Raw genomic sequence first — 58667 nt, 5'->3', positions numbered from 1 at the left:
TGGGTCACCTGGTGACACCGGCTGCTCGGTTGTCGCTCTACTACTTAGCTCTCCTTGGGGTCTCTCGGTGAACTGCAAGAAAACAGAATCACAACAGCATGCAAAAAGGTGAAGATAGGAAAGAGCACCGTGAAAACAAAACACCAAATAAATTGGTCTGCAATGAAATGGAATGAATAAGAACGCTAGAAGTGTTAGGTAGAGAATAAAAAAAAAATTAAGCCTGCTGTTTTTCACAAGAGTTTCTGCTAGGGGCCTACAGCACGTGCGGCTAGGGAGTAAGAGACCTAGGAAAAGGGTGTGGCTTACAGAGGAAAATGGACCAAACACTTAACATAAATATCAGGGGAATATCTAATATTCTGCGCCTTATAATAAGTGGATAGGTTTTATCACTTTTGGTTCACCTGGTGGAATCCAGCGGCACGGTCAGCCTCCCTGGTGCTCCCAAACACTCAACCGCAGTGTCCCTGGCCCTCCGTTACTCTGACGTTGCGCCCTCTCAAACAGCTTGTGACTTTTAACACAACGGCAACACCAAGATGTCAACCGCCAGACAGCACTACAAAATTGGGCTGTTCCCCAGAACCCTCTCTTTAGAAAAGAAAGTGGGCCCCGATTTAGCCCCCGGTTTAGGTACTGGTCCCAGAGATTGCGTCGTGTGTCAGCTGGACTGATTGATCACCGTTGGAGTGCCAAATTGCTGATGTCTTCCACTGCGTGGCGCAAACGAAACAGAGATAAGAGGGACCGAGTTTCACTCACGGCCAGTGTTGGCAACGCCGGTTGGCCCCCTTGCTCACTGGAAACCTGAGATGACTGTCCTATCACCAAAGGAGTTCTACAATCAAATACACAAAGGATGAACAAAGGAAGCTTAAAGTGAATTAAGGTTTGGTTTGTTTAATCATCAACTGAGTAAATATATATGTAGAAATGAGAGGTAAACAGCTTTACCTAATGATGATAAAACAAAAACAAAAGCTTATGATAATGATGGTAATTATCAAAATAATCTAAGCAAAAAGAGAGAGGAAAGATAAACAACAAAAAGGGCTATATAGAATAAAATAAAATAAAAAGTTGAATAAAACTATAAAAAAAAAAATAATAATAATAATAATAATAATAAAAATTAATAATAAAAAAAAAATTAAAGAGGAAAAAAAAAATAATAAAAAAAAAATAATAATAATAATAATAAAAAAAAAAAAATAATAATAATAATAATAAAATAAATAACAAAAGACAGGAATGAGCACGGGAGAAGAAGAAGCTGGTTTTCACCACAAAGGGGCGTATTCACTCTCTGTGGCTTAACCTGGTGGGCAGAAAAACTTAATTCAAATTAAAAATTCAAAACTGGTTTAAATCTAAATTTAAAATAAGCAGGTGAGAAGAATTAATTGGAAAAATCGGAATAAATGCCCTATAATACCCAACGATAACAGTAATGTATCATTAATAATTATGAAATTAATCAGAAAGGGTAAAAGTAGATGAAGCAATTCAAAACAGAACCGAAAAGAAAGAGATCAGAGAGATGCAAGCTGTGAACTGACTTAACAGGTTACTGCCACTAGGATGGCTCGCTCCCTTCTAAATGGGTTAATCAGTGGTTGGGGCTGAGACACTTAATTTGCACTATTAAACAATTAAATTCTAATTCAAATCATGTTTGAACCAAATTCAAAGTAAATGTGAACAAAAACAGGCAAAAATTGTCTAATGCTGAAATAATATTCGCACGAGCAAAGCTGTTAATGCAAATAATTATTGATAATTTAGACAGCTAATTCAATAAATCACAGAGAGAAATAGAGGTTAGTAATTCGAGAGCCTTATCTGAAACGGCCAGAGATGGCACTCATGCAAGCTGGAATCAGAAGACAGGGCAACTTGAAACGTCTAAAATTCCCTCTGGTGTTTAAATAGCGGAATGACAGTCAGTTACACTATGATCTAATCTCTGTGCGCTCATCAGCGCTGATTCTCTGCATCAAAATCGCAACTCACAAACAGACAAAGGTTTTATGACCCTTGAGGTGCTAAATTAAACAGCGCGTGAGGCCGGAGCTTTTCTCTAACCAACACAAGACTGTTAATAACAGATTTTGTCCATCTGTTTTACCTCCCATAAACATTCAACAAAACAGCACTTATGATTTAAATGTTTTAGGTTTAAAATCGGGTAGCTAAGCCAATTTAGACCAGGAGTTTTTATCGTTTAAATTTTGAATATCACTGTGGCTCACCACGAAATTCAATAACGATACTTAATATGCAAGGCCTTTTTAACTGAATCAGAGGAACATCGCTCAGGTTCAGATTTACATATTACAATTAATAAAAGATTTCTTCATCTTTTAATTATTCATATGAAAATGTTGGTCTTCTCTTGACAGGAGACTTTTAACATTTACTGCAGTTTACTTTTATTAAAAATAACAGTGACTATAGGTATTTTTAAGAAACTGTTAGGCTGCTGTGCTGAACAGTTGCCTTTGTGCCAAATGAGTTCGCTCGAAGCGCGACTTAACTCACAATTCAAAAAATGCGCATACATAATATTAACATCCAAAAATTGCTCATGAAAATGAAAATGAATATTGCTCACAAAAACAAAGTTTGAACGCTGCCAAATTTAACTCCACCATTTAATGTAGCAACAATCACTTTCTGGGGAATAATTAACTCAAATGAAGTGAATATTCATGAGTCTATGAATATAACGTGCTTATTGCTTACAAATATTAAATTACCCAAAGAGGGAATATTTAATCATTTAAAGGTAACCTTTACTAGAATTAATTTAAGTTACTCTAGACAATCTGTTCGTCCAGCGAACTGGAAGCTAGACTTCCTTATCAAAATTCAATAAAAATACCCTTCTTACAAACTCCAAGAAATATTAATCTTCTGATCAGGAAAAAACAATATTTTCTGTGTCTGTACTACTAAGATTACTGAAAATTAATTCATATAAAACAAAGCTCGTAGCGTAGATCACACGATTCAGGGACTTCGATCTCAATGAGCAATAAAACAATTCAATTCAAGCAAATTATAGGATTTAATAAAAACAGACTAAAGAGTACATAACTACAATTCACACGGAGTAAATATGAGTATATAGCAAAACGAAAATACAATTTAAACAAGGTAAATGAACAAGAATAATAATGAGATAAATGAGAGAGAGAGATAAAGAGAGAGAGAGAGAGAGGGAGAGAAAGTGAAAGTGAAAAGCAATCTCAGCGTGGCAATTTCAAACAGTTAACTTTGCAAGAGACCCCAAGTCATTGAATGATTTCACAAACATGGAATAGCCTAGACAACCTTAAACAGCAATTTTAGTTGCGATATAAGAAAGTACTTGCTTTGATCTGGCTCTTGTGCGTAGCTGCGCTCAAATTGTCCGGTCTGTGCGGCCTCAGCGTGGTTCTTTCCAGAGCAGATGATACGCGAGCTCGATGGTTAACGCGAAGGTAAACTTTGCCAAAAGATGACTAGACTTAAGTTCGTTTGGCTCGTGAAGGCAATTGAACGAAGTCAAATATCAGCAGACAATAAAGAAAAACTAGAATGAAACGAAAAGTAAAGAAGAATAACGGAGAACTTCTTGAAGTCCGGTTGCAAAGCTGGGAATCCTCTTTTCTCTCTGGCGGAATGCCCAGAACATCGGTTTCCCCGAGCTTTTACGTGAACCTAGGTTCACGCCTAATTTTGAGTATGATCCAATGAAGTGTAAACAAACTGAGGCGGGAAAAATCTTCTTTGTTTGCTGATCTCCGCCCACTGGTCTAATTTATGGCGATGACAAAATTAAACATTTTTCTTAAGCAAGATCGTTCCTCTGAAACAATGCATCTTTTTGTAGTTTGCTATCAAGATTCGTTACAGTCGTGTTTTTACGATTATACAGACACCAAGAACTATAGTTTTATCCATCAAGTATACATTGATATTTAGTTATTCTTAACTAAATGCATATAAAGTTTGCATTAAACACACAGTAACATTCATATAATCCACTATGCCTCATACATACATTTGAGCATGAAAAGGGAGATATTAAAATACATTTAGAGGTAGTTTTAGTAAAAAGGTCCATGGGCTAGCAAAATTGCTTGTGCCTGTTTGTGAAGGTGTGTGCGTCTTTTTGCGCTGGAATGTGCGATCGAAAGGCGGGGGTGTTTGTCTTCCCTTTTGAAGTTCGATATCGCATCTCTGGATAGTCTCCGAGGTGTTATAACTCTCATCCACGCCAGGACGTTGCCGTCGTGCTGGCGCCCAGGGTGGTGAGTTATGTTGTAAGAGGGTTGTAAAAGAAGGTCCTTGTTTTTTCTTTAACTCACGTTCTGGTCTTTGAGTGTAGAATGTGTCAAAGGGGTCAGGATTCATTTATCTGGAACAGATGGTTGAATACCATCCGCTCATTGGTGTTACAACTTGCAGTATTTAAAACTGAAGCTCATTGAAGAAGGTAAAGTTGGTGACGTTGGGTCAATTGTTGGTCAGAGTGAGAAGTTTCCACTGAATCAAAGCTTAAAACTTGTTCCTAAATTTAATGAGGTTGATCCGGATGTTTTCTTTACTATGTTTGAACGTGTTGCGGTGTTACAAGGTTGGTCTAAAACCGATTGTGTTCTGTTACTACAGAGTGTATTGGTCGGTAAGGCTCAGTTAGCTTTTGCTGCTTTGAGTACAGATGACTGTAGAGATTATGAAACCGTTAAATTCGCAGTTTTGAAAGCATATGAGTGTGTACCAGAAACATATCGACAACGTTTTAGGTCTTGTAAAAAGGAGCAAGGACAGACTCATTTGGAGTTTGTGCAAGATTTAAGACGACATGTTACTCGTTGGTGTGCATCGCTAAAGGCCAAAACATTTGAGGAACTGCTGGAATTGATTATAGTTGAACAGTTTAAACTTTCCGTTTCTGATCCAATTGCGATGTATATCAGTGAGCACAAAATTGAGTCTCCTGAGGCGGCAGCATTGTTGGCTGATGACTTTGTGCTCACTCATAAAAACACTGCTGCTGATTGGAGAACACGTGAAGTTGCCGCGAATCGTGTTGCATATGCTGGTTCTCAGGGTGGATACTTTTTTTTCTTCAGGGAAGTTTGATTCGTCTAAAATATGTAATTACTGTCGGGGAAAAGGCCATTGGAAAGGGGACTGCCCTATACTTAAAGAGAAAAATAAACAGATTGACGTAAATAAGTTTAAGCCTGCTGCAGTGGCAAATTCTGTTCATTCTAGTGGGGCTGAGTCTGAGGATAAACTGTTTAATGATTATTTGTCCACTTATGCTCCTTTTATTACAGAAGGTCGAGTGTCATTGTCAGATGGAGTTGAAGTTCCTGTCAGAATTCTACGTGACACAGGTGCTATGGATTCTTTCATTTTAGAGTCCATTTTGCCGTTTTCAGTGCAATCTGAAACTGGTAATAGTGTTTTAGTTCGAGGTATGGGCTTAAATACATTAACAGTTCCTCTTCATAAGGTTAAGCTTCACTCTGACTTAGTGACTGGGGAAGTAGTAGTGGGTTTGCGTCCTGCTTTACCAATTGAGGGTGTACACCTTATCTTGGGAAACAAATTAGCAGGAGATAAGGTGTGGCCAAATGCGTCTCCGTCTCCTATGGTTTCATCTAGTGGAGAGTTGAGTGAGTACGAAATGGTGGTAGACCCTGTGGGTGTTGTAACTCGCGCTATGGCTAAAAGTATGGAGCATTTGAAGCCTCAAGAAAGAAGTGAGCTAAAGGCACAGCACATTTTTTGCCTGTACCTGATTTGTCTTCTCTGCCTTTTCCTCTGTCTGCAGATGACCTGAGTAAAGAACAACGGTTAGATTCCACTTTGGATGAGCTGTTTACCTCTGCACTTCAGGATGGCGATGTATCAGATAAGACTAGAGGCTATTTTGTACAAGATGGGTTATTGTTGAGGAAATGGAGTCCTCATGGTGAGAATTTTGTGGGAGATCCTATTGTTCAGGTAGTGGTTCCCACAAAATTTCGGCGTGGCGTGTTGGAGGTTGCACACGAAAAGTCGGGGCATTCTGGGGTGCGTAAGACCTATGATCGTGTTTTGCAGTATTTTTTTTGGCCACATTTAAAGAGCAATATTTCAACCTATATACGGTCATGTCACGTTTGTCAGGTAACCAGTAAGCCAAATCAAAAACTGAAACCAGTTCCATTACATCCGATTTCTGCTGATTGTAATCCCTTTGAACATCTCATAGTTGATTGCGTGGGCCCTATGCCACCTTCAAAATCGGGAAGCAAATATTTGCTTACGGTCATGTGTTTGGCTACACGTTTTCCTTCAGCCTATCCATTGCGAACAATTACATCGCGATCAATTGTAAGAGCTTTGTCACAATTCATGTCATTTTTTGGCATTCCTAAAATCATTCAAAGTGATCAGGGTACTAACCTTACCTCTCATCTCTTCCAACAGGTTTTAAAACAGCTTAAAATCAAACATAATCTTGCTAGTGTGCATCATCCGCAAAGCCAGGGAGCGTTGGAGAGATTTCATCAAACGTTGAAGTCTCTTCTTCGTGCTTATTGTGTGCAGTTGGACAGAGATTGGGAGGAGGGTTTGCCCTGGTTACTACTGGCTGCACGTGGGGTTGTGCACGAAAGCACTGGGTTTAGTCCCAATGATTTAGTTTTCGGTCATAAAGTTCGTGGGCTTGTGGGAGTGTTACAAAGTTCCGTCAAAATTTCTGACTCACCGAAAAATCTGTTGTCGTACGTTTATGGGTTTAGACAGAGGTTAATTGAGGCTAGAGCATTGGCCAGAGTTCAACAAAAAAAACAACAGGCAGGCATGAAACGGTTGTATGATCGCCAGGTGGAATGTCGTGTTTTTGAGCCAGGAGACCAAGTTCTTGTGTCACGTCTTTTGCCATCTTCTCCTTTCGAGGCAAAATTTGAAGGCCCGTATGTGGTGAAGCGTAAATTGAGTGATGAAAATTATGAGATTTTCACTCCGTTTCGGAGAAAGTTAACTCAATTATATCATGTGAATTTACTGAAACCATATTATGAGAAGTCTAATGGGGAAGTAAACCCTGTTTGTTCTGCTCTCCTTGCTGTTTCAGGTGTTGGAGCTGGGTTTTGCTCCGGGCAAATGGAGAATGAGGGTAAAGAACCAGATGATGGTATTTTACGTGGACGTTTAAATAATTCTGAGTCTTTGGAAAGGTTAAACGATGATCTGGTCCACTTGTCTCCTTCGCAGGTGGCGGAGTTGAGTGCACTTTTGCGGAGTTTCCCTGGGTTGTTTGGAGATACGCCGTCTCGAACAGATTGGGTTGAGCATGATATTGATGTGGGTAATGCTTCCCCTGTCAGACAGCGTTATTATCGTGTGTCACCAGAAAAAAGAGATTTGATGGAAGCAGAGATTAGGTATATGCAAGAAAATGATATTGCAGTTTCTTCGTGTTCCAACTGGGCGTCTCCGTGTCTATTAGTAGGAAAACCTGATGGGTCTGTAAGGTTTTGTACAGACTTTCGAAAGGTAAACGCTGTGACAAAGCCTGATTGTTTTCCACTCCCTCGGGTGGACGATTGTGTTGACCAGGTAGGCTCAGCTAGGTATGTAACTAAACTTGACCTGCTAAGAGGTTACTGGCAGGTGCCCTTGACTCGGCGAGCTCAAGAAATCTCTTCCTTCATTACACCATCAGGTCTTTACTCCTACAAAGTAATGAGTTTTGGGCTTAGAAATGCTCCTGCCACCTTTCAACGCCTGATGAATCGTGTGGTATCAGGCCTTGAGGGGTGTGCTGTGTATTTAGATGATCTGGTTGTCTTCAGTGACAGTTGGGATTTGCACTTACAACGTCTGCATGCAGTTTTGATGCGCCTTTCGGAAGCTAGCTTGACTGTGAATTTAGCCAAGTGTGATTTTGCTCGGGCCACTGTGACATACTTGGGTAAAGTGGTCGGAAGTGGTGAAGTTCGACCATTAAATGCAAAAGTTCAAGCTATTCAAGAATACTCTGCGCCTACTACCAAAAGAGAGCTTATGCGGTTTTTGGGTTTAGTGGGTTATTATCGTTCCTTTTGCTGTAACTTTTCGTCAGTTGTTGCACCACTTACCGATCTTTTGAAAACCAAAACAAAGTTCATATGGTCGTCAAATTGTGCGCTAGCTTTTGAAAATGTTAAGTCTCTATTGTGTTCGTCTTCTGTCCTTGCGGCTCCTTGTTTTGAAAGGTCCTTCTCTTTGCAGGTTGACGCAAGTCAGGTTGGAGCTGGAGCTGTTCTCCAACAGTCTGATGAACAGGGGGTTGTTCGGCCTGTCAGCTTCTTTTCGCGCAAGTTTAACTCATACCAGCTAAATTATTCCGTGGTGGAAAAGGAGGCTTTAGCGTTGATTTGGGCGTTACAGCATTTTGACATCTATGTTGGCTCAAGTCAACCTGTTGTTATTTATACAGACCACAACCCCTTGACGTTTTTAAATTCTCTTCACTGTCCTAACCAAAGGCTGATACGTTGGTCTTTGTTTCTTCAGGCTTATTGCCTTGATATTAAGCACATTAGAGGGTCTGAAAACGTTGTGGCAGACGCCCTGTCACGTTCCCCTATGAATGAGGCTTAAGTTGGTGTAAAAAAAAAAAAAAAAAAAAAAAACACTCTTTTGGCTCTGGTTGCTGTCTTTGGTACTTATTTATTTTTATTTTTTTCTGTATGGTGTTTGTTTTTGTTTTAATTGTTTGTTTGTTTGCAGGGATTCTTAACAGATCCCTGTTCTAAGGGGAGGAGTGTGACGACCTGGGTATTCATTGGGCTTTTTTCCAGTAGACGTCGGATGACTCCACCCCCCGTAACCTGGTTGCATCCGTGACACCTGTGCCCAATTTCCCTTGCCTCTTTATAAGAAGCAAGCTTGATGGCAGAAGAGCGGGCGGCCAACTTGATTGTTTTTCGTTATAGTTTGATGTTTCTTTTTTGCACACATCACGAGACCACACCACAGGATATTACATTCTCGCACATATCTTTAGGATGCCATTACTGACTTTGAATACTATCTTAAGACGTTTTGGTATATTTGTTTGAGCTAAATAAAACGTTTTTTTTACGAATTGGCTTTCTTATGTCCCAGTTTTTGTTGCGTCCCCTTTTTGAGTCACGGGACGTTCTTTTGTTTCCTCTTTATCTTTTTCTCATTCCCTCCTACTCTGGGAACAAGGTAATGTTGAACATATGTTTTCATCTGGCAGAGGTACAAAGTTGTACAGTTTTGCCTCAACCACATCATTCTTTCCATTTTAAACCTCTGTCATCCTACACATTTATTATACAATAGACAGGATCTTGGTAAAGCACAGAAAAACTATATATAAAACATATTATTATTAAGCTAACACGACTTTTAGTAGACACTAGACAGCATGTATGATTAAACACCATAAATCAGTATTTATAGACTACAGAATGGTAGCTGAAAAACACAGAAAATTTATTTCCCTGCAAACAAGCCTGCAGTGGCCCTTTACAGGCCCACTTAGGGCTAGACTAAGGGCCCTCACCCAGCTGCTAGCGCAGGGCCTTTGAGACTTTGCTCACTGAAAAAACTATTAATCTACAGCAATAAATCTGTTTCACTATAAATTATTTTTAGCTTCTGTAACTCAAGTGTTTGAAAAAAAATAAATAATAACATTTATTATATGTCTGAAATGTATACAGTCTCTAAATAAACAATGTCTATATTGTCAAAAATGTACAGTTGTCAAAGGGATTTCATATCCATGTAAAATAGAAAATTACAAAATAGAAAACATTTAATTCAGTTTAATACAGCTAATTTAACACTAAATAAATAAAAAATACCAAATTATTACTTTGATCTCTTCTGAAAATATGTTTTGATGTGCTAAAGTATTCACTGGCAAAGCTCACTCTTCCCCTGAGGTCTCTTAACTAGTCAGCAGTTAATAGATGAAAAAAAAAATACACAGTGAAGGTCAATGACATATGATTGCACATACTGATCTGAACAGTGAGACCTGAAAAATAACACACCTTTGTGCCAAACATTCATAGTCTCTAATAAAATTCATATTGTTAACACTCGTACTACTTTTATATCTTGTGGTATTACATGTTATAAAACATTAAACAAACATCCTGGCGTTATGATACACTTAGACAATGGAATGACACAAAATTACATTAAATTTTGGGAAGTGGTTAGAGAGTTTGACTCCTAACATTAGTGTTGTGGGTTCAAGTCTCGGGCTGGCAATACCATGACTGAGGTTCCCTTGAGCAAGGTGCCGAACTCCCAACTGCTCCCTGGGTGCCAGAGCATAAATGGCTGACAACTGCTCCAGGTGTGTGTTCATGGTTTGTGTGTGTTCACTGCTGTGTGTGCACTTTGGGAGGGTTAAATGCAGAGCATGAATTCAAAAGTAGACATTTCAAACTTTCAATACATATATTTCTCATGTTAAGTATTTGCTGAGATTCAGATTTTATTTACGTGTCTGTGAAGACAGGAGGCAGAGAGCGCACCCTATTTATTTTCTCTATTTTACAGAAGCACATTGTTGTGTTGTTATAATGACTATACTCAGAAAAAAGTAGACCCTTTACCATTTCAAACAATATCCTATTCTTATCTATACTATCAAAAATGACAGAGTAGTTTTAGTTATTTTTGCAATCATCAATAAATTACGAGACAGACCGCATCAGGGCAGGCTTCAGTCCCAGAGGGTTACTTTCCTGCAGAGATTAGCTCCAACTTTTATCAATCTCACCCACCTCTGATTTTCTAAAGAACCTGAAGAATCTGATTAGCATGCTCAGGTGTGGTTGATTAGGGTTAGAGCTAAACACTGGCCTATATGAAACAACATGTTCTGAAAAGGTGTCTTTTGGTTTGAGCCATTCCAGTTCAACTGAGTAACTAAAGAATGGCCAGTCAATGTTAATATTCTCAAATTTGCATTACAGGGCTGTCTACACGAAACCTGCATGTGCCCAAAGGTACAAAAGTTGCTCTAAGTATGAACGGGCTGGCCTACACTGGGCCATCATTGGATAAATAGCCGCGTTTCCACTGTCGGGCTTAAAGCGGGCGTGCTAGTGCGTGCCGGGGCCAGTTCCGTTTGCACTGTCACTTCCGGAGCTTGATCGTGCCTCGTCGGGGCTTCCTCTGGGCCAACGGCCAGGGTTTTTGGCACGACGAAAACCTTGGGCCAAAGTGGGCTAGCTGGGGCTAGAGGAGTGGTTATGAACAAAGGCGGAGTTTCTCCACGTCTTGAGAGGCCAGCACCTCAGATCATTTCAAAAAGATAACAGCTATAACACCAGCATTAAAAACTTCTTAAAATAAGTTGAGCTCAAAACTCACTTTCAGTCAGCAGCGTGTGTTTGAAATAATTTGATCCGATGTGGATTATAATCACATTTAGGCAGAACAAACAAGTCAGAAATATTTATAAGCGATGTAAAAGACTATGCACGCTAGGCATTAACTTTACCATAGTAAACATGGTAAATATGACTGCTTGAAGAAATCAGACATCAGCTTCTTATTCTCCATCACAATCGTGTATTTATTTAGTAACTTATATTATCTGTCACAAGTCTCGTCTCGAGAGTTTAGCTCCACATAACCTATTATAAAAATATAATAATGTTTTTTTGTTCGGGAGCTTTTATAATAATGGAGATATTATCATTAATTCTAAATAGGCTACAAATAAACAGACTTGACTGAATAAGCACGCTATTTTTATAAGCGTTAAAAATAAATAAAATGGAAATAAATGTATTTCTGTGTGATTAATTTTGAGTCCTGATAAATTAATTCATTATGGTCAATGTATCACTTATTCTATAGTAAAACATCGATGCTTTTGAATTTGAATATTTAACAAATAATGCAAACAAACAGCCACTTTCATCGTGTTTGTGTGATCGCGCTAGTACCAGTGACTTATTTCTTAGTTTTCTGATAACTTCTTGGTGAAATGATGAGGTTGCGTGACATTCATGAGAAGCATGTAAGGGGCATGTTTTATTAAGGGGAATTTTCAGGCCTGACTGTGGAAATGCTGCTCTGTTTTGGCCTCGGTGCTACTGGCCTGAGGCTATTAGCCCCGCCCGGCCCATTTTAAGCCATGTCTTGCACTGGCGCCACAGTGGAAATGCGGCTAATGTGGGGCAGTCCCATAATGTGGGCTACAGGCCCGTTTAGGTTTGGTGTGGTTGGCCCTAGCCCACTGTGCCTGCAAAAACCCAGCATGGGCCCCACAGGAGCATGTTTGCATGGTTACATTCAGTTCTGTCACTCAAGTCCCTTGTGAGAGCTGCTCTCGGATGTAGCATTTTAGAGCTAATGGGACTCAGGTAGCTGCTAGAGCTATTTAAGAGCTTGAATGATTTCAGTCGATTTACCTTTGATACTAGCAGTTTCAAAGCATATCCACTGAGCATTTCAAAGTATCGGTGTCTTGTACACAGGTCCTTCTTGTCCTCCACAACAGACCTTTGTCAAACAAGTGTCAAACACACTAGGAGCTTTGGAAACAGATGAGGAAAGTGTGTTGAGGACCTGAGCACATACATATTTAAATGTATTCAAGTAATGTGTAAAGCTATTTAGGATAAATATGGCTTTTGTATTTATGTTGTCCAGGAGATTGTCTATTTTCCAAGGAAATGGATGCAAGACAGAAATGCTAGTACAGCATGTGAATGAACTTATTTAATCGCTTCAGCTATTCAGCATGTCATAGTTAATGAAACCATTCAGAATGTAACAATTTAGTTGGTAACATCAGTCCATCTCCAGAAGTATCTTTGGTGATGAAACGGTTGGCTTTGTCCTATATGTGGTCATCTGTGCATGTCCAAGACTGGAATTAATTGTGCCATTTAAAGGGAGCAGAATTGATCCGTGTATTTGGTTAGTCTTAATAGATGAAGCAAAAGCAGAATACTAATCAGAGCATGACAAACACACATTGACAGAGCTACATTGCTCATATAGTTGTATGGAAAGGTTTTAAATAATAGAATTGCTTTACAGAGTATTCTTTTCAAATCTGTTGCAACAAAGGAAAGAGAAACACAAAAGAAAGGTGCATTGTAAATATTGTCCATTGCTGTGTAATGTGTAATTATATTATATACATGTGAAATGCCATATGATAGTTTGTGTAAGAAGCATTTTTGCAAAATATCAGCTTCAAGGTAAATCTTGTGAACAAATATTAATCCAAACTTGGTATGTTCCGATCAGTAACAAAACACCTGAGCCAATCGCATATTACATCAAACTCAGAATGAGAGTTAATTTATAGGTGGATGGGAATTATTTCAAGGATGTTAAGGGAATAATTTGAATTTCCCACATTGTTCTGTTGTATCATTTTGAAAGTTTAATGGAATACTTTTATATTGCTACTTTGGTGCTTTTGTCATTTGTCATTTTAGAAATGCAATGCAATCAAACAAACAAAAAACAATATTTTTAAGATTATCATACAAGATTATAATACAAGCCAAATTTCATTTTAACCTTAAGAGTTTGGAATAGGGCACCAGACTTTACTGTTAGGTTAATCTTTTTTTTTATTTTATTTTCATAATTATTATTTTTTAATGCATTAGGAACAATGAACTAACAATCAACACTGAATAATGTGTTTATGGCAAAAGATTAACTTCTCAAGATTGATTCAGGTAAATTCATTCTATAAAGTTAATTCCAATTATTCTAATAATTCTACATTCTGCATATAGCACTACTACTGTATATTTCAACCTATATAAATTAATTTTGGTTAATTAATTTTGATCTAATATGAATTTTACAATGAAAACGTAATATAGTCAAATAAACTGATAATTGTAAAGCATCTAAAACTCCTTATAAAATGTTGAAATAAAATATATATAAATATATGGTAACACTATAGTATAGGGTCCATTTTCCACTAATAACTAGCTGCTTATTAGCATGTCTATTATTAGCATACTGGATGTTTATTAGTGCTTATAAAGTACATATTATGCATGACATCCATAATCCTACCCAATACCCTAAACTTAACAACTACCTTATAAACTATTAATAAGCAGCAAATAAGGAGTTAATTGAGGCAAAAGTCATAGTTAATGGTTAATTAATAGTGAGAATTGGACCCTAAAATAAAGTGTGACCGAGCAAAGTTAAGCTGTGTTCACCTGCCATTGAACCGGCCTGTGAACCTTTTAATCTTTCATGAGCATTTTTATGTCCACATTTCCATCTTACATTCTGATCCAGACCCTTTGGTGGTTTCCTTATAGTTTTTATAAGTTTGGACATACGTCATTAATCTGTGAGACATGTCATGGGGCTCGTGGCCATCTAACCCATAGTTCCTAAGCTGAGTTTGTTGATGGACGTTTTGTTGATGCTGCATCTGCTCCATGATCAAGGGCTTGGTTTAAATGAGTGTTGCCATAAATAAGACATATTCTTGTGTATTCCTGTGGCTGGGGTTGAGGTGTGTGAATGTTTGCATATTTGATTGTGTGCAATCTGAAGCTTAGGGCAAAGAAACTGCTGACTGCAAATTCTAATTTTGAGTTAGTTATTTGAATGCATGATCCAATGACTCATAAATACTGTCACTTGTTTCATTACTGAATAAATAGCATTTTTAAAGAAATTGGTTGAATTGAGTCAATAAAAGTCATTTGTTCCTGAATGAATCAGCATCTTTAATTGGTTAAATTAATTATTCAGCAACTCACTATGAATTGTCGCTTGAGTCGATTAAATTAAAGATTCAATGACTAATACAGTCACTTGTTCAATTCCTGAAAGGTTTTGGATGTTTTGAATGAATCTATGTTTGAGTCAATGACTTGAATGTGATTTCTGTGTTCTTTATGTTGCTACAAGTTGGTCAACATAGCTATCTAAGAAAGTTTTTAAGTATTTGATAAGCTTTATTATTTATGAAGTTGAATTAGCATGTGATTAAATGTGTTATTTATAGCAAACATTTCATTTTTGGATAATTCCGTCCTACTAGAAGGCAAAATTTTGACTCCAGCATCGTGTCTATTTTTCTTTGCTAGAAAGATTGTCAATGAAAAATGATGCAGTCAAAACTGTGGAAAGGTGGGTGTGGATAATGAATATTTTTGTCAAAATAACAAATCACTGTTCATCAGTCAGAGTTGCTTAGAATGGCCAATTTAGGTCCTTTCCTATCAGAGAACGATGAAGGGTTGCTGGGCTCTCTAGGTAATGAATCTTCCCTGACCTTGTTCTGACCAGCAGATATTGAAGAGATGAATGACTATGGCTGCCTGTGTTTGGAGAGCTGCTGCATTTGGTTTAATTGTATGGCCTTTGTCAAATAATTACCCCATTTTCTTGTGAAAAGCATGATCGGTCTCTACAGAGGTATCACACTGGATTCAAGAGAGATCTGGCTGCAGAATGCTTTTTAATGTATAATGGGTAGGGCTGTGAATCTTTGGCAAGGCAGCGATTCAATTCGATTACGATTCATAGGTTTTCGATTCGATTCGATTATAACGATTCGATTCTGCATTCTTTAAGTGCATTCACAGGATTATTTAAATGCTTCTACTAAATTCTTTAAATGCTTAGTCAGGGGGCAAATTACAGTAGCATTTATGGTTAGAGAACCATAGGTTAGAAAAAAAAAAAAATGTCCATTGTTAAATGCTAGTTTAATGATGCAACATGGCATACGTAAAAATGTATGTAAGCCAAGTTTTTAAAAAAAGAGCTTAAAGAGTATTATGTATAAGCTAACATTTTGTCACACCAGGGGCGTAGCCATAATTTCAGAAGTGACAGAAATGTCAAATACAATCATTTTATGTATGTAGCCTATATCATAATAATAATAATAATAATAATAATAATAATTATTATTATTATTATTATTATTATTATTATTATTATTATTTTACAATGAATTATCTTTTTAATTACTCTTAATTAGCTGTAATAAATCAAATACACTGCTGGACAATAATCAATCATTTGTAATCAATATTTTTTTTCCTAATGGCAATTTTATGATTGTTTTATATACTGTACTAGGCTACATTTAATTAGCAATTATTTAAATTTTCTGCACAGAATAAGGTAGAAAATATACTTTATAGTTTCTGTACTGTAATAAATGTCAATTAGCACTGCATTATTCATAAATTGTTTGTGTTTTTTTTTTTTTTTTCATCAGTTCATTCTGCTTTTATTCAGTTTAGCTTCAGATATAGCCTGGCATGTCTATGAGAGCGAGATCGCTTCTCTTTCAGTGTGAAAACGTCTTCAGCTCTATTTAACTTTTCCTCTCCATCAGCGAATGATTCTGAGAGAAAACACGCCAGATGTCTGTTTGCTAATTAAACAAACGCTACTTTCATGCATCTGATTATCAGATAAATCTCGCGCTCTTATTTCAAGGTCATTGTTAATGCAAAAGACGACCATTGACACATTGCACAAGGAGGGCAAGACACAAAAGGTCATTGCAAAAGAGGCTGGCTGTTCACAGAGCTCTGTGTCCAAGCACATTAATAGAGATGCGAAGGGAATGAAAAGATGTGGTAGAAAAAAGTGTGGTAATACTTTAGTATAGGGTCCAATTCACACTAATAAGTAGTTGCTTAAAAGCATGTCTATTATTAGCATATTGGCTGTTTATTAGTGCTTATAAAGTACATATAATGCATGACATCCATAATCCTACCTAATACCCTAAACTTAACAACTACCTTATAAACTATTAATAAGCAGCAAATAAGGAGTTAATTGAGGCAAAAGTCATAGTTAATGGTTAGTTAATAGTGAGAATTGGACCCTAAAATAAAGTGTGACCAAAAGGGTACAAGCAATAGGGATAACCACACACTGGAGAGGATTGTGAAACAAAACCCATTCAAAAATGTGGGGGAGAATCACAAAGAGTGGACTGCAGCTGGAGTCAGTGCTTCAAGAACCACACCGCACAGACAGCATCAGTAGCATCTCACTTCAAAAGGACTGGACTGCTTCTGAGTGGTCCAAAGTTATGTTCTCTGATGAATTTTGCATTTCCTTTGGATATCAGGCTCCCAGAGTATGGAAGAAGAGAGGACAGGCACAAAATCCACATTGTTTGAGATCCAGTGTACAGTGCCGCGTCATCTGCTGGTTTTGTTCCACTGTGTTTTCTGAGGTCCAAGGTCAACACAGCCATATACCAGGAAGTTTTAGAGCACTTCATGTTTTCTGTTGCTGATCAGCTTTATGGAGATGCAAATTTCATTTTCCAACAGGACTTGGCACCTGCACACAGTGCCAAAGCTTCCAGTACCTGGTTTAAGGACCAAGGTATCCCTGTTCTTAGTTGGCCAGCAATTAGGGGTTTTCCTTGGTTGTCAGTTGTAATCATGTTTATAAAGTTTCACTTTTTGAATGGAATTATTGAAATAAATACTTTTTTTATTATATTCTAATTATATGACCAGCACCTGTATTTAACAGCCGTCACAAGCAGTTAACCATAGGATATTGCTAATGAAATAGGTTTCCTATTGGATAAGAACAGTAGTCTCTCTCTCTGCATGAAGTTTATGGAGTTTATTGCTCTCCTGATAGGACTGAAGCTGAATTTAGAGAAGCCATAGGATGGATGTGGCTTAAAATAAATGGCCAACAAGACAATTGAATGCAAGGTGCAATCCCACATTATTAGCTGTAATGGCTCCTTATCGACAGACTAATTCTCCTCTGGAATTGAATGTGCCACCCCAGAAAAAGAGAAATGGGAAGTTGTTTTTCCTTTAGACTGTTGTCGTGTTTGATACCATTGCCCCTTTTCCACACCCTAGATTTAATTTGTTGAAAAACCCTATAGGTAATACTAAATGTGGAGTTAATTGTGTGAAATAAGGTCAAATTTGATTAATTTGCCATGTTACGCATGCAAAAGAAGAAAACTAATATTTCAAGACTGAGTACTGCATGTATATATTGATATATTGGACAGTTATATTTTCTCAATAATTATATTTGGAAATAATTAAACAACTATATTGTGACATATTTTAATAATCTAAAATAAATGTTAATTTTTTTATATTTTAAAATGTGATGTATTCCTGTGATGGCAATGCTGATTTTTCAGCATCATTACTCCAGTGTTCAGTGTCCTATGAACTATCAGACATTATTCTAATACGCTGATTTGATGCTCAGTTATTATTGGTGCTCAATTGTTAATATTAATGTTCTCATTATATCCAATGTTAAACATATTTTTGCTGGTTAATTGTTTTGTAAAAGCTGATTTAAAGGATTTTTAAAGAACAAAAAACTATATTAAACAGCATTTATTTGAAATAGAAGTCTTTATAAATGTATGTTTTCTTTTTCTTTCTTTCTTTCTTTCTTTCTTTCTTTCTTTCTTTCTTTCAAATTAGCATTAGAAGAATTAATTTGACAGCTTCGCCATCAGAGAAATAAATTACTTTTTTTTTAAAATATATTCTAAAAGAAAACAGTTGTTAATGATTAATCTTTCATTTAATTCATTTTAGTATCATTTTGGCCAACTAAAATGCAGAGTTGGTGAGCGTAAGGGACTTCAAATGTCAGGTGTACTGTCCTGATTCATTAAAACTTAATGACTCGTGTCAGTGAGTGTCCTCATCCAAAGCATGTCATTTTAATGGCTTGGCAAATTACATAACAGGTGGCCATGATTATATCTGAACAGAGGGATGGTGGCAATAAATTCTTGCTCTTTCTCTTTCTTGCATTCTTTGTGAGTTTCTGGATGAAATAGTGCACAGTGATGGTTGGCCTGAGATGTTCAGATCTGAAATGAAAATGGACTTTGGTTGTAATCATAGCCTGGCACTAAAACATCCAAATCCGCCTCATAAAAGAACTGTCCCTTCATGAGTCAGGCCTCTAAAGCTTAATAAAGAATGTCCCAGCAGGTACAAACTGCCTACTGGCAAAACAACCAGGAGATGAATGGATGCTCCTTTTCTATCAACAAACAGAGAAATGGAATCAGGAATCAGATTTGTTGCCCTGACCTAGAGTACATTTATTTATTTATTTATTTCCCCTATATCATTCATAATTTAGTGATATTGATCTTTATGGAGTGGAATTGCCTATTGGGGTGAAGTTTGAGCTCAGATGGATTTGGCACTTAGTCTTGTAGAAACAGCCTTTTATGGCTCTCATCGATTAATTTGGAATGCATTATATGCTTGTGGGAATAAACTGCACAGTAAGGTATAGGTTCGTTTACTCACTGTGCATCAACAAACAGCTAAACTGCATCCTGATAGGTTGGTACCAGGTTTAAAGCTCTCAGCAGGTTACACTGTTCACAGTCAAGATCAGACTGAAGTGTTTCTCGTAACCATCTAAGGCCTCTGTGAGTACCGCAGCATATCACTGCAGTCAGCCAGGTGAAGAGAGTCTCTAAAAAACAAAATCTGGACTTCAATTCCTGAAACAGCTTCTTACTCACAGCGGGACTGAAAGCTCACAGGGCTATTCATCCTTCTCTCTGTTCTCTTCCACTCTCCTATCACTTTTAGCCCGCATCACACCTCTGTAGATAACAGCGACCTCATCTGAATGCACTTGTGACATAATGTCGTATCTGCTCTGGACTCAGCTGGCCATCATGTCTATTGAAACATCACTGACAGAATGATAAAGAGCCCATTTTAGTCCTGCAGTGGAAGAAAACAGTAGAAAAATGAACACACTTGGGGTGCAGCTGACTAAAAATAATGACACTACTAACTTAACTACATTTTTTTTTTTGGTATTGTAACACTTGTTCAGCTATTTTTAATTGAAGCATATTGAAGTTTTTATAGGTGTGGATTAGAAACATTTTGATTATTACAAACTTTTGACCACTAGTGTATATAAAGGAGATGCACTAATACATTACATTTATCTTAAATCCAATGCTTGTCTAATTTGTCTAATATCTAATATTTTGTTGAATTTTTTTAAAAGATACTTAAAAGGATTTAATGTAGTTAGCTACTTTGTTAGTAGTGTTACTGTAGCTTAACTATAAGTCACTTGTAGCTTGAGAAGCTACAGTTTCAGATCAGTTGTTTCTCCAAAACAGAAAAATATAACATCTGGGAACGTGACATGATTTGTAATAGTCATTACAAAGCTATACTTGTGTGAACAACTTGGTCTGGTCAGGTTAAAACTGTCTTTTGGGGTTGAACAAAAAACATCAAAGAGACCTGAAACAGAACAAAGAACAGCTTGAAGGGATAGTAAGTATGTGTGGATGTGAATGTATTTCAGAAGAAGCTGTGGATAGGATACTGTGGATATAGACGTTGTACACTGAATGATCTTGTAGCTGCATAAAGGGAAATGCAAACCATGTCACTGGAAGAGAAACTGTACAACATCCAGAATGCTCCAACTCTCAGTTTGTGCACAGATATCAGACAGGCAGGTGGACCACCACCTGTTCTGGTCACCAAGCAGTATATTAATGCAAAACTGGATGTCTCATCTCATTGTGGTGGTGTCAAATTGATGCTTTTTACACCGTGTTCCAAAATTGTTTTGCAAGTAATAGGATTTTGGTACAATAAAGTTTTTTTTTTTTTTTTTTCACATAATTTCAGGTAACTGGTATCAATCTCAGACTGGTTTATTATTAGCCATGGCTTTGGCCATTTTCAAGATACCGCAGTTGGAGACATCAAACATCCCTGAATATTAATAAGATCAGATTTTGTTCTTTGGTTGTGAGAGAAACAGTTGTACTGTTTTGTTGAGATGACAGTACTGCAGTTTATTATAGTGCCAGCAATTTCCATTCCTCATCCATTAGAATCCCTCATCAAGTCCAACTTTAATGATCAATATCAAAATGAAGTAAATCTCACAGTACTTCCAGTACTCAAGGTTTTTTCTGAGCAACGTGTAAAACCTTAGAGTTTTTTCATAGGTGGCCAAACATTTATTGCAGCTAGAAGAAGCATTACAGGACAGTGAAGCTGGTTAGATCTGGTTCTGCAAAGGTAGTTTGCAATACTTTCTTAGTTTAGTAAACAAGCTGATTGCAGCCTCAGGTCCCATGGGGGCTCCTGGCATTTTTCAAAGTGATTGTTCCCATATCTCATTTGTCAAGCATGTGCCCCTGTTATGCCAGATGATCCACATTCAGTCTCAGCATTGATTTATTATGAGGTGCAACTCTAATATGTCATATATTTTGGCATGCTTAAACCACATCTCCTGTTAAAACATGTTCATCTCCATATTTGAGCTCTTGACAAAGTGTTGGCTGTCATGCTTATGCACTAAAGATTTCTGTAAGTTAAACAGATCCATCATCTTTATCCCTTTGGTAAAATGTCATTCAATAGGCTAAAAATAGCACGTCACAAGTACAATAAAAGTACTTCAAACTTCAAAACAAATTGGTAAGGAGCTAATGATGAGAAAACAACTCAAAAAATAAAAAAGCGTGATTCTGTTTTTAAAATTTTTTTTTTTTTTTTATTTAAATAAAAATGGATGAATATAGGCTTGTTTGTTTAATTACACACGTCTGTGTGATTCTAACTAGATATCTCCCCAGGTTAATATCAAATACATGGGCTCTCGGAAAATTAAAGATGCTCCATAAATTAATTTCCTGGGAACAAACTACAAGACCTGAAAGTGACGGGTACTTGTGTTATGAAGATTCCTAATAAGCAAGAACGTATGCAAAAATTTTGCACATTTAAACTTCTGCTTCAGCTTTTGCACAAAATTCAGAATTTGCAAATTAAGATTATGAAATCTATAAATCAATCAAACAAACAATACATACATACATACATAATGTATTACGTTTTGTATCTATATTCAGACTTTACATTTATGTTTTAACACTTGTACCTTCTGACCAGAAAAAAAAGCAAGACAGAAAGAAAGGAAAATTATGCCAAATATATAGCCCATTTAGACATTCATTCTTCAAAGATGACAGCAGAGAAATTGCTCAGGGGCCTGAATGAAAGTGCCTTGTTAATAGACCACAAACTTGTGTTCACATGAAATTGCACAGCATATTGGGACAGTGATTACGATGATCACACCTGTCAGATTTCCTCTGACAGATCTCATAGTAATATTAACCTGCAGTGTCTGAGCCATTATGGATACAAAGCTCTGTCCATGTAAACAAACGACTAAATGCACACTTTGGAAGATGTCAAGAGTTTTGAGGGGTGAAAAATGGAGAAAACGGCAACCACAACAAATTGCTATCATGACACATTTACTGACAATGCGCTGCCCCTTATGCATTTGAGGTGAATAAAAGCCAAGTGTGACAAAAGCACAAGCTGTCCCTGTCAGAGTCGGTGATGTTTAGCAAGTATTCAAGTACTTTTGCTCCCCAAAAAATGCCCATGTTCTTGCTGACAAAATTTTAATGATAAGATGTATAATAGGTCAGAGAAATATAATGAACTCAAATACATATTTATATTATACTTTACTATATATATATATATATATATATATATATATATATATATATATATATATATATATATATATATATATATATATATATATATATATATATATTTGTTGAACATAGAGTATGCTGCCATTTTTACTTATTAGTCAGAGTACACCTGCTGAATGGCTGTCAGAAGAGAAACATGTTTTCTGCCTGCTTAATGTAACTGCTAAAGCTGACAATCTATATATTTGACAAAAAACATCTTTGCTTTTGTTTTTGTTTTGTGTGAGGAAAGACTTCAGGATATTGAATATTAAACATGGTATCTTTTTTGTTTAGAATTAATAAGCATCATTTTTCAAAATGTGATGACACAAACTGCATCTTCCATGGAAGGAAACACAGCTCCTCCTCTGAGTCTTCCGGCTGACTTGCATTGTAAATGAACTGAAGCATGTTACACTCTCATAAGCACTCGATGCAAAATATCGAACAAATGAACACACAAAAGAAAGGGAGCAGAAAAGACAATTCAGTAACACCCCCAAAAAGCTTTAAGAATGAACAAAATCACAGTTTTCACAGTTTTCATCAATCTCTTCTTTTATCCAACACTGGTTGCAGAGAAGAAAATGTATCAGTACTATTAATACACTCTCCTGGGAAACACTTGGGGAAATGTAGCTTTTTTTTTTTTTCAATAGTTCCTCTGACATCCAAAGCCGTTTGGATCTGTTAGCATATTGATTTTAATAAGCAAGATACTGCATTATTTTGCCAAACTGAATGGGATTCCGTCTGGCTTTTTGATTTTTTTTTGTAAACGTTGTTTGCATGTGTGACTGTGGGCCTGAAGACCTGCGTCTTGATTAGCGAGAAACATGATGGTGCCCTTGAAATCTCATCAAGCATTCAAAAGAACAAAATGAAACACTGCAGAGAAAACAAACTGAAAAAAGCCTCCAGAGAAACTTCACATTTGTGATAATTAATTCGGTGGGCTTGCATGCTTGGAAATATTCACTATTTCATCATACCTTTATGTCACATGGGCGATGTTAACAATACTTATTCCAGAGGATTTTGTTATTTCATTCAAGAATAAACCTTTAGGGTGGTTCACCCAAACCTGATGAATTTTCAGCATCATTCCTCCAGTCTTCAATGTCACATGATCCTTCTGAAATCATTGTGATATGCTGATTTGGTTATCAAAAAGCATTCTTTTTAATTTCAGCACTGAATTTTTTTTTTTTTTGTCATTTTATTTAATTATCTATTGCGTTTATTTTATTTTTTTTTTCAGGACTATTTGATGAAAGAAAGAAAAAGGTGTCAAAAAGGTCTCATTTGAAAGAATACACTTTTTTGTCAGTTTGTTGTCTTCTGGTCAGAATTAATTATTCATAATCATAATAATAATAATAATATGGATAATAATAATAATGCTTAAATTGTAACCTTTTTTAGAAATACATTTGCATGACATATTTATCACAAAAATATGATATATTAAAAATCTTAACTCTAAAACTTCGGAATAATTGTGTCTATGAAGGGGGTGAGAACTGATCTGTCCATTAGGTCTTTTGTCTGCAGTGAATGCTCCTGTCTTTCTATGCTCCTAGCTCTGGAAGCTTCCTCTTATTTTCTCCCTTGCAGTGCACTTAGAAGACTGATATGTCCTTCATGATAATCAATCGCCAGGATGACAAAGGAGTGAGGAAGCACCAACTAAGGTAATAAGGAGCAGCCATCATTTGCACCTTGTTTGATTGTCTATTTACATGTCACTGATTTTGCACATTTTTATTCAGTGTTGATTTTTTTACCTAGAGATTTCTGAAGAATAATTATTCTGACTATTATCATTCGTATGTTGGCTAATTGTTTGCGTCAACACATTGATGGTAAATACTCCCCTGGAGCCACCAAACAATCACACACCTTTCTAGCCATGCTGGAGTCATACATCACGGCTACGAAATTTACCCATTTCCTCTTTATTATATTCAAGAAGACAAGAGAAAATAGAAAGACGCAATGAATGCAAAAGAACACCTGCAGGCATTATTAGTAAGACCTACATAGGAAATGAACAGTTAACAGTTTTATTTCTGTTGTCTCCCACAGGCCTCTCTGTTCTTCACCTCCCATCTCCAGAAATCCCTGGTGGATCAGGAAACATAGACAGAAGACAGGTAGGACTTCTGAGATAATAGTCTCTTTTTAACTCTGTGCTGTCGCTGAACTCCAGATCTGTGATTGGACCTGAATAAAATTTCCCTATATGGAGCTTTAATTAGTGTCTGATGTGACGGGTTGACAAGCCACAGAAGGCTCTTTAACAGCACATGTTACAATCTCCAGTCAGACTGCGGCTTTTACCAGCGCTGTGTGTTTCTCCTTGGGGAGTATTGAAGTCTGTGGTAGTCTGTGAATTTCATTTGGTTGATTTATGTCAATTATGAACTGTGCTTATATTTGATATTTGCTTATGAGGTTTTGTGCAGACATTAATTATTATTATTAGATGTGAAATAACACACTTTTGCATGATAATGGGAAATTCAAAACAGAATATTTCTGCTGTCTAAGTTTCCCTCTTATTATGCTCAGTAACCATTAAAATATCTCCTAATGCACTTCACTTTTGATTTAGTCATGTAAGACACATTAGCATTCAGTCCTGACGTTCATCTCAAGGTTTCTACAATGATGTGGCTTGAAATGAATTTTAAAGTGAATTAGCAATTGCAGAATCTTGCAGGTGATTGTAGAACTGCAAAAGCAAAACGTTCCTAAATATGTTTAAATGCAAAGACTTTCTGTTTTCAGCAAAATAATGACTCATTTACAACTCAGCAATAATTAATTAATAATTTAAGACAAAAATGTCTGTTCTTCACAGTTATCACATCGCTTCAGAAGACTTGGAAAACATTACATTACATTATATCGACACAGGAGCATCATACGGGTTCGAAATGACATGAGTGAACTGTCCTTCCCTTTTCACTCACACAAATGCACCTGAAAGCACCAACAAAACACTTCTGTGATATTCAGTAAGGATGGCTAATTTTCAGCATGTGACATTAAAACACTGGTATGCATTTTAGTTATGAATACTAAATATTTAAATTAAATTGCCTTCTATGTGCTAAGTTTTTCTTTCTTTTTTTACTAAATACTATACACTGAAGTGAATAAGGAATGACAGCATACCTCAGTAATGGTGTAACTGTGTTCTTTATATACAATAACATCCTACAAAACTCTCAGTAAAACGGAGATAATTTTTTTAATAAAAAAAAAAAGAAAAGATAAAAGTGGTTATTTTGCTCTATGAATCATGTCTTTTTACATTTCTCGTATTACCTAAAGAAGTCCACATTATCCACATTATCTGAATGAATAGTATCTACAGTACTATATAATTGACAGTTGTCTGTATGCCTGCATAGGTTTGTATTTTTCGTGTTTTTTTTTTTTTTTTTTTTCAAATAGTAAAAATAATAATACTTAATTAAACAACAAATTTGAATGTTTATACCCTGCAGTCTGATGAAAATATTTACATACATAATATGCACTACTTTCACTCCAAACAAAGTTTCTATGGACGCTAACAGCAGCATTTAGCTTCAGTGCTCTCATAACAGAGAGACACTTTTGAGCGCTGTCAGAGGTCTTGTCGGAAAAAGCTACCAAGATAGCTGAAGTTAGGAAACTCAGCATGAAATCCTAGTGTGAAATTGCTGTTGTCTTTCTAAGTTATCCAAAAAAAAAATATGTCTTGCACTACACTGCGGATGTACACAAAGATTCAAACATGGCATTGAAATTATCCTTCCATTTACTGGGTTCTTAAAGATCAGCTGCTCTTTCAGTTTTTATAAATCTAGAATAGAGACTTGGATCTTTTCTTTCCAATTTAGGTGCTTGCCTGAAAGCTTTTCATTCATATTGAATGTATGTCCTCTATAGCTGTTATTAATCTCAACCAGTGATGAAAGTGGTTGGGGTAAAGTTTATAGATATATATGTTTTTGAGTTTGAGTGTTTACTCAGACAGGGCCAGGCTGAAAAATTATGCACTTGACATGTCTACATTATAGCTATAAAGGACGTTTTAGTCATAGCTTATTGTGGACGTAACAGGATCAAATATGTCTTTTTGAGAGAAGACGTCGGTCCTTCATCTCTCCATCACATTCATCTCAAAGCCATGAGCTCAATACTCATTTCAGACCAGCTCTTCAGTCTGCTTATAAGAATGGAAGTTTTCCTTACCCTATGGACTACAGTTTTAATTGTAAACGGATGTATGTTTTAGAAAGAATTCTGTTATGCTCACCAAGTATGCATTTATAATAATACAGTAAAACAGTAATATTGTGATTGTTAGGAGGAGCATTGATAAAACATCTGACTAAAGAAAACTAAAAATAGTCTCTAGTCAAATATATTATTTTTTGGGGGAAAAGACATTAATAAAAATACAGATGTTCATTATAATTTATTTGAAAAATGAATGTTTCAGTTTTAGAGTATTGCATAGCTATTATTTTTTTTAATAGTGGGTATGATGTTAGCTCTTGCTTTCTCACTGCCTGGATGAATAAAATCAATCATATATACCTGGAGAGCGAATGGTGGTCTTTCCTTTGTCTGGATTAGTTTTCATCAGCTACAGGAAAGAGCAGAAATGAAGGTATGGAGCAAGTTGGAGCTGGTTCTTAACCTTTCTCTAAGTAACAGCTGCCTTCTGGGGATTTACACTTTGATGCCAAGTGAACGTCTCCCCAGAATGTCATCCCTAATTGCCTCCAGAATCCATCTCACTCTGTCTTCAACTTGCCAGCCTGTGTGGAGATGTGGGCTTTGCCACAGGCTAGCCTGTCTTCTGCTTGAATTTTTGTTTGTAGATGCACACAAAGATAGCAGTCACTCAGCAGCAAGCAGAATTGTTAATACATCAAACAATGTTCACAACTTTTGCTATGAACTGACGCTAATACAAAGGTAGAAAAGTGTTTTTCCTTTTTTTTTCTGGTGTTATTTCATAAGTAGTTCAACAAATCCAGTTTGAGATTAAAGACACCCTTGTCTAGTTGTAGGCATATTTTCTTTTGCTCAACTGTAAAGAGTTTGTTTGCACTAGTCTAGGGATAGGCAAATTATGACCTAGAGAGCCGCAGACCTGGAGAGTTCAGCTTCAACTCTAATCAAACACACCTGAAGAAGCTCAGCAATGTCTTCAGGATTACTAAACTACAGGCAGGTGAGGGTTTTTTTCAGGGTTGGAGCTGAACTGTGCAGGACCGCGGCTATCTAGGACCAAACTTGTCTAACCTTGAGCTAGTGTAACGATTTAAGCTTTTGCACATTTGTGTGAACCATGTCTGTGTGTTGCTTCTAGAAATGGTTTAGGAGAAATTATAATATTAAGCAGACAAAAGCTGATTAATCTGTCTAAAATACATACATCCAAATTCAAAATATGGTGCCATAATCTAGAAACAGACTAAATGCTCAGAATTGCTATGCAAAACATACAGTATAAGACTAAGGTTATGTCCAGAATTGAATATTACTGTTAAAATATACTTAAACTTATATACTAATAAACTTATATACTAATATTTATTAAAGTATAATCAAATTGGCTGTAAAAATTAATTTCAATTTAAATTATATTAAACTGATGCCTCATATAATAATTTTAAAAAATTATAATGAAATTTGTTAAATTAATTTAACAAGTAATGTAAAAAGAGTAATGAAAGAATGTCTCGGTTATGTATGGTAACCCTAGTTTCCTGAAGGAGGGAATGGAGACGTCACGTCGGTGACGGACGAATTGGGATACCGCTTCGAGTGTAAACTAAACGAGCCAATGCACATTGGCATGCAATTATTCCAACCAGTTCGGTTAACGTATCTCTGCTTGTTTCCTCCAGATAGAAGCATGTGACCACCAGCCCACGACATACACAGACTACATGGACCCACACAGCACAGTGCACAGAGAGAGAGAGAGAAAGAGAGAGAAGACAGAGCACCCATTCAAATAATTCACCCTTCGTGGAACTCACCTTGATCCTCGTGTCATGTACTTCTTCACCCCGTCACACTGGTGGAGAATGCGGACATTGCAGTGAAGAAGTTACTGATCAGGATCCCACCACATTCATTCTCACCCCACTTGGCTTGTTACAGACATTTTTTTTTTTTGGTTGTTTGGCTCATGTCCCCTTCCTGTTTCCCCAGGTGGTGCCCTTCCCTTGAAGATGGAAGATCTGCTCAAGCACCTCACCGAGGTGAGCATCCGCCAGCAACAGATCATGGAGCACATGTCCTCCCGACAAGATGAAACATGTGAGCTCGCCGCCCTACGCATGGCTGCCACCCCGCGAACTCCGCTACCTGACCCCCGAGCCCAGGCTACCCAGCTTATCCCCAACATGACGGCGCATGATGATGTCAAGACATTCCTCCAAATGTTTGAGACAATCGCCGCCCGGGGGCCGTGGCCCAGGGACGAGTGGGCACTGATCGTGGCTCCGTTGCTGACGGGAGAAGCCCAACAGGCGTACTTTATGCTTACCCCCGAGCAGAGCAGTTCATATGAAGAGCTCAAGAAAGAATTCTTGGGGCGGGTTGGACTGTCACCCATTAGTGCCACCCAAACTCTTCCATGACTGGTCATACAGCCCAGGTCGGCTGGCCGTGCGCAAGTTACTGACCTCTCACGCCTCACCCAACTCTATCTACTGGCCGGGGGTCCACCAGGTAGCGGAGCGCGTAGTAGTGGACTGCCTCTTACGGGCCCTTCCCCACCCTCTCTGGCAGGCAGCTGGCATGCGGAACCCCACCAACGTTGATGAGCTGGTGGAGGCATTAGAGCTGGTGAAGGCCACCCAAAAACGGGAGGCTGGGGACCCTCATCGGACCAATCGTCCTTCCTCCATGGCACAAACCTAAAGCCAGACTGCCCATCACTTGTGATGCCCTGACTTCAATCACCCCTTCCTGTTGCAAAAAGGATGCATCCGATACCAGGTTGGGAGCCATCCTCTCCCAGGTCCTCGACGGTGAGGAACACCCGGTAATCTATATCAGCCGAAAGCTGATCTCAGCGGACCGTCGAGGAGGAGGCATTGGCCATCAAGCGGGCAGTCCTGGAGCTCCACTGTTACCTCCTCAGCCACCAGTTCACCCTGATTAGAGACCACGCTCCTCTACAGTGGATGACCCGGGCGAAGGACACCAACACATGGGGTGTGACACGTATCCCGAGCTCTCGTCAGCGTCGCCCTGGAAACGGAGCAGGCATATCTGCACCTTCTCGTTGCAGGCTGAGCAGTCACACCTGCAGCTCATCAAGGCCTTGCTTTATAAGCAGCACCAATGAACAGAGAGGTGAGAGGTGTCTCCAAAGACTCGGCTAACGTATCTCTGCTTGTTTCCTCCAGATAGCAGCATGTGACCGCCAACCCACGACATACACGGACTACATGGACTGACACAGCACTGCGCATAAAGAGAGAGAGAGAGAGAGAGAGGGAGAAGGCCAAGCACCGAGCACCGGAAACCCCTCACGTTGGCTATTTTTCCCCTCACATTGGTCAATAAAATCCACCCTTCAGGGAACTCACCTTGATCCTTGTGTTGTGTACTTCTTCACACCGTCACAATATAAATAGTGTAGTGTGGTCCACAGTTATTATCAAGTGTTCAATAGATGGATTGCCTGAGGGAAGAAACTTTTCCTGTGTTCGGTCATTGTGGTGCTCAGTGCTCTGTAGCATCGAACAGATGGCAACAGTTCAAAGAGGTAGTGTGCTGGATGTGAGGGGTCTAGAGTGACTTTGCCAGCCCTTTTGCTCTGGATAAGTACAGGTCTTAAATGGAAGGGAGGGTTGTACTGATTATTCGCTCAGCAGTCCGGACTACCCTCTGTAGTCTACTGAGGTCAGATTAAGAAGCTGAGCTGAACCAGACAGTTACTAAATTGCAGAGGATGGATTCAATGATGGTGGAGTAGATCTGTTTCAGTAGCTCCTGTGGCAAGTTCAACTTCTGCAGCTGGCAAAGGAAATACAACCTCTGAGTCAATGTGAACGTCCCACTTCAGGTCCTGAGAGATAGTGGTACCGAGGAACCTGCAGTCACAGTGCTGTTCATGATGGTGAGTGGGGGGAAAGCAGGGGGGTTTCTTCTGAAGTCCACTATCATCACCACTGTTTTGAGCAGGTTGCAGGAGTTGTTAATGGTGTGAATGGTTGTGTGGAGAGGCGTTCAAGGCAGGTGATGGGTGTTTTGTTTCAAACCTGCAGTAAGACTCATTCAGATCGTCTGCCAGTCGTTGATTCTCCACAGTGCTGGGGGATGGTGTCTTGTAGTTGGTGATCTCTTTCAGACTTTTTCACACTGATGCTGAGTCGTTGGAAGTGAACTGAGTCCTTGTTTTTCCAAAAGAATTCCTCTTTGCCACTTTGGCCTGACGGAGCTGTGTGAGTTTTGCAGTGAACCACGGTTTGTCATTGTTGTAAGTTAGATGATTTCTGGTAGGAATACACATATCCTCACAGAAACGAATATAGTGAAAGTGAAAGTGACGAAAGTGACAATATAAGATGTTACCATCTCTGTGAGTTCATTCAGTGTCAGCAGCTTCAAAAACACTCCAATCAGTGTGGTCAAAACAAGATTGTAAATCCTGCTCTGCTACATTAGTCCATCTTTTTACAGTCCTTAATACAGGTTTAGCTGATTTTAGTTTCTGCCTGTAGGCCGGTATAAGATGAACCAAACAGTGATCAGAACGTCCTAAAGCTGCTCATGGAACAGGGTGATGCATCCTTTATTGTGGTGTAACAGTGATCCAATATGTTACTGTCTCTGGGGGACATGTGATGTGCTGTCTGTATTTTGGCAGTTCACAGGAGAGATTTGCTTTATTAAAGTCCCCGAGAATGATTAAAACAGAGTCTGGATGTTTTTGTTCTGTCTCTGTGATCTGATCAGCGAGTTTTTGTAAAGCCAGGCTTACGTGCGCTTGCTGAGGAATGTAAACACTCACCAGAATGAACCAGAGTGAAACTCCCACGGCTTGCAGTTAATTAATAGAGTTTCTAGATCTGAACAGCACATTTTATTTAACATTGTTCAATCTTTACTCCAACTTTCATTTATGTAAAAGCATGTCCCGCCGCCGCGTGATTTCCCAATTGATTCTGCATTGCGGTTCGCTCTGAAGAGCTGAAAGCCCGGCAGATGGAGCGCGCTGTCTGGAATGGTGTCGTTTAGCCAGGTTTCCATGAAACACAAAGTAGCAGAGTGTGAGAAATCCTTATTTTTCCGGGAGAGCAGAAGGAGTTTGTCTGTTTTGTTGGGTAGAGAGTGGAGATTTCGAAATCCGCATTATCATTATCCCACAAGCGGGCCAGCTCTTTTTCCCTGTCTTCGCGTCCTGACGCGTGTGATCAGCGCAGCTGCTCCTCCGACAAGAATGTCCAGCAAAACATCAGAATAGTCAAAAACCGTTAATATATCAGAAGATGTGTGGTGCCGGATGTCCAGCAATTTGTCCCTGGTGAAACTGATTGCTGGAATTATAACTAAAGACAGGACAAACTAACAAAGACACAAAAACAACTGCAGAGCAATCATGGAGGCAGTAATCCTGTATCGGCGCCAGTGTATTTTTTTTCAGTGTGATGAATGAACTGTGGGCAATTACAGGTGTGATTTTTAATCTACAGACTTTTAAAACATCACAGCATTTTTCATAAAAGTTTAAAATAAAATTTTATTTTAATTTTAAAATAAAATATGAACAAAATGCAACTTTAAACAACAAACATCCACACAGGGATTATACAAACTTATGCATTCAAATAATTCAAAGCTAATTCACATTAAGTTAACACTGACTGATTCAAAGTTAATAAGTTAAGTCAATGATCAATCTACTGTATGTCTGTGCATCTGCCCTACTTCAGATTTTTCTCCCCCATAAACATTGTCCTCATTTAGACAAAATATACTGGGTTTCCACTGAATCCTGTATTTATTGGTCATTTGGTTTCTGTGAGAGAAACAAGATGGGTATTCATATTTCTCCTCCTCTTGTGATGCCTATTGTCTGTCAGTCTAATTTAACTCCCTATTAAAATGAGTGATGGTGGGTAGTTAATGAATCGGCTTAGGTTCAGACGCTCTCTAACTCTTTTCACCATTCGCCATCAAGCTCATTAAATCAATTCAACTCCCGGCCTCGTTTGACCAACCTCTTCCATGAAACGTATGACTTCAATGAGCACTCTGCCTGCATGTGATAAGACTCTGATAAGCAACGAAGTTCAGAAGAGATCAAGTCGAGTGATAGATTATTTTCCATCTAAAAAGATCTTTGAACATCGAAGGAAATAAATTTGTACGTGAAAATGTGCTTATGGGATTTATTTTCCATTAAAATATAGTTATACCTATGTATGTTAAAGATGTATGTACATATTTTATAAATGATGGCATGTCCTCCCACACCATATGTAATGAAATTACTAATCTTAATCTAATTTATTTAATTAATAAAACTAAGTAATGGATATAATTCTCCCTGTTTCTAGTCCATTTGCCTTGTTTCATATACTATATTTTGTATTGTGTACAGTATCTTGTGTTACAGTGAGCATAAACCTGCTCTAATACTTGGTAATTGTTTTAAACAACTCATTTGTATCACTGAAACAGGTTACAGAAAAGTGCTTTCACTTAGCCCTGTATACAGGCTTCATTAGACTGGATTTGAAAAGCTTGACTTTACTTGAACTCAGTGAGAAATGTAAACAGCATAATACCAGGGTGCATTATCAGTGTTCAAACTGAGGACGTTGAGGATAAGGATGTAACTTTTAAACATCTAAACTCAAACTGCAATAAATAAATAAATAAACTCTTTGCATGAAGTTTCATTGTGTATATAATGTGTATGGGAAGTAGAAGTATTTTGTTTAGAGAATGGGATGAGGCCTGACTATAAATAAAAGTAGGAGTCATTTAATGCCTAATAAATAAAATCTTCTATATATGACATTTGCTGTAAGTATGCTGAGAAGTATATTTTTGCAATAGCACTTAATAAAAATGAAATACAGTTTTTCCACATAGCATTTTTTCCTTTACCCACCTAATTGGTTGAAATTTTGTTAAATCTTCTTATAGACGGTTTCATCGGGCGCACGCACCTGGCCCTGAGTTAACTTCCGGTCTGTTTTGTGTATATCGGTCTGGCTGCGGTGCCTTCTACAAATGCAGTTAAATTCAAGGTGATGAGTAGACTGAAGTTGGGCTCAGGTGGTTGTGCTGTGGGATGTGTTTCCCATACATTTATTTATTTTTTGAGACTCGCCAAGTTTTAAAAACTGATCGATTTTCAAAAAGGCTTCGTTGAATAAACATGAGTAATGTTACGTACTGCACGTTTAATGATAATAATTCCTTATATTTATGTTTAAAAATCAAAACGAGGCACGGGTGTGTTTATGTCACTATTTCTGTTGTATGATTGATAACACAGCGTTTGTGAGTGTCGCTCTGCTTTGTTTACAGCTGTTACTGGGGAAACCTCTATTTCTCGCACTTTATGCATCTCCTGCTAGGAAATAATTAATTTGCATTTTCATTAAGTCCACCTGATTTACGCAGCAAACATATTTTGTTTGTTATCAAAAAAAAAAAAAATAAATAACTACTCTAGAGGCACTTGGCTGTTATTATTGATTCTATTTGGAAGTCTACCAGAAGTTAAGTTAGGGCCACAAAAGCGCGCATGCGCAGTAACATTTGTTTATGTTGTTGGCGTTGAAACCATCTATAGAAACAATGATGCTAAGGCAGGTCAGATATTGCGCAGAAACTGAAACGATTATGAGGTATAAAAGATGGCTTATTTACCGGCTTATGATATTGACCAGAGACATTGTTAGTAGGTTGAGAAACAGGAGTACGTCGTTACACACAAAACAAATAAGGGGTTTGAATTACACTAATGAAGTCCTGTCTGGCTCCTAGGGACATTAAGGACAAAACATCAGTGACAAAGTCAGACTTCTGCCGCTCTATAAAAAAACTAAATATTAGATATCTGACCTTTGGTTTAATGTGTTTAGTGCTATTAAATTAGGCCAGACATTCCCTCTCAGTTTCACACTCTCCTTCTTTCTGTCTCAGACAAAGGGCAATTGACTTAATTTACAGCTCTCATTTGTCAGTAGAGTGTTCTCCATTAAAACTGTTTATAGTGCACTGGGTGAAACATTTAAAGATGAATGGAAGAAGCACACTGAAGGAAATAGTCCTATCCATTTATCTCTTAACACATGGCATTAAAGGGTGTCACTGAGGTAAACATGTTGAGAAAACAAATGAGTCATTAAATACTACACAACAGCTAAATCTATATTGTGCCACATAGTTAGCGGAGGTCATAACATAACATTAAAAAAAAAAAAGAATTATGATTACGGGCGGGATGTGAAAAACATTTCAAATAAACAACTTGGGCACTTGGTACCAAGACAAAGACATTCAGGTTCATGTCCTTGAGATTAATTAATTGGAATTTTAAAATGTATGTGTGTCTTATTTTAAATCAGCACTCATAACTGTTTGTACCATAAGCCTTTGAATGATTTAAATCAAAAATTTTGCATGTATTCTATATTACTTGTTTAAATTATCTGTAAGCGCATAAGATGAAACTCCACCCACAAGTAGTGATGTCATATGTGAAAGTTGGTAACCGGTAAGTAATTTAACATTTTGTGTCTTCCATTTCATGGTTTTTCCTCATTTTCATTTGTTTGAAATTTTAAACTTGACAGTGCATGAATTCTGCCATCTTGGTAGATGAGGCTAGAAAAGTCTTGCGTTGTTTGTTTGGGAAAGGGTTTGTTTGATTTGTAAACTGGGTTAATTTGGTATTTTCCAAGCAAAGAGTTTGTCTGTGTGTGTGTGTGTGTGTGTGTGTGTGTGTGTGTGTGTGTGTGTGTGTGTTTGTGTTTGTGTGTGATATGGCTCCTAAGGGGGGAACAGGGGCAAAATATAAAATAATACAAATTCTCTATATTTAATAGGGATTTTGCACACTGCTGCCTGTATTAGTGCCTCTTAAAATGTATTTTAATATTGTTTATGGTAACAACTGCCAACAGCCTTCCAGTTTTGGATCTTGAATTAATAGTATTCTGAATAGTTGCTTACAGGGCCAAACCATCTATAGGTCTTATGGAGATATAGCCTCAGCATTCCCTAGTGTTATTTTAGCAATATAAATATAGTATAACATCAAGTGTTATTTCATACATTATATATTTAGACAGGTGTATCTAAAAAAAAAAAAAAAAAAAAAAATCAACATATTAGAATATTTCATTAGATCAATTAAAAAAAAAAGGATATGCAAAACATAAAAATTCAAGTTCTTTTAACCTATGTTAATTTATGCACTCAATACTTGGTGAGGTGTGGCATGGAAGCGATCAGCCTATGGCACTGCTGAGGCACTACTGAGCACGACACGGAATGGCACCCCAAATCATCACTGACTTTGGAAACTTGATAATTGACTTAAAGCAGCTTGGATTCTGTGCCTCTCCAGTCTGCCTCCAGGCTCCAGGCCTTGATTTCCAAATTAAGTGCAAAATTAACTTTTATATGAAAAGAGGACTTTGGACCACTAAGCAACAGTTAACTTCGTTTTCTCTTTAGGCCAGGTTAGATGCTTCTGACATTGTTTCTGTTTCAGAAGTGGCTTGGTAGCCCTTTTCCTAAAGACGTCTGAGCATGTTGACTTTATGCACTGACTCCAGCTTCAGTCCACTCATTGTGAAGCTCTCCCAAGTGTTTGAATTGGCTTTGCTTGACAGTATTCTCAAGCTTGCAGTCATCCCTGTTGCTTGTGCAACTTTTTATTTTCATTTTTATTTATTTATTTTATTTTAAATTTAAATTTGTTTAACATTTTGTTTTAAATGTATTGTTTCATTTAAACTTTTTTTCACCATATGATAAAGTAACCCATTAACAGGTTTTTACTGTAATATTGTGAATTTTATTTCCTTTTAACATTTGAGAACATCTTCAACAGTACAAAAAGAGATTGCAGCATCAAAGCAATGGTCTCAGTTTTGTTTTTCTTCAAAAATATTTTCCTGTCCTGCTTTCCTGTCCTGTCCTCAACATATTTTCTTTGCAACTCGCTGCTTCACATATTCATTAATGACAGTGATTAAAAAAAAGGCAGTTGTTTTATGTGGCAAACCTACAGCACTATTTACCCAAAGCTGTACAGTTTACCTGCCAACCCCTCCAATCGCTGTCAGATTCTCCAGCAGTGTTTTTGTCTGGTAATTAAATTTGGTTGTTTATGCCTATTTTCTGTCTCACTCACCCTTCACACTCATTTCCATTCACTCAGTACATGATTAGGTGCCATTTTATAATTCACACATCCATACAATAAGCGCCTCTTTCCTTTGTCAGGAAGATGAATGAGGCCAGAACAGGATGCTCCTTCACAATCATTCGGTTTTCATTTGAAAAAATAAGTGGCAAGAATGAAATGTGATTTTAATTACGTCAGTATAGAGACTAGCACAGTGTTTATGTAAAGCCTAACATACTAGCAGCTGGTCATTATTGCTAAATAAACCCTTGACAGAGGACAACAGCATGGGTATTTATCAAATAAATAAATGGACATGAAAATTTTATTTTAAATGATTTATGTGAGAAGACTGTGGAATTAACAATGCTAAGCACAGTTGTAAACATGGTCCAACAAATCCTGCGATCTTATCAGCCAAATTATAGTACTGAGAGGACATTACTATACATATGCACTCAAATCAATTGTGTTAACTTGGTGATCATCTAAAATGTAGATTTTTTTTTTTTTTCATCAGAACAGATGTGGAGAAATTTAGGATTACTGTACATCACTTGTACCAACGGATCATCAAGCAAACAAGTGATTAAACACACACACACACGTATATGTATATACGTAAATATATATATATATATATATATATATATATATATATATATATATATATATATATATATATATATATATATATATATATATATATATATATATATATATATATATATATATTTAATGAAATTTAACTTCACCCTACATGTCATTTAAATATGCTTTTTTTTTTTTTTCCAAGGACGAAGGGAGATTAACAGCACAAGTAGTCAGAGAAAAAAGCTTGCCAAACTGTTGAACGCCTTTAACATTTTCTGAAAGTTGAAGTGTATAACTATAATTACCTAATGTTTTGAGATAGGCATGAAGTGGTGCTGAATGAGAAAATCAGAATTAATAACTTTGTACTGAAGAATTTGTTTTAGTCTTGATCACTGAAGCACAAAGGTGTCTAAAACAGATTTAGATGATTTGAACACAGATTTACCGGGTCATGTTTGTTGATGCTCATTTTTTAATGCCACATCATCTTTAAGGATTCTTGGAAAGTAAGAATTTAATATTTTATTTGGTATTTGATCTTGCTATTTTACACAGGATCATTCTGAAAAAGCACAGTTATCATGGCAGCAATTTGAGACTTTAAAATGCAGATGGCTGTGCTGTCACTATTTGATGCACTTAAGGGTGTGAGAAATTAATGAGAGCTTATCTCAGATGAGTTACAGCTCACCAAATGTGTCTGACTTAAATATGATAGATGGAGCATGCAGATAATGAATTACAAATTTCACCTCAGGAACTCTGAGTGACATAACTGCTAATGGCCAAGTTTGTTGTTTCTTGTTTGTGTATGCTAATGTAATCATAATGACCTCATAATTTTAGCTGTTATTTCATGCCAAAATTATGCAATATTGTGGTATAAGTAAAGAACAATAATCCATCATAAAATGCAGAGTGAATTCATTCGACTGAATTGCATGAAATATAAATTAACCTCAAGAACCTGCTGAGGAAATGACAGTTTGATGCAAATATATATTTGAAAAAGAGAGTGCTTATTTCTTTGAAGAATAATTTTGCTATAATCCCCACTGAGACTTCCCAAAAGCAAACACTATTTTAATAAGGTTAGCCAAGGAAAACAGATACTCAACTGGCATTTCAAAGCTCACAAAGGAGTGTGCAAAATAATTACTGAATATTACAAAGCTCACAATTATTCTTCTATAATTGTAGCTGGCTCAGTCTTAATAGATATTTGGCTAATTTCTTAGGTACTTCCCCCTATACGAAGTATTTAAAATTCCTCAGACATTTCAACAGATAGCTGCAGTGTTATTTAGATTTCTTCAGTAATTAAAGACAAGATCTTGCACAATAGGCACCTTAATATCCTAAAAGGTGATGCTGAGGGTAACATAATGTTCTGTGAGTTGTGCATCTGCTGATAAAGGAAGACTGGAGTGTCAAGCCTTCTGTTGCTCTATTCTAGAATTTTCTCATTATAGTCTCACATCTGGTATCGATGGCATAAGGCCAAACACTCTCAAGCGCTTGCACACCAGGGAGAGTTGACATAAACAGTGAGCTTACCAAACCACTGAAGGTCCTGCTAAATTAGTTTTACAGCAATAATAAATAAATAAATATTAAGTTAACAAACTTGTGCCTTGTGCCTACTTCGCCAATTATTTTTCCAGATTATTTTCCCCCAAAATACCTGCATCTTAATCACTGACCGTTGAAATATGCAGCATGTTGGTATCCTGAACTGAACTACAAGACTGGAAATTGAGACATTTTACAAAATATATTTTTGTGTGTGTCTTCCACTGAAGAAAGATAATGTAAATATTTACGTTATGTTAAAGCGCATAAGACTGGAAATTTCTACACAGAATTTTTAACATGTAACTGTTTGACAACTGTTGATCTTTACAACAACAATTATTATTATTTTTTATTTTGCACAATATTGTTTATTTCAGATACCAATATTTGCATGTGGAACAAATCTGAGTTCTTTCCTCATCTGCCAGTTATTTCTGTACACTCTGACGCAGGAACAGATCACACTGCTTTTTATCTGTGCACCACAGTTCTCAAGATCACAGGGCAAAGAGAAGAGTGTGAAGAGTGAGTCACCTGCCTCTGTGTGTTCAGAATGCATGTTTAAAATATAGGCTACAACCAGTGAACGTCACATATGCATTTCAAAGCAAAGGCAGATGAGAACATTCCACAGGTGTATTTCGCAAATATTCATAAATTTAAACATTCTCACATTCATATTATTATGTTTTTGGTGATTCATACCACAGAACAACCTGAACTAACCCAAATAAACAAACAAACAAACCTTATTATAAATTCAGATATAGAAAAACATGAAACATGTTCTTTATAAAAGTATGTGTGTGCGCAATCGCGCACAGTGGTGGACTGGCCATCTAGAGCACCGGGTTTTACAGGTGGGCTGCAGTACAATGTGGGCCAATGTACCAATCGCGTAAATATAGAGAAGGAATTATAGGCTAGCAATTGTTGTAGCCTATAGCCTTCCGTCAGCCCAATTTAATCAAACATTCAAACTATTTTAACTATTTGTCTGTGCCCCGTCTTGGTGCGGCTTCAAAATGCTTGCTAATGTCAAAATGTTTGAGATAAGCAATCAAATCAAAGAACAGGATTTTACTGTACAGACACTGAGCTGCGTGGCATTTGGATGTGAGCTGAGGTAAGATGCCAATTTTGCCAACTGTTTACAATAAAATAAAATTAATAAAAGGGATACGAACTACTACTGGCATTTTCAAATTTCTTAATGCCATTTACATTATTCATCACAAGATAAAGAGTGAATGTTTGTAAATATATATCCAGGCTTTCTTCTGTAATTTCATGTTGCTGTTTTTTTTTTTTTTTTATCCATTAAATATAATTCTCAGACTTACTCTAGTACATAGTAAATCTGAAGACTTTTCAACAACCACCAAGTGCTGTGATTAAGAATTATAAGCAGGGGTGCACATAAGTGGTCCGCAGGTCCTCATACGCGACCAAAAAAAAAAAAAAAAAAAAGCGTTATGTAAATGTGTTCTGACAGTGCATTTGCATACCGACATGGTTGACAGCTGGTAATACACAATTACCATTTTACATCACAAACTGTACTATACAAGTTTTATTTTCAACCCGAAAGCATAAATCTAGGCTATGCCATGCCGTTTTCAAAGACAATGCAAAACAGTGACATTCATCCACTGACGCTCTTTAATCAGCAGCAGTGCTAAATCCGGAAGTGCGTAAACTTACAAAACAGAAATGTTCAAGATCTCCAAAGCAGGTTTAATTATGCACTCAATACTTGGTTGGGTCTCCTTTTGCACAAATTCCTGCTTCAATACAGCTTGGCATGGAGGTGACCAGTCTGTGGCACTGCGGAGGTGTTATTGAAGCCCAGACTGCAATGATAGTGGATTTCAGCTCCTCTGTATTGTTTGTCAGATGTTTCTTATCTACCTCTTCACAATACCCCATAGATTCTCTGTGAGGTTCAGGTCAGGTGAGTTGGCTGGCAAATCATGCACAGTAATATCATGGTCATCAAATTACAAAAACATCATAAAGCTTGTCAGCAGATGGAAGCATAAAGTGCTCAAAATTCCTCGTAGATGCCTGCACATCTTTCCTTCCACACTTTTTACTTTCAGTCAACTTTCTATTAATATATTTTGATACAGCACTCTGTGAACAGCCAGCCCTTTCAGCAATGACATTCTGTGACTTGCCCTCCTTGTGGAAGGTGTTTATGATCATCCTCTGGACAACTGTCAAGTAAGTAGTCTTTCCCATAATTGTGGTCACATGTTCTAAACTAGCCCAAAAGGTACCCAGATGTAGGGTATCAGACTTGAATTAGACAATTAAAGATTCGATCGGGGGCATGGTTGAAACATGAGGAGCTGAATTCATCAGAAAGGCTCAAGACACAGGATGTTGTAAATCAATCCCTATTCGAGTCAGTTAGAAGCTAGCCTTAACCAAGCAACTCCTTTACAAAGCAGCTTTTAACATTAAACAAAAGAACACTTATTGACAATTCCAACACAGGAAGAAGATTGTCAAAGATTGTCAAATTTGGGGAAGTAATCAGGATTAATTGCCAAAGACACAGCATCTCATGGTCTTCACATGAGAAGTAAAGAACCATACTAAAATTCATTTAAGGGGACCTTTTAACCTCTGGTCTCCACAGAACGACCTTATGTCAAAGAATGGCACATAAACTGGTTTTTACAGATGTAAAAGCACCAAAAGGGACTCAAAAAGACTTATAAATTAATATCAGTCCATTGCTTAATTCCATATCATATACATACTGTATTTATCCCACATATTTGACAATCATGTTTCTAATCACTTATTGCGTATGTCTTTTTAATAACTATTGAATAGCTTAAGGAATTAAATTCATGTTTAGTATGTGTGTGATTGAATCTTCTTGCTTGAAACTTTTCTTATAATCAATTATTTGTCTACTGTATCATATCCTTGTTATAGGAATCATGTCCAAACTCATACCCTGTAAGAGCGGGAAAATTCAGACAATGTGTTTGATAAGATAACATTTGATTTATGAATGGGTGGAGAAATATACAATGCTCAGAGCAAAGACAATATCTAATTGGGGGGTGTCCCACAGCTTGGTTTAAACACACAGGACACCATCAAATTTAGCTTTTAGCCTTTTAGCTCTAAGCATCTGCTTTTAGCGTTAGCTTTTGCTTTTAGTCATGCCTGCTTTTAGCCTTTTAGTTTTTTACCCACTTTTAGCCATGCTTTTTGCCATTACTTTTTGCATTCCTCTGGAAAACCCCTTTTCCGTGACAACAAAGAGAACTCCCTTTACACAGGCAATTCAATAATTACCTTCAGACTCTGAGCTGAACTGGGGTATCTAATATAATTGTATCCTCATTGAGAAACTCAATGCGAGAGTTAATTAAGTGATTGATGGTTGTTTATGTCTATACATTTTCACTTATTGCTGAAAAATTTGGATTTCACATTTTCATTATCTTAAACTCATTCTTTCCAAAGTTTCTCTCTTCCTGCAACTTGTGTGAATGTGTGAGTGTGTGCATATGTGTTAGATTAGTTTATATTAGAGGTGCTCCGATCACGATCGGCCGATCGTTATGCGCATCTTGTCAGTAAAGCCGGTTATCTAATCAGCTGTTAATTCCATCAGGTGATTTCACATAGAGCAGCTGTTACTACACAGAGCCGTTGTAAATAGAGAAGATGCGCAAATCCACTTCATTTTCAGCGTTTTTTGGCACATCTTCTCAGTTAACAACGGCTCTGTGTAGTAACAGCTGCTCTATGTGAAATCACGCACCTGATGGAATTAACCGCTGATTAGAGAACCGGCTTTACTGACGAGATGCGCATTAACGATCGGCAGATCGTGATCGGAGCAGCCCTAGTTTATATGTCTTAGATTTTTCTAATAAAGCCTTATTCATATTGAAAAGAGAAGAATCTTGTGTTTTGTGCTTACAAGTTAAAGTCTTAAACTGCCGTTCTTGTTACTGTGCTAATTAATAGTAATTTCACTGTACTTTGTTTATTAATATCAATTGCAGAGTTGATGTTATACGGCTCATTCAATGAATCGCTGGCCATCTCAGTGATCAGCCGTAAAACAGTGATTCTGTCCAAATTCCCTTTAAAATCTTAAATTATTCCATTTGAGCTAAATTGACCGGTTTCCCTTACACAGGATTTATACTCAAAATTAATCAAACTAACCAAGCTCAAAATGGAATATTCTAATTTATACTGAATTTTAAAATATTCTTAAATTGTAAATCATAACCATCAGAATAATAATAAAAAAATAATCTAGAACATATGAAAGTTTACTTTAAAAATAAAATAAAAAATAAAGACATTTTCTATGATATTCTTATTGTTTTAGATGCACCTGTAGCTTAGCTGGTGGTATAGGGCCTTTGAATCATCGCAGGACAATCGTGGAGAACTGTAGAGGTGGAACACGGGGATGTCTGAGGTAAGCAAACACAGTTTAGTTTAGTGCAGAGAATCAGGCTTTGTTCAGTGATGTGAACAGTAGACCAGACAAGGAAGGAGTGTGGAGTGAGTGCATATCAAGGGGAGCTTGATGAGCTGAAGCAGGTGTGGGTGAATAGTAATCTGGTGATTGAGATCTGGTGAACGTGGGCACTGATGACTGTGGTGACTCCCTGACACATGAATATTATATATTTAATTTCCCAAATTTAATTGAAATTCAATTGCCCCAAGATATGTCATAATAGTATTGCTATGAATTAATATTGTATGGTTTCACTTTGTTAGTCTATAGGAATTTCTGAATAAAAAATATTATTAAGTACAAAAATAATCAAATTATAAATTAATGAATAAATAAATGCATACATACATGAACTGTCATGATCACAAGTGAGAGTGCCAGTCATGGCCTCCAGAGGGCACTCCAAACTGGACTTCACATATCCATTGAACTCCATTTCCCATTCACCCTGTAACTGCCACTCTTCCTACAACCACACACACACACACACACACACACACAGTGACTATTGCACTACATGACAGGCTTTTTTTTTACTACGGTGTGCATTTCTGTGCATTTACTATTTCTGTTGTCTGCTGCGTCTGAAATGGTCTGTCTCCCGTTTACGATTACTGCTGCCAGCCTACTGGATTATTGCTTGTTTATTGGACTGTGATTCTCTGCTTGATACCCTGACATTCCACCTGTACACCGACTACAATTCTGCCTGTCCTTCTCTGCTGAGTTCGCCGTCATTGACCCCTGCCTGTACGACCACGATGTTTCTTACACTGTAAACCCTGATAAGTTCACAGAACTCAAAAAATATTTTGTAACAGATTACACAAAAACATTTAAGTGATGTTTTTAAATGTTTTAAGTTTACATAAACTTAAAAAAATTAATTCCAGTTGCCTTAAATTATCTCAGAGTTATCTTAAATAATTATATTTCTGAACTTATAATTAGGGAGTAATTCACTCATAATTTTATCTATTTTTCAACTCCTATAATGTCGGAAATACACTCAAAATAAGGCTTTTGCTGTCCATCCTCAGTCTAACCACAGGCTCTCCTCTTCACCACAACGGTAACACTACAAATCCAACATAACATAAACCTTTGTAAAATCTAATATAACACAACATTTATGTATTAACTTATGTCCCTCTATGTTAATCTTGTGTAAAAACACACAAAATAACACTTAATTTTTAAATTTATTTTCCTTGTTTTCTGATGCAAAGCATGCTGGGAACTAGAAAACACAATCATTTTAAGTTCACCTCACTACAACAAATTTTTGAGTAAACAGAACTTATTTAAATTAAGTCCAATGAACTTTCGTTATTATTTGAGTGCAATTAACTAATTTCATTTGATTAATTTCACTGTTCGGTTTTACAGTGTATTAAAAGCTTGCAAATGGATTCCATGTCCTGTGATGACTCCTCCATTACATGAACACATGGGCGTAGGTTTGGTCTTATAACTGTATAATCTCAAAAATGCACTCTCAAAAAATAAAAATCTGAGACTGTGTAATGCTGAACAACCAAACGTTTAATTAAGATAAATTATTATTATAAACACAATTATAAACACTATTTACCCTCCAGTACACTCACGTTTATGTTGACTGCAAGATTCTAAGTTAAGGTACAGGCTAACTGACATTCAGTTACTTGCTAACGTAGCATTCCATCATCCTGAGTAATACTATCACCAGTTAATACTATTTTCCACAGTAGAATCTGCATTTGAAAGCCTGGTCAGTCACTACTGCTAGTTTTTTTGTGCCTAGCTAGTTATTTTGCCTACTTACACTCTGACTCTGCTTTCTGAAAAAGCTTCTTATGTCCCATTTTTTCTTCTTGGGTGGCATCTACAAAGTACAAAAAGCGGCAAAAAAAAAAAAAAAACGGAATATTAAAATGTTTTTACTCTGGCCTTTGTATGTGGCAGAGAGACAGCCCTTGTAACTTACCGTCGGCTTCGTCAACATGCGCGCGCACATAAACTACCCGCTCGCTGCTAGTGCAAGCACAAAAGTAGTCCCGGCCCGCGCGTGTAGCCTGTCAGATACCCCGCCGCCAATCAAATTACGCCGTTTCTTGTACTGTTGTCAACCTGGCCGTTAAATTCGATCCAAATAGCAGTGCAAAGATCCAAATGGCAGTTCAAAGGAGCTCGCTAAATATTGGTGGGGACAAATTTGTCATCTCAAAATATTGATAGGGACTAGTACCTAGCGTCCCCCCCTAAACCTACGCCCATACATGAACAAATACATAACCAGTAAAAACGTGTCTCTTGGGGCTTCCTGTTCCAGTTCTGGAGGTCCATCTTGAGGTCTGATTTGATCTTTTCTCTTTGAAATAAAAACTATTATCTTTACTCCACAAATCTAAAAACATTTATGTGTGTACAAATCCCCCATTTACAAGTAGACAAAAAAAACTACATAATACAATGTTATAGATCACTGTTTTTCAGAGACACAAAATTAGATTACTGACCAAATATCGCAAAAGTTGAATGAATGTAAAAATAGTGCATGTGTTTTTTGTTTGTTTTTTTTTTAGATGCAAAAGCGTCTGCTAAATGCATAAATTTTATTAACATTTATTTATTTAATACTGTGTGTGATTCCCTGGATGATCTATGAAAAACCCTCCATGTCCTGCAGATTCTTCCGTTTTCCAGCTTCTTTTGCATATAGGAATCCGGATTCTTTTCACTCTGAGGTCAACTGCGGGACTCAAACACAACTATTAAAAAAGTTTCAAACATTCACTGATGCTCCAGAAGGAAACACGATGCATTGAGAGCCGGGGGGTGAAAACATTTTGAATTTGAAGATCAAGGTGAATTGTACTTGAATTTGTCCTCCAAGAAATATGCAAGTATATTCTGTTGCTTCTGAAGGGGAGTACTAAAATAAATAAATAAAGATAAATAAATAAATACATAAAAGAAGATATCTTTATCCTTTTCAAAAGTTCTCACCCCCGGCCAAATATATACATAGCATAATATAGTACTGCTGTTAAGAAAAACATAATACTGAACAAATGAGCAAGTGCTCTAATCCTTGGTCCAGCAGATGGCTGCAGGCTTAAGCATTTGAATACTAATGTCCCCTGGTCCACTTCACCCTTCTCTCAGTCATGTTTCAGTTCTGCTGCTCTCTCTGGACGGAGCTCTCCCCCACCAGCCCAGTTTGCTCTGGTTTGTCAGATCTCCTCGAGTATGCTGGCCCTAGTTCTTGTACCTTAACACAGCGAGTCTTCTGGTCGTCAAGGAGAATAACAACAGCAGTGCTGCTTCTGGCATCTGCAGTAAATGCTGTTTCCTCATGGGTTAAAACACAGAACACAGCCTGTAAATAGTTTCACAGAGGTGTACATCAATATCCACAGTGGCTGATATTGATTTAACATGTCTGATGTAAAGGTTGAGGAAAAGGCTTTGACGTTTCAACACCTAAGTCTCCATCTCATGCACACAAAAGGTTGAAGGATTGCTGTGCTTGCTGACCTTACTTGTCAAACTCTTTACATGCTTTTGTCTGTAGATCTAGAAGGTTCTCGTTTGCACTGCTACATCAAGTATTAGCAATGTCTCTTGCTGTTTTCCAGTAGCTGGAAAGCACATCTGTCCATGGAGCTGCAGTTTAAGGGAGAAGGGTTGACTAATGCACCTATCTCGAGCTCTCCTGCGCGCTTTAAATGGTTGACAAGATTGATCACATCATTCTCTGTGCAGCACTCTAAATGAAAAGCAGGTTTAATTTCATGAAGCCAGAGGAGAAGGCTCTAAAAGTGACTCTTACTGCATAAGATATGAAACATGACGCTTAATTTTAAATGGTTGAAATCTCTTCCTGGAAAACACCTTAAGCCCATGTTTTTCTGTTTAGCTTTTGTATAAGGTTTGCAGTAGGAATATTTCAGCTCAAATACTTTTGCTCAGGCAAAAACATGTTGTGATTCCACAGAAAATATTTTTTTTTTCATCTTCCAGTTTGAAAAATCAAAGAAAAACGTTTGCAAATCATGCAAATGATTCCAATTCCAAATTGTGCAAATGAAGTTAAAAGTAGATAGGTGAAGCACTTAGCTTTTATTTGCAGTGGGGCTTCTTTTCTTGGTGTATAAACTTTGTTTGCTCAGTTTAAAGCTGTGCTGCCTGGTATCCATGGGCGGAGTTAGAAAACAACAAAGCATCATTAGTATCAACATATAATTTGGAACATTTTGCATCTTAAAGTCGAAATAGACTATACCACCTTCTAAATGCAAACACTAAATATAATACACTTTTAATTTTCTGAACACAACAAACTCATGTAGAAATGTGTCTCATTGCTAGGAGATGAACAACAAATTAAAACATTACCTGTTCTAAAATCATCTCAAAATGTAAAATGTTTAATACCTTTTGTGTGGATGGATTCATAGTCTGATCAGAATTAGAATCAAATCAATATACTGTATGTATATATTGAGTGTTATTTGATGCATCAAACTTTTATAATATATATTTAACATGACAAAAGAATATTAAGCACAAACTGAGCAAAAAAAAATATTGCTGATGGTTATAGCAAGTTTTGATCATGCTGATTATTTAGAGGCATTATCAATTATGATACATTAGGGTTAAACGATTAAAAAGCTATCAGTCACATTTAGTTTTTACCCAGGATCCAGTTTACCTAATTAGCCACTAATGCCACAATAACAAACTGGAATGAAAAAAAAAAAAAAAAAAAAATAATTGGGTTTACTTTTAACTATGACCTATATGAAGGCCATGAGCTACTGTCTACGGCTGAAACAAAGTTTTTATTTATTTACTTATTTTATTTTTATAAAGAGTGCTTATACTTTTGAAACATTTTGTCATGATTCGCGAGACCTGACTTTGACATTTCTCACCTACCAGAGGTGTCCTCAGCTTAGATGCACATGCAGCCTCTGAAATCACACTTAAGACCTTCTGAGTCTTCAATCTCCAGTAGCAAAGCCAGCAGATTCAGTCAGCGAGATGCATGAGAAGCCATGTGATGTCAGCCAGTTATGATAGAACAGTGAGAGTGTGAAAGTGTGTGAAGGTCACCTGTTTAGACACCTCATTTTCAATATAATATTTATTTTAATGGCCACTCACGGCTATGCAAGGCCATAGAGATAGTCTCTGATGAGAGCTGTCATACGAATAACACTTCTAACTTTAGACGTTCCTGCCAATAAGTATAGTTTTAATAGTATTAAATGCAGAGTAGCATTTGATTGTAACTTGCACAAGTGGTATATAGAGCAAATAACCTTTAAAATTACTTTAGATAAACATGTGAAACACACAAACACCATGCAAAATACACAAACGATATACACATCTCACACAACCACATTTCTGCCTGCAAGTCATCTAGGGAGCACAAGAAGTCCTTGCTTTTTGACCCAACAACTTTTTTTTTTTCCTACAGCCTTGCATTTATTTGGAAACAATTAATCACTCCTGACTCCTCAAATCTGGCTTATATGGCAAACATCACCTTATTAGTCAGTGGAGCGGAGGCACCACCAAGTGGACAGATATGTGATATACATTATAGATGCACAGGAAATTGTAAAAAAAAAAAATCCTTTATATTGACAAATGACAATATTTTTAAATACTCCAAGAAATCAGACTAGTTAGAGTGGTATGTCTATATCTATTAGCTTTGAAGTCATATGTATCCTAGTAACATAAAGAGCAAGAAAATAATAATAATAATTTGAATGGTAAGGTCTTCCCCTTCCAAATTTTTTTTCAGCTGTTTTAAAATGGGATTGTGTCCTATTCATATTTTGTTTATTAAGATATGTCAACATACAGCAGGTAAGAAAACAATTATTGTCAAACCATTCCAGTGTTATCTCGAAATATACATATGTTGTGAACTCACTCAAAGACTTATTTAGTGTTATTTTGAAATAAAAAAAAAAGTTGTAGAATTTCTGTCGTATGTTAATGTAAAAAAATCTGGTGTAATATAACATGGTTCTTTGTTTGCTGGTTTTATTGTATTTGTTATATTTGTCACGGTTTTCGCTGCCTGAAGGAACACGGAGCCAAGGATAAACGAAATAAGGCTTTTATTATATCCAACACAGGAGATATCCAACATGGAGCACAGAGGTAGGCACACGTTAGTAGCAAATGCAGAGACCCGACAAAACAGAACTGAAAGGACAAGGCTTAAGTACAGAGGATAATGGGGAAACACATGTGGATGGAATCACTAAACTAACACACATGAGGAAGAGAATAGACACACCTGGGAACTAATCAAACCAAATACGGAAGACAGAAACTGGGTCACAGGGGCAAAAACACTAAATGAGTCCAGGTGTGTGACAGTACTCCCCCCTCCCGGTAGGTGCGTCCTCGCACCGTAGAAACAACAGAGGGAGGCGTGGGTGGGAACTTGGGAGGAGGTTCCGGTGGAGGACGGACTCCCAGGAGGGGGCCAGCAGACAGGGACCACGGAGGAAGGAGCCAGGGAGGAGACGACGGAGGGAGGAGCCAGGGAGGAGACAGGAGCAGGAGGAGCCAGATGGTCCACCAGAGACCAGCCAGGACGGAGATCCAAGGTGGAGTCGACGGCGGGAGGAGCCATGGTGAAGGAGGGGTCGACGACACCAGGGGGCCGACAGGCGGAGACTGCACCGGTGGGTGAGGAGCCCAAGATGGAGCAGCACAGCCGCAGAGCCAGGGTGACGTCGAGGATCCGGAGGGCCTAGGTGGAGCTGAAGGCTCAGGCGACCAAGGCGGAGGCGGGGTCCTGGCAGACCGCTGTGGAGCCGGAGTGACCGAGGATGGAGGTGGAACTGGAGGGAAGGAGGAGCCTGACAGAGCCGGAGGGATGGAGTGACGAGGTGGAACCAGAGGAGAGGAGTCCCGAGGCGGCAGATGGTCGACGACTGACCAAGGTGGAGCCGGAGGGACGAGGGAGCCCGGTGGAGTAGGTGGGATGACAGGCCACGGTGGAGACGAGGGAGCTAAGAGCCAAGGCGGAGCCGCTGGGTCGAAGGACCGAGGAGGAGTCCAGGGCTCGGAGGCTGGAGGCGGAGACAGGGCCTTAACATGCCAAGGCGGAGCTGGAGACTGGCAGTCCAGCGGCGAACCACCGCGCCCTGATGGCGCGGACTGAGGGTGAGCTGCGGGACTGACTGGCACCAGCAGGGATGACGAGGAACTGGCTGGTCTAGGAGGAGGAGAGAGGAGAAGGATGGGAGGAAGGACAGGAGGATCAGGACTGGACGGAACCAGCGAAAGTGGAGCAGAGGGACCAGCAGGTCCTGGAGGAGGTGGGAGAGGGAGGCTGGGAGGGAACACAGGAGATACAGAAGATTCAGAGCTGGGCGGAACCAGCGGACACACAGAAGATTCAGGGCTGGGCGGAACCATCGGAGACACAGAAGATTCAGGGCTGGGCAGAACCAGCGGAGACACAGAAGATTCAGGGCTGGGCAGAACCAGCGGAGAGACAGAAGATTCAGGGCTGGGCAGAACCAGCGGAGAGACAGAAGATTCAGGGCTGGGCGGAACCAGCGAGACACAGAAGATTCAGAGCTGGGCGGAACCAGCGGAGACACAGAAGATTCAGAGCTGGGTGGAACCAGCGGAGAAACAGGAAACTCAGTGCTGGGCGGAACCAGCGGAGACACAGAAAACTCAGGGCTGGGCGGAACCAGCGGAGAAACAGGAAACTCAGGGCTGGGCGGAACCAGCGGAGACACAGGAAACTCAGGGCTGGGCGGAACCAGCTGAGAAACAGAAGATTCATGTCTGGATGGAACCCGCGGAAATGGAGCAGAGGAAATGACTGGAGGTAGGAGTGGGAGACTGAGAGGGTATACAGGGGAATCAGGGCTGGACGGAACCAGCGGGGAAACAGGAAAATTAGGGATTACCTCCATAGACCAGTCCATCAGATCCAGAACTTGCTCCATATGATCTTCAGAGACTGCATACAGCTCACCCTCAGTCGCAGGAGTGTGGGCAGGGCTTTCCTCCATGCCCTCGATCTCCACGAGGACTCCCACGATGCACGGTGTTGCCGGCTCACACACCTGGTCAGTCGCGCTCTCGAGTTCCGGCTCCCTGTCTGTGAATGGCTCGGGCTCTGCGGCTGCGGTGGGCTCTGGCTCCGTGTGGCGGGGTGGTGGCTGGCTGGTCTCTGGGTCGGGAGTGGCGCTGGCGAGGTCCTCTATGGGGCAGATGGTGAAAGATGAGCCATTTCTCGCCAGAGTCCACTCCACGAATGCGGCGAAATCCTCCCGAGGACCATCTTCGGGCGACAACGCTCTGCACTTGGAGTTCAGGCTGGTGTTGTAGAAGGTGCAGAGCGCATCGTCCGGGTAGCTGGTGGCATTAGCTAATAGAAGAAACTGTCTGGTATGGTCCTCGAGAGAACGTCCTTCCTGCTTCAGCAGGAGGATGAGGAATTCGGGGCGATAGAGGGGATCCATAGACTACAAAACAAAAGGACTGTGAAACAACAAAAACATAACGGAGGGGAAAACACGTAGTTTTAAACTTTCCTTTTTTATGGTCGGGTCTTCTGTCACGGTTTTCGCTGCCTGAAGGAACACGGAGCCGAGGATAAACGAAATAAGGCTTTTATAATATCCAACACAGGAGATATCCAACATGGAGCACAGAGGTAGGCACACGTTAGTAGCAAATGAAGAGACCCGACAAAACAGAACTGAAAGGACAAGGCTTAAGTACAGAGGATAATGGGGAAACACAGGTGGATGGAATCACTAAATTAACACACATGAAGAAGAGAATAGACACACCTGGGAACTAATCAAACCAAATACGGAAGACAGAAACTGGGTCACAGGGGCAAAAACACTAAATGAGTCCAGGTGTGTGACAATATTTGCATTTTATTTTATTTTTTTACTTTTGCCATGAAAATAGGCCTAAGATGCTGGCATGGCATTAAATAATAATTTACCACTATACATGTGTTAGCTCTCAAATGAAGGCTGTAGCTAAAATAGAAAACACTGTCAGCTTTTTTTGTTATTCAGCGAAGCTCTGTGTGTGTGTGTCAGTCGCTATTTGTTTTGTGAGTCTTATTTAGTGTTGTTTGTCCACTGATAAGCTCCATTATATCAAACCTCAGTTAAGAGAAGTTTTTGGCTAAAGCAGGCAGCGTTCAGGCTGTTTGTTTTCTCTGCACATCATAATATATTGGGCTGGAGACAAATGCAGTGTGTTGTCTGCTTGAGAGCCAAGCATGCAAAATCAGCTCTCGGTGGAGGGATTTGGGGGGGGGGGGGAATCACTAAACTGCAGTGTTTTGAACTCGCTCACAACAGACCCGGAAGAGAAGGCAATGCTGAATAAAGTCGTAGTTTTTGCTATTTTTGCTTCAAAAAATTATAACTGACTCTCTGATGACACATGGACTACTTTGATGATGTTTATATTACCTTTCAGGACATGGACAGTATACCGTACACACAGTTTCAATGGAGGGACTGAGAGCTCTCGGTATAAATATAAAATATCTTATGTTTTCCGAAGATGAATGGAGGTCTCACGGGTTTGGAACGACATGAGGGCGAGTCATTAATGACAATTTAGATTTTGGGGTGAACTAAGCCTTTAAATATCAACTACCAAGGTTCTTGTTATTACAAAAGAATGGAACGTAGTCATTTGTTTACAAAAGGGAGCTACAGACACATGGTGATTAATGAGACAGTGTGCTGCTAATTAAAATCCAAAAAGGATCCAAATAAACAATTTACCCAAAAGTCTTATAATATTATTTAAATAATATTTTATATGAACAGAAAATTACAAATGAAATGTTATGTGTGTTATCTGTTATCTTCAATGTGACCCTGATACATTCAATATTCCAGCAACTGCCCTTGTTCTCTTTTTTACATTCTGTTCACACAATGATTTTTTCCTATAGTTTGTCCATGCCATGTTGTGAAAATGATGATAACAACAGATTCAGTTTTAATTCAAAATTTACATTTTGGGATGAACTGTTCCTTAATTTTGATGATGAAGAATGTTATAAACACTTGACACTTTTATTTTCATAGAAAACATGAGTTACGGGAAAATGAGGATTCATGATATAAAATGGTTAATTATGAAAACATGTTCAGCTTTCTCATTTAGTGTCTCTGCAGTACTTGTGAGTCAGGACAGGCTGAAGAACAAAACCTGTGATATCCTGAACATAACAGAATATAAGATACATAAATTAAAAGAAAAAAACTCCTCTTGGAGTTGTATTTCAATGACTGTTTGTGTCCACGTTTGTGATGCAAAATATTTTCAGGACAATAAAAGAATGCATTTAGCTTTATTTAGTTATAGAAAGAAAGATGTTTGACACAGAGGCATCAAAATAGCAAAAATGTTTGAAGCAATAACAGAATAAGATTGAACAGGCACACCGCTTCTGATTTAATAGGTGTAGGGAAAGAGATCAGTGAGAATCGGAAACACACAAATGGTAACTTGTTTGAGCAAACTTGGTCATTCCAATTTCCTGCAGCTGTTATGAAAAAGAAAAAGGATGTTTTATTATACAAATAATTATACAGGTATTAGCATCATGTGGTCACACTTTATTTTAAGTTCCTTTTTTTTTTACTTTTGCCTTAATAAACTCTTAATTTGCTGCTTATTAATACATAGTAAGGTAGTTTTTAAGTTTAGGTATTGGATTAGGGATGAAGAATATAGTCATGTAGAATAAATGCGTTATAAGTACTAATAAACAGCAAATATGTTAATAATAGGCATGATAATAAGCAACTAGTTAATAATGAGAATTGGTCTATAATAATGTGTAAACCACAATGCTTACATTTAGAAAGACAAATAGAGAAAGTGTTGCTTTTAACTTAAACACTGGAAGACATGGGAGTAAATATAATACTTAATTAACTGTCCAGAATGGAAAACATGAAATGACGTTCACATCATTCAAATTATTTACCTCCAAAGTTCATCTGAATGCAGTGCTCATTACTCTGTAAGTTGTTGGGTTCTTTAGGGTTCCAAAGTTTGAAATCCATTTGGGACCCATCACTCCAGAACCACTTTCCCTCCTGTGAACAGAAAAGAACAAATATTTACACCTGTGCAAATTTGAACTTTTACTCTTTTCACTTTAAGCAGTGTTGGTTTGATTTTAGACAGTAAATTGTTACATTTTCATTTTGGACAACATCACAAAGAAAAAAAAAAAAAAATCTAATACATTAACAACATAATAACATACTGAAACAGCATCACTGCCTCCTATCCAGTAAGACTTCGAACTTGAGATCATGCGCTTTATGAAGGTATACTCCAATGTACTGTGTACAGAGGCAAGGTTCCCACCATAGGTCAAGCACATTGCCTGAGGAGATTAAGACATGAGGAGAAACAGCTTTTAGATAGATAGATAGATAGATAGATAGATAGATAGATAGATAGATAGATAGATAGATAGATAGATAGATAGATAGATAGATAGATAGATAGATAGATAGATAAAAGAAAACCTTTAAATACATTTTCAAAATAATAATAATAATACAAGTACAAATAAGGTTATTTATACTTTTCTGTCAGATGTTGTTTAGTATTTCATACCTCCGCATCACTCCAGGATAATGGACTGTTAAAAACCTTGAAGCATGTTCGTCCATATCGTGTCCACCCATACTGACATCTACTGGATGCTACATCAAGATTTGGTATGTTTTATTGCAAGTTAAAGTGATCATTAATTCAGTGCATTTTATACAATAACAAAAATGAACATAGACCATCTGTTTATCAATGTTTTACCCATTTCTATTTATACAAGGTCAAAGGCGCAATGCAACCTTCCTTAACATCATTTACTACTTTTTTTGATGATGTGTGTTTTTATTAGCAGGGAAATATATTTGGTTCAATTAAGCAAAACAACTTGTGCAAGATTGTTTTTTTTTACTGAATGTTAGCAGCCTTGTTTCACAGTTACTCACAGCCATGTTGATATTGAGCAAAACAGGCCATTTTTCTCTGCCAGTGGCAGTTATTCCAAAAGAAACAGTTATTAAGCTTTGGGTAAACTGGGTTAACTGAACAAAATAGGAATTTTATACCAGTTGTTCTGATGTTAAAGGTCAGATAATAAAATGCTGAAGGTAAGTGAAAATTCAGTATTTAGGGATGTTCAGTAAATCCTGCAGTATTGCCATGATCCATATCTCACCTGATGCATTCAGAGCAAAGAGCAGACAGAGAGACACACAGACAATCCAGACTCCCATTGTTTCTCACTGAAATCAGCCAGGAATACTGCACATCTGAAACAACAATGAAACACGTTATACATATCTGAATATAAATACTATGTTGATGCTATTGAAAATGTTTTAATCAATGTATTATTTTGGTAATACTAACAAAGAGCCTGCTGTATTTGTCTTTTCCTCAGTACAGATCTTTGACTTTTTATAATTGCAGACAGGGGTGGAGCCAGGAGGGGTGGGGCCACCACTGACGTAAGCTTGGCCACCCCATTCAAAACGGCAGCTTTTCGCTTGACATTTGAGGTGAAGCTGAAGTTCGCGTCTGAAAATTCAGCTGTTTTATGTGGTCATAAAGAGATACAGCAGTTCCACATCTTAATAAATGCATTTCTTGTCAAGAAAAAAAGGGACACAAATTGCAGTTTTGAGTGGGGTGGCCAATCTTAGGCCAGTGAAGACAGAGAGACAGAAAGCTCACGGACTAAATCTAAAATATCTTAAACTGTGTTCCGAAGATGAACAGAGGTCTCACGGGTTTGGAACGACATGTCATACATAATTTTCATTTTTGGGTGAACTAACCCTTTAAGTAACCGAAATATTTGTCTACATATATTCTCAGAACACTGGCCAAAATCATTAGAACACTAGTAGTTTCACCAGTTTAAATTGGTTTAAATCTTCCGAATGAATCACATGAATCAAATTGTAAACATTTGAGGGCTTAAACATGCTCGAAAAGTCATGAAACTTTGCACATGCGTCAAACCTGGTGAACATTTTCGTCTGATATAGAATTCAGAAGAGGGTGTGGCAAAATGGCTCGACAGCACCACCTATACTCAAAAAATCAACAGCCTTCCAGCTATGTTTCACGTACATAAAATTGGCACACACATGTAACACACCAATACCTACACAAAAGACTCTTGGAGCAAAATTCTAAACCCAGCAGGAAGTCGGTTATTTTTTATATTATGAGCAAATTGTGTGTAATTTTTGTCATTTCCATGCATTGTATTTTAACTCCTCCTAGAGACTGATTCAGATCAACACCAAATTTGGTATGCCTAATCGAACGGCCTTTTCGATGTTAAATTGCGAAGATCTTGAGTTTTCGTCAAAGGGCGTGTCCGTGGCGGCCTGGCGAATTTCAATGATTTTCCATGAAAAATTAAGTTGCTATAACTCAGACATACAATGTCCAATCTCCTGAACAGATTGACATGCCCATATTCAGTTATAGTCATAGCACCACCTATTGGCAACAGGAAGTTGCATATTTTACACTGCGACAAACTACTCCTTGAAATTTTATGACATCAATGTATTTTTTTGTGGTCAGTCTAATCTAAAGGCCTGTGCGATGTTTACTTGTGAAGATCTTGAGTTTTTGTTAAAAGGCGTGTCCTTGGCGCCGTGACAAAGTTCGATGTCTCGCCATGGGAATAAAAGATGTTATAAATCAGGCATAAAATGTCTGCTCTTCCCCAAACTTCACATGAGTGATAATAGTCCTGGCCTGAACACATGGGCAGCAAAATGGCTCGATAGCGCTACCTATACACTTCAACGGAGTGCGTCTCGAGCTATGTTTCAGATACATATACGGAAATCGGTACGCACATGTAACACACCAATACCTACAAAAAAGTATCTTGGTACGAAATCTGTATCCCAACAGGAAGTCGGTTATTTCGAATTTCCTCTGCAAACTACTCCTAGAGATTTATTCAGATCAACACCAAACTTGGTCAGTGTAATCTAATGCCCTTTGCGATGTTAAATTACGAAGATCTTGAAGAAGCTTGTTATTGTTTTTCAAATAAGTATCTTCTGTTCACCAAGCCTGCATTTATTTGATCCAAAGTAAAGCAAAACAGAAACATTTTGAAATATTTTTACTATTTTGAAATAGTAATATTTTTAATATTTTTAAGCTTTTGAAAGATATAGTGTATTATGTTGCAAAAAGCTTTTTAAAATATATTTATATTTTATATTTATATTTTATAAATTAAATATATTCAAATAGGGAAAAAAGTTATTTTAAATAAAAAAAAATATTTCACAATATTACTGTTTTTGCTGTACTTTGGATCAAATAAATGCAGGCTTGGTGAGCAGAAGAGACTTCTTTAAAAACAAAATATCTTACAGTTCAAAAACTGTTGATTGGTAGGCTATATAGATTACAGAAATGTTACTATATATATAATTTCTGTCCCCCTCACTTCTGAAAAGATGGCTATGCCCCTGCCTTTAATTATTAAAGCTCTGTAAGTCTATGATAAAATAAATGTTTCTGTTTCATTCACTTAACATTTTAAAGGGATAGTCTACATTTAGTCATTTAGCAAACATTTTTATCCAAAGCGAACTTACAAGAGAGGACAATGGAAGCAATCAAAATCAACAGTGCAGTAACAAGCCTCAGTTAGCTTAACGTAGTAGACATAGCAAGGATTTTATTTAATTATATAATAAAAAAGAAAACATATAGAATAGAAAAAGAACAGAGCAAACTATAGAGTATAGTTAGTTGGATAGTTCACAAGAATGAAAATGTCCACCTTATTTACTCACCTTCAAGCTATCCAAGGTGCATGACTTTCTTTTTTCAGACAAATACAATCAGCATTATATAAA

General features: G+C 37.7%; 1 protein-coding gene across 1 annotated transcript; it reads right to left on the bottom strand.

Moving 5' to 3' along the window:
* Positions 1-54065: 54065 nt before the first annotated feature.
* LOC113114032 (galactose-specific lectin nattectin-like) lies at positions 54066-56256 on the bottom strand. Its single transcript, XM_026280730.1, has 6 exons — positions 56173-56256; positions 55979-56072; positions 55369-55457; positions 55010-55132; positions 54725-54836; positions 54066-54277 (listed from the first exon to the last, which is right to left on the bottom strand). The coding sequence occupies exons 2-6, from the start codon at positions 56034-56036 to the stop codon at positions 54123-54125; spliced, it is 537 nt and encodes a 178-aa protein (XP_026136515.1). The 5' UTR covers positions 56037-56072; positions 56173-56256; the 3' UTR covers positions 54066-54122.
* Between the last annotated feature and the right edge of the window lie 2411 nt (positions 56257-58667).

The sequence above is a fragment of the Carassius auratus genome, chromosome 14 (assembly GCF_003368295.1).
Source record: "Carassius auratus strain Wakin chromosome 14, ASM336829v1, whole genome shotgun sequence".
NCBI lineage: Eukaryota > Metazoa > Chordata > Actinopteri > Cypriniformes > Cyprinidae > Carassius > Carassius auratus.
The sequence above is the reverse complement of the archived record's forward strand: the minus strand, read 5'-3'. Positions and strand labels throughout refer to the sequence as shown.

Excerpts from the sequence above, each read along its gene's own strand:
- LOC113114032 (XM_026280730.1), bottom strand. The coding sequence starts at position 56,036 with ATGGGAGTCTGGATTGTCTGTGTGTCTCTCTGTCTGCTCTTTGCTCTG. Across the intron at positions 54,837-55,009 it reads GAGGCAGTGATGCTGTTTCA|GAGGGAAAGTGGTTCTGGAG; the intron begins GTATGTTATTAT and ends TTCTGTTCACAG. Across the intron at positions 54,278-54,724 it reads CATTCAGATGAACTTTGGAG|CTGCAGGAAATTGGAATGAC; the intron begins GTAAATAATTTG and ends TTTTCATAACAG.